General features: G+C 46.2%; 1 protein-coding gene across 1 annotated transcript; it reads left to right on the top strand.

Annotated features, from left to right (window-relative positions):
* The first annotated feature begins 16,413 nt into the window (after window positions 1–16,413).
* On the top strand, window positions 16,414–43,897 carry LOC119968015 (NACHT, LRR and PYD domains-containing protein 3-like). The gene is made up of 5 exons (XM_038801117.1): window positions 16,414–16,513; window positions 18,081–18,194; window positions 19,762–19,875; window positions 21,443–21,556; window positions 42,201–43,897. The coding sequence occupies exons 1-5, from the start codon at window positions 16,414–16,416 to the stop codon at window positions 43,895–43,897; spliced, it is 2,139 nt and encodes a 712-aa protein (XP_038657045.1).
* The last annotated feature ends 28,192 nt before the right edge of the window (window positions 43,898–72,089 follow it).

Raw genomic sequence — 72,089 nt, 5'->3', positions numbered from 1 at the left:
GCCCCGGGTAACTGTCCATGTGGAGTTTGCACATGCTTCCAGTGTCTGCATGGGTCTCTCTCCCACAACCCAAAAATAGGTGCAGGGTAAGTGAATTGGCCACACTAAATTGCAGAACGGTATCACAAGTGATTTGCACTGTGTCTTCACGGAGCCAGGGTCCCAGTTTCGATTTCCCCGCTTCGTCATTGCATGTTGGGAGTCTGCACGTTCACCCCATGGCTGGGTTTCCTCCGGGTGCTCCGATTTCCTCCCACAGTCCAAAGGCGTTCAGGTTAGCTGGATTGGCCATGATCAATCGCCCGTAGTGACCAAAAAAGGTTAGGAGGGGTTATTGGGTTACGGGACTAGGGTAGAAGTGAGGGCTTAAGTGGGTCAGTGCAGAGTCGATGGGCCAAATGGCCTCCTTCTGCACTGAATGTTCTACGTTCTAATTGGAAAAATAGATGGGTACTCTAAATTTATTTTTTTAATGTATGGATTGTTACCATTAATTATTGCAAATATAATTGTTCAGCTGCCTAATATGTCCAATTGTGAAATTTTCTTAATTTGATCTGGATGTCTAAACATCCACGTCCTACTGTAGACTAATTCTAGTTCCTGCAATCAAATTATGTGTCCAATCTATTTCTTTCTTTCACTTTGTTTATTATTCTTCAATAACGCCTTGTACCAGGGACGACTTGAGTAACCGGTTATTTTTTATTCTGCAGAGCTAGGTTTGTGCAAATACCATGACATAATATTGCTACCCTCCTGTGTACCTGTAGCTCCCAAACAGTAGTTGACGCTTTTCTTGCACTGACGTGAATTGGACATAACAGTTTTTTCTTCTGTGTTTGACCCCACGGATAATAGTACTCTTGTGCAATATGACTCTGCATTTCACCTGCTCGCCTTGGCGCAAAATTTCAAATCTTACTGCTGACCACAGACAAAGGTTTTGGAGGAGTGGTGGGGTACTTTGAACAGTGAGCTGAAATTTATTGAATCACATTCCGGATCAGTTCCACCATGCCCTGCCAACTCTGCCATTTTTTTTTGCTCGATTGGGCTGACTTGGCCAGTTATTGACAATGTCAGGATTGCTTTCTTCCAGCTTCGTTTTTCAGCCTGCCGAGAGTTGAGGGCAATGCGGGAACTCAAAAATATATATCTCATCAGCACAGTTCCACTTATTTTTCACCTGCTCTTCCGAAATATTGAAATTGTTTCAATATGCAGTTCCCAGTCTCAGTCACCTTGTCCCTTTTCTGTTTGATGTGACAGCTTGTCAATTAACTTCTGCAGAGATCAGTAGAATCTAACAGCTGGCTCACTTTCATTCATACTGTGTGCTACAAAATCAAGTCACTCATAAATTATTCCAGCAAGAATCCGGTTAAAAAAAAGATTGTTGACTTTTCTTTTTTGAATTAAGACTATGGTCCGAAAATTCCAGCCATCGGAATCATTGTGCCCACCATTGCACTTGCCCAGGAAATCCATTGATAAGCATTGGGAGTAGAAAATCCCATCGCTGTGAACTGTGCACTGCCCAGAATAAGCCGCCAGGGGATCGGCGGCTCCGATTTATATGTGCTGTGCCCCACTGTAAACTCTTACACAATGAAGAATATTACGCTGAGTCTTTGGTTCTTTCACCAGCTCATTCCTGTCTTGAGGAGGAGAATATTAATCGAGCTTTGCCAAACTATTCCGATCATTCCCAAAGTATGGATCTTTCGAGAATTTTAGAACTTTAAATTTAGTGCATCTGCTATCTCAGTAGCCATTTATTTCACGAGAGGAGAAGGAAGTCCTTCAAGATCTGGAGGTTGGGAAAATTTGGTCCAGATGTATTTTCCCACCCTCCTTCCCCGGTGAATAACATGGATTTAATGCCCTTCCTCCCTTTTCCCTCCTGGTGCACGCGCATGTATAATTTATGTTTATTCCATCCATACTTTCCACGCATTAACCTATTAATTCGCCGTGCTCTGTTGCTTAATACACTCAGTCCTCTTGTCATTGTCATTTATAATGCACTTCAAAGCACTTTTTGTCATTCTGCAGGTCCTGAGGAGGTATTTCCTGCGCATTTGTAGGTGTGTGGCAAATTTTCTGATTTTAGAATGGCGGGCTTCCCATGCGAAGGGTTGGCAGAGAGTGCATTTCCACCAAGACTGCCTGCCATGAAGTGATTTAACTTGCTAGCATGACTTACCTAGTGGCTGAAGTTCCATCTTCCTCTCTCACTACCTTTTCCCCTACCCAACACAGGACACACAAACACACAGATACGATCGTTTGCGGATGCACATTATTTCTGTCTTGGGTAACCGCTCCCAAATTTGTTTGGCCTGCAATTCTCCAGGCCATGTTGCGGCAGAAACTGGCGAACAGGACTGACAAAGCAATCAGTCCATAGGCTCTGACTAATGGGATCCCAGGAACATGTAAATGTGTGGGTTCCCTGGGCATGGCGTCCTGCCAGGGCGAGGAAGGGGAGAATTGGGGTGTTGACGCGGTGGTGGAGAGTTGGGTTAGAAGGAAGTCTTACGGTTAGTATTCTTTAAGTGGTACGGGATGAAGGGTAGTGGTGCGGGATGAGGGGCAGGGGTCAATGATAAAAGGTGGGTTCTTATGGAGATGGACCCATCTTACACTCCAATAACTGAAATTAAGTTATGGTTTGATCTCCCATATAATCTCGTCATGCTGGATGATTAATTGATGCTGATTCGGGACCATCCTTTAAGTGGTAACTATTGACCACTCATGGGCTTCAACAGCTAAAGACATGGGTTTATTGGGCTGAGTCACTCTGGTCACAGCATATTGCAAAGATGGGAAGCTCGACATGGAAGGTGATGCTCAGAACTCAGACCTACAAATGCACCAGGCAAGTGATTCTAATTCCACCTCCTGACATTTCCTGACTTCCTGTTTTAGTTGACTCTGTCTAACACTATATTTATCGTAGCTGCAGATGACGGGCACTATGAAATCACATTGTGGGTTGTCTCAATCCCACATTAAACTTATGAATGCCACAACCTTTGCTACGCCCCACTCAAGCACCTGCCCAGAATTCTGAGTAACATTAGTTAACTTCATGACTTGTATATCACATTCTTTGATAATGGCATAGCAATGTAATCGCTGACGCACTAGCTCCTCTCAGGTGCCTGATTTCAAAGGCTAAGGCAATATGGATGTCTTAACTTTTTGAACGACTCTGGGAGGTGCGGAAGGTTCTGCCTCTATTCTTTTTCGCAGTTGTGTTAGAGGTTCTCCGATATCTCGGTGTCTTGTCATCCTTTTATTGAAGCATTCATTATCGGTTTAGCTGTTGCAACAATGAGTGAATGTTGGCATAATTTGATTCTGGAGGGGTTGAGGAAATGATGCATGATAATGAACTTTAGTCCTTCAAAAATTATGTCAAAGTCAGTATCTGATGATTTTACTTCTCTAAATTTGCTATCTTGGCTTTCCAATCCTCTTTAAAATGTTTCACTTCTGTGTGATCTTGAAAGCTAATATGCTGTATGTGCAGTTTTATATGCTGTTTCCTCGACAATTCGCACTCCTCCGTTGCAGATTTTACATTTCTTCGCATTGTTTTGTCTTGATTATCAGTTCTTCGTGTATACCATTCGGATAATAATGCTTTCCTGCTGTTTCTTCCAAAGTTCAAACTGTTTCTTCCATTCTTACAGACAGTCTCTGGTGTACTTAATGATTGAACTCTGCATAAAGAATATTCATGAGTGTGTTCTGCCAATTGCTTAGTCAATCCATACATAGTGACATCAAATACAATTGGGTTCACTTCATACTTTTCTCAGGAAAAACAAGTTACCTGATGTTTGCATGTCAATTATGACTCCCCTTCAACAGGTTTCCCTTTTGTTTACGGAGCTCATTTGAGCATCTCGTGCTGTCATTAAATTTAACAGAGACAATTGTGTTTTATTCTCTTTTTTTATATAAATTTAGTGTATCCAATTAAGGGGCAATTTAGCATGGCCAATCCACCCACCTTGCACATCTTTGGGTTGTGGGGGTGAAACCCACGCAAACACAGGGAGCATGTGCAAACTCCACAGAGTGAACCTGGGACCTCGGCCCCGTGAGGCAACAGGGCTAACCCCTTGCGCCACCGTGCTGTCAGTGGTTTATTCTCTTGATCCTTCATTATTTATTGAAATTAGTTTGAATTCGCCAGGATACTTCACCATTCTAAAGTATTTTCAATTTGACATTGAATAGCGAATAGCTGTTCTTTCATGTGGTTCGTTTCATACAGAGAAACATGGACATATATAGAAAATAGAAACAGGAGAAGACTATTTGGCCTTTTTCAACTGCTCTGCTATTCGTTATGATCATGGCTGATCATCATGTTCAATACCCTGGTCGCGTTTTGCCCCATAAACTTTGAACCCTTTAGCCCCAAGAGTTATACTGAATTTCTTCTTGATGTTACACACGCCTCAACTAATTTTTCTGCTCGTGAAATCCACAGATTCACCACTCTCGGTGAAGATATTCCTCCTCACGTCAGTCCAAAAAGGTATAAACATTATCCGCAAAGTATGATTAATATTTTTTGACTTCCCCACCATCTGGAAAAAAATTTCTGAATCTATCGAGTCTAATCTTGTTCGAATTTTACATGTTTCTATAATATCCCCTCTCGCATTTCTAAATGCTGATGAATGTAATCATGTGTGTTTTTCTTTAAATTTAGAGTATCAAATTCCATTTTTTCCAATTAAGGGGCAATTTAGCGTAGACAATCCATCTTTGGGTTGTGGGGGTGAAACCCGCGCAAACACGGAGAGAATGTGCAAACTCCACACGGACAGTGACCCAGAGCCGGTTTCGAACCTGGAACCTCGGCGCCGTGAGGCAGCAATGCTAACCACTGTGCCACCGTGCTGCCCTATGAATGTAATCATAACCAATTTGGTCTCTCCTCATGTGACAGTCCTGTCATCCCAGCAATCAGTGTGGTGAACTGTTGCTACAATCCCTCCATAGCAAACAGATAAGTACATCAAAACTACTTCAGATGTGGTCTCACCAATGCCCAATAGATTTGCAGTAACAACATCCATATTCCTCTGCTCAAATCCTCTCGCTATGAAGGCCAACAATCCACATGCCTTCTTTACTGCCTGCTGGATCTTGCAGCGACTGCTGAAAAAGGATAAAATGGTCTCACTAAGTATCCACTTCTCTCAATTTAATCCATTCAAAAAATAATCGGCCTCCCTATGCTACCGAAGGGGTTAACCTTGCATTGCAGAACAATATACTGCATTGGCCATGAACATACCAACCCATTCAGGCTGTTGAAGCACCTCTGCATTCTCCATACAGCCCACCATCTCACCCAACTTTGTGTCACCTACAAATTTATAGATCCTGTATTTAGTTCCATTGTTTTAGTAATTTGTTTTATCGATCATTTTATCTTTGCATACCTATGAAATCATTGACAGTCACTGTGTCTTTTTCCTGCTAGTTTATATCTCCTCTAAACCTTGCCCCTCGCACCTTAAACCTGTGCCCCCTAGGACGTGACCCCTCTACTCTGGGGGGAAAACTCTAACTGTCCACTCTATGCCCCTCAACATTTTGTAGACCTCTATAGGTTACGTTACTCAGCCTCCCGGAACACCATTGCTTTTTCCAAAAGGATTGGCAACACCGCAAAGTGGTTGGAAAGGAGCAATGGCAAATGTTCTTACACTTCACAGTCTGGTCTGGAGCCTCCCTTGATGTGAAAAGTTCCTGTTTCTGATTGCTGACAAAATCATGTGACCTACACCTTGCACTGAGCTCCTCGGTAAAAATGCCCCTCCCTGATGTCAGTAAGAAGTCTTACAACACCAGGTTAAAGTCCAACAGGTTTGTTTCAAACACGAGCTTTCGGAGCACGGCTCCTTCTTCAGGTGAATGGAAAGGCTTGTTCCAGAAATGTTTATATAGACACAGTCAGAGATGCCCCGGAATGCGAGCACCTGCAGGCAATCAAATCATCAAAGATGCAGAGAGAGAGGTAACTCCAGGTTAAAGAGGTGTGAATTGTCCCAAGCCAGTTCAGTCGGTAGGCCTCTGCAAGTCCAGGCTTGTTCCCTTCCAGTTGGGGAACACTTCAGCAGTCAAGGACATTCAGCCTCTGATCTCCGGGTCAGCATTCTACAAGGAGGCCTTCAGGAGACGCGACAACGCAAAATTGCTGAGCAAAAACTTATAGCTAAGTTCCGCACGCATGAATGCGGACTCAACCGGGATCTGGGATTCAGGTCGCATTACATTCGGCCCCCACCAACAAGCCTGGACTTGCAGAGGCCTACCGACTGAACTGGCTTGGGACAATTCACACCTCTTTAACCTGGAGTTACCTCTCTCTCTGCATCTTTGATGATTTGATTGCCTGCTGGTGCTCGCATTCCGGGGCATCTCTGACTGTGTCTATATAAACATTTCTGGAACAAGCCTTTCCATTCACCTGAAGAAGGAGCCGTGCTCCGAAAGCTCGTGTTTGAAACAAACCTGTTGGACTTTAACCTGGTGTTGTAAGACTTCTTACTGTGCTCACCCCAGTCCAACGCCGGCATCTCCACATCATGGCCTCCCTGATGTGTCACACTGTAGGCAGCTAGGCCTCTCATCACATTTTTGTTCTGATCCAAAGCTCCTCGAGGCGCAGATGTCTATGCAACACGTTTTTGCAATAAAAATACGACTGTTCATAGATGCCAACAGCACAAAAAGGGCCTTGTGACCCATCACGTTTGTGCCAGTCAAAACCAGCCGCTATATTATTCCATACCCATTCAACAGCACTTACACATAGCTTGGAATATGTAGGGACTGCAATTGCACATCTAAATACTTCTTAAATGTAATGAGGGTTTCTGACTCAAACACCGCTTCAGGCACCGAGTTCAAGACTCCTGCCACCCTATGGGGGGGGGGGGGGGGAGAAAAAGATTTTCCTAATTTCCACTCTAAAACTCCTGCTCTTGACATAAATCTCTGCCCGCAATTTATTGATCCCTCCATTGAGGGTGAATGTTTCTTCCTGTCTGCACTTTCTCTGCTGCTCATAAGTTTATACATACAAATTATGCCCCGCTCCCCCCCCCCCCACCCCCCACTCAGTCTCCTCTGCTCTAAGGAAAACATCACAAGTCTATCCAATCTCTCTTCATTTCTACAACTCTCCAGCCCAGGCAACATCCTGGTAAACCTGATTTGCACCCATTCAATGGCTATCGCATCGCTCCTATAATTGGGTTCCAGAACTGCACAAAATACTCTAGTTGTTGCCTAACCAACATTTTATTCATAATCCCACTACACCAAACTGTATCACTTATCTAATAAAAGCAAGTATACCATACGCCTCCTTATTTAAAAAAAAAATTAGAATACCCATTTCATATTTTTCCAATTAAGGGGCAATTTAGCGTGGCCAATCCACCTAGCCTGCACATCTTTTGGGTTGTGGGGGCGAAACCCACGCAAACACAGGGAGAATGTACAAACTCCACACAGACAGTGACCCAGAGCCGGGATCGAACCTGGGACCTTAGCGCCGTAAGGCCGCAGTGCTAACTCACTGTGCCACCATGCTGCCCCATATGCCACCTTAATCACTGTACCCACCTTCTCTACTACCTGGGTCCTGACGCTTATGTATTCGCTTGATGTGTTTGTTCTAACCATGAGCATTATCTTGCATTTAGCTGCATTAAATTCCATTTGCCATTGCTCAGACCATCTGACCAGCCAATTTGTATCCCCTTGCAATCTAAGGCTATCCTCCTCACTAGTTACCACTACACCAATATGTCGACGAGCATGTGGTTACCGCCACCATTGCTATTTTCCGTCCTTTCCTGTAGATGATGGTTGCTGCCTCTGGTGTTGGAATAACCACGGCTACACCCCTCCACCTCCCCCATCCCATTCACCCACTGATACCACCTCCGCCCTTATTTTGTCACGATACTTACACTGACATTGCGCTTTTCGGCGACATAGACATCATTATGGAAAAAGCACAGTTAATGTAGAGTTATGGGAAATATGCGTTTGCATTTCATGGGGCACATATAAGACTACAGCGACAGCAGGGGCTCTGTAAATAAGCGTGGGTGGCACTCGATTGAGGGGAGGCAAATGCTTTGGGCTGGTAAGAAGAACAGTGAACAATGGGAACCACAGAATATAGACAGCATGGTAACGCAATGGTTAGCATAGTTGCTTCACAGCTCAGGGGCCCCTGGTTCGATTCCCCGCTTGGTTCCATGTCTGTGTGGTCAGCACATTCTCCCCGTGTCTGCGCGGGTTTCCTCCCACAGTCCAAAGATGTGTAGATTATGTGGATTGGCCATAATAAATTGCCCTTAGTGTCCAAAAAAGGTTAGGTGGGATTACTGGGTTATAGGGATAGGATTGGATAGGTTTATTGTCACTTGTACCGAGGTATAGTGAAGAAGTATTTTTCTGAGAGCAGCTCAACAGATCATTAAATACATGAAAAGAAAGGGAAATAAAAGAAATACATTTGCAGGCAACACAATGTACACAATGTAACTAGATAACACCGGCATCAGATGAAGCCGACAGGAGTGTTGTGTTCGTTGGGTCAATCCATAAGAGGGTCGGTTAGGAGTCTGGAGACAGCGAGGTAATGATGTGGGCTTAATTCGGGTCCCCTTTCCAAGGGCAGGTGCAGACTCGATGGGCCAAATGGCCTCCTTCTGCACTGTAAATTCTATGAATAGAACTTTAAAAAAAATAATTTTTATTAAAGTTTTCACAAAATATCAACAAAATGAAAAAGGAAGCCAATAGAATTAAATACAAAACAGAACAAAACAACTCAATGCCCCCTTCCACTGCAATACATAAGTAATAAATTAACACCCCTCGAAACACATTGCAAACATAGCAATATATACACCCCCACAGATCTCCCCATAGAGAAAAACAAAAATAAAATAGACCCCCCCGTATTGCTGTTGCTGCTGACCATTGTCTACCGTTCTGCCAGGAAGTGTAGGAATGGTTGCCACCGCCTGAAACACCCTTGCACCGACCTCCTCAAAGCAAATTTCACCCTTTCCAATTTAATAAACACCGCCATGTCATTGATCCAGGCCTCCAAGCTTGGGGGACCCGCATCCTTCCACTGAAGAAGAATCCTCTACCGGGTTACCAGGGAGGCAATGGCCAGAATACCGGCCTCTTTTGCCTCCTGCACTCCCGGCTCCTCCGCAAAGCCAAATATTGTGAGCTCCCAGCCCAGATTGACCCTGGACCCTGCCGCCCTCGCCACCGTCCTCACTACGTCCTTCCAAAATTCCTCCAGCGCTGGGCATACCCAGAACATATGGGCGTGGTTTGCTGGGCTCCCTGAGCACCTAACACACCTGTCCTCACCCCAAAAAACCGGCCCATCCTTCTCCTAGTCATGTGTGCCCTATGCAGCACCTTAAACTGTATGAGGCTGAGCCTCCAGCACGAGGAGGAAGATTTCACCCTCCCTAGGGCATCTGCCCACGTCCCCTCCTCGATCTCCTCCCCCAACTCCTCCTCTAACTTACCTTTCAGCTCCTCCACCGAGGACTCATCCTCCTCCTCCTGCATCACCTGGTGTGTTGCCGAAATCTTCCCCTCTCCAACCCACACCATCAAGAGCACCCTGTCCTGTACCGTGCGTGGCAGCGGCAGCCGGAATTCCAGCACTTGCCCACTGGCAAACACCCTTACCTGTAAATACCTAAAGGTGTTTCCCGGGGCCAGCCCATACTTCTCTTCGCTCACCCAGTCTCACGAACTTCCCAGCCGCAAACAGAACACCCCAACCTTCTTATCCCTGCCCTGTGCCACACCACAAACCCTCTATCTGTTCTACCCGGGACAAACCGGTGGTTACCCCGTATCGGGGTCCACACCGAGGCCCCCACCTCCCCCCTGTGCAGCCTCCATTGCCACAAAATTTTGAGGGTAGCCACCACCACCAGGCTCGTGGTATACCTCGTTGGAGGGAGCGGCAGCAGCGCCGTTGCCAGTGCCTCCAGACTCGTACCCTCGCAAGACGCCGTCTCCAGCCTCTTCCATGCTGCCCCATCCCCTCCATCACCCACTTGCGCACCATCGCCGCATTAGCGGCCCAGTAGTACCCACAGAGGTTGGGCTGCGACAGCCCCCCCCCCCCCATTCCTACTCCACTGCAGGAACACCCTTCTCATCCTCGGAGTCCCTCGCACCCACACAAACCCCGTAATGCTCCTGTTGACCCGCCTAAAGAAGGCCTTCGGGATAAGAATGAGGAGGCACTGAAATAGGAACAAAAACCATTTGACTGACTGCACTCTACCCGCCAGGGACAGCGGCAACGCGTCCCACCTCTTAAACTCTTCCTCCATTTGCTCCACCAGCCTCGTGAAATTAAGTCTATACAGGGGCCCCCAGCTCCTGGCTACCAGGACCACCAAATAACTGAAGCTCCTGTGCCTGTTTTAGTGGGAGCTCACCAATCACCCCCCCCCCCCTCCTGGTCCCCTGGGTGATCCACGAACAACTCACTCCCCCATATTGAGCTTGTACCCTGAGAAATCCCCGAACTTCCTCATTACCTCTGGCATCCCCCCCCCCCCACAGGGTCCGCCACATGTAGCAGCATGTCGTTCGCGTAGAACAATGGTCTATGCTCCTTCCCACCCCTCACCAGCCCCCTGCAGTTCCTCGACTCCCTCAATGCCATAGCCAGAGGTTCAATCACCACTGCAAAGAGCGTGAGGGGGGGGGGGCATGGAACACCCCTGCCTCGACCCTCAATGCAACGAAAAGTACTCAGACCTCCTCTTGTTCGTGGCCACACTTGCCATTGTGACCTCGTATAACAGCCTAACCCATCTGACGAACCCCTCGCCAAACCCGAGACTGTTCAGCACCTACCACAAGTGCCCCCACTCTACCCTATCAAAGGCCTTCTCAGCGTTCATCGCCACCACTATCTCTGCCTTCCCTCCCTCGCTGGCATCATAATAACGTTCAGGAGCATCCGTACATTTGCATTCAACTGCGTCCCTTTCACGAAACCCGCCTGATCTCCGTGAATGATCTGCGGCGCACAATCCTATATTCTTGTGGCTAAGACCTTCGACAGCACCTTAGCGTCTACATTTAACAACGAAATCGGCCTGTAAGACCCACACTGCAGGGGATCCTTGCCCTGCTTCAGGATCAAGATCAGTGCCTGGGACATCACCGGGGCCAAAGTCCCCCCTCCCATGCCTCATTGAAGGTCCTAACCAACAACGGGCCCATCTGGTCCACATTGTCCCCACCTGAATGCTCCCTATCCCTTTGGCTAGATCCTCCAGCACAATCGGGGCCCCTAATCCCACCACCAATCCCTCCTCCACCTTCAGGAACTTCCGTTAGTCCAGAAAGTGGTCCATCCCTCCCTCCTCCAGTGGGGGCTCGGACCGCTACAGTTCATCATGAAAGTCCCTGAAGACCCTATTGATGTCAAACCCACTCCGCACCAGACTCCCTCCCCTATCCTTAACTCCCCCAATCTCCCGAGCTGCGTCCAGCTCCCGAAGCTGATGCACCAGCATACGGCTTGCCTTTTCCCCATATTTGTAAATCGCCCCCTGGGCCTTCCTGCACTACGCCCCCGATTTCCTGGTGGTCAACAGGTAGAATTCAGCCTGGAGGCTATGCCTCTCCCTCAACAGTCCCTCCTCCGGCACCCCGCGTACCTCCTGTCTACCAACATCATCTCCCCCACCAGCCTCTCCCTCTCCCTCTTTTCTCTCCTTGTGGGCCCTAATGGAGATCAGCTCTACCCTAACCACTGCCTTCAACACCTCCCAGGCTGTCCCCATTCGGACTTCCTCGTTATTGTTTGTCTCCAGGTATCTTTCTATCCTTCCTCGGACCCGCTCGCTCACCTCCTCGTCTGCCAACACCCCCACCTCCAAGTCCCACAATGGGTGCTGGTCCCTCTCCACCCCCAGCTCTAAGTCTACCCAATGCTGGGTCTGATCCGAATTGGCTATCGCCGAGTACTCTGTATCCTCTACTCTCGCAATCAGCGTCCTGCTCATAACAAAGAATTCGATCCAGGAATAGGCCTTATGAATGTGTGAGAAGAATGAAAATTCCCTAGCCACCGGCCTTGCAAATATCCAAGGGTCCACCCCTCCCATCTGGTCCATAAACCCCTCTCAGCACTTTAGCCGCCGATGGCCTCTACCCATCCTAGACCTGGAGCGACTCAGTGCCGGATCCAACACCGTGTTAAAGTTCTCCACCCCCCCCCCCCATTATTAGGCTGCCCACTTCCAAGTCCGGGATCTGACCCAACATGTGCTGTATAAACCTCGCATCGTCCCAGTTCGGGGTGTACACGTTGATCAGCACCACCTTCTCCCCTTGCAGCTTACCACTTACCATTACGTACCAGCTGCCCTTGTCTGTCACAATGCTCAACACCTCTAACGACACCCATTTTCCCAACTAGATCACCACTGCTCGAGTTTTCGCATCCAGCCCCCAATGAAACACCTGGCCTACCCACCCCTTCCTCAATGTTACCAGGTCCGCCACCTTCAGGTGCGTCTCCTGGAGAATGACCACAATCCGCCTTCAGCCCATTCAGGTGCGTGAACACCCGGGCCCGCTTAACTGGCCTGGTCAGTCCCCTTACATTCCAGGTTATCAGCCGGATCAGGGGGCTGCTCGCCCCCCTCCCCCGCCGACTAGCCATAACCCCTCCTCGGCCAGCCACGTGTCGATGACCAGCCCGTTCCCCACGGCGGCAGACCCCGTCCCGACCCTCTACTCTCTACTCGCTCCAGCTCCCCTTGACCATTCCAGCAGCAACCCGGTTCCTGTCCCCCCTCCCCAGGACCCCTCGTAGCTGTATTGCTCCCCCCATTGCGCTCCCTCAAGGCAGCTTATTCCTGCTGACCGCACCCGCCGCTCCCGCCTCTCCTTTGACTCCTCCCATTGTGGGACCCCGCTCCCCCTCCATTACCGACCAGCAGGCTCTCCGCCTCCCCCTGCTATCCCAAGTGCGGGAAAAAGCCCGCGCTTCCCCGCCCCGACCCCGCCCAATCCAGCCTTCAGCATGGGATACATCCCGCGCTTTCCACCTGCCTGGCCCCGCCTCCTTTGGTGCAGCTCCTTTTACAGGCCCAGTCCCCTAACCCCTGGCTCGAGCCTCACCCTCCCCCGCCAGGCCCCATCCCCCCCTACCAGCCATCTACGCCCCACTCTGTTTACTTGCCCCCCTCCAATAGCCCACCCACCAGACCCACCAAAAGAGTGCCCACTCCACCCTAACCACCCACACCAAACCAAAAATAAACAAATGCAAAGAACCCCCCCCCCCCCTCAAAATGTAACACAACCACAACAATCTCCAACCATCCCCACACTCGGCTCCCCATCCCGACCCTCAGTTTGTGTCCAGCTTCTCGGCCTGAACAAAGGCCAACGCCTCCTCCGGGGACTCAAAATAATTGTGCCAGTCCTTGTAGGTGACCCACAGACGAGACGGCTGCAGCATGCCAAATTTCACCCCCTTCCTGTGCAGCACCGCCTTCGCCCGGTTGTACCCGGCCTTCTTCTTCGCCACTTCTTCACTACAGTCCTGATATATTCGAACCTCCGCGTTCTCCCACCTGCTGCTCCTCTCTTTCTTGGCCCACCTGAGTATGCACTCACGATCAGTGAACCGATGAAACCGCAGCAGCACCGCCCGCGGTGGCTTGTTAGTCTTGGGTCTCCTCACCAGCACTCTATGGGCCCCTTCCAGCTCCTGGAAGGTAACCGCTCCAATCAGCCAATTTAACATGGTGACCATATAGGTCCCACGTCCGACCCCTCCAGCCCCTTCGCGAGGCCCAGGATCCACAAATTCCTCCACCTCGACCGATCCTCCATCTCCTCGAACTGTTCCTGTCATGTCTTTGGGAGTGCCGTGTGCACCTCCATCTTTACCACTAGGCCCACTATCTCGTCCTCATTATCTGAAATCCTTTGCCAGACCTGGCAGATCGTCACCCCCTGGGCTGCCTGGGTCTCCAGCAGCTTATAAATAGAAGCCTTCATCGGCTCCAACAGGTCTGCTTTGAGCTCCCTGAAGCAGAGCTGGATAACCTCCTGCTGCTCCTCCCCCACTGCATCCACGCTGCCTGGTTTCTGCCCGCTGGCATCTTGCTTTTCTTCCTTGTACTTTCTTTGGCTTCACAATCATTTTTTTACTCGCCCCGCTCTTGGTCCAAGCCATATACTGTCGGGGGAATGTTGCAGTCTCCTTCCCACTCCGGGAGAGGTCGAAAAAATGCCGAAGGGGGCCCTGAACGGAGCCCAAAAGTCCGTTCCAAGCGGGAGCTGCCAAACGTGCGACTTTTAGCTCTGCATAGCTGCAACCGGAAGTCTCCTATGAATAGAACTTCACATGCACAGGACTATGAAAATTAATATTTGGAAGGCTGCCACGTTAATACATTCGGGGGGGAGGGGCGGGGGGACGTGCAGTCAACGCATATTTGTGTTCTCCGGCACCCAATGCAGAACATATTGCAAATGAACTTAAAGTTGAAAACATTTCTGAATCAAATATGAGGAAATTGCACATAATCTATTAACGAATCATGACCGTAACCACTTTAAACTTAATAAAAATCGATGATTATTTTTTAAAATGCAAACGTGCTGATTTCCCAGAAAATGTTGCTTTCCACTCAAGATTTTAAAGGTTGCAGTTGTCAAATTTTGAGATGCTTTCGCTATTGCATCGAAACATCCACCAGCAAATTTCAAATTACTATAACCTTACTTTAGTTCAGAATAAGAATGGGGACAGGGAAAAGGAGAGACATATAGAGAGAGAAAGAGCAATTTCGTTAATTCTGTTGAATGAATAGAGCGATCATATTCATAGATAATCATAGAATTTACAATGCAGAAAGAGGCCATTCGGCCCATCGAGTCTGCACCGGCTCTTGGAAAGAGCACCCTACCCAAGGTCAACACCTCCACCCTATCCCCCAAAATCCAGTACCCCACCCAACGCTAAGGGCAATTTTGGACACTAGGGGCAATTTATCATGGCCAATCAACCTAAGCTGAATATCTTTGGACTGTGGGAGGAAACCGGAGCACCCAGAGGAAACCCACGCACACACAGGGAGGATGTGCAGACTCCGCACAGATAGTCACCCAAGCCGGAATCGAACCTGGGACCCTGGAGCTGTGAAGCAAATGTGCTATCCACAATGTTACCGTGCTGAAGGCAGAATGTGTATATACTAGATTGATTTAATAAAATTAATGGAAAAATGTAGGTCTGTAAATTGAAGTTCATGTAATTTAATAGGATGGTGGTTCTGTCATTTAGGTCTTCAAACACTGCCTGCCCCTCCTCGCCTACCCTCACTACCTCTAGTTTTGCAACCCAAAGTGGAAAATTCACAGAAAAGTAAACTTTTGGAATCTGAGCAATTTTCATCTGGTGAATCACAGAATAATGCGGTTAAGGGCAATAGGAATCACGAGGTCACTTGGTGGAAGAAGTGAAAAGATAAGCAAACATGATTTACAGTGAGACACTTCAGAATGTAGCCACCAAGTGTTGGAAGCACCACGATCCACATTAAAACAATGTTCTACCTGTGTAGTCGTTTAGATACAGGCGCATTTAATTACAGAACATTTTCAACTTTGAGCTCTTGGCATCCTCTCTCCAGTTTGCCTCATAATCCCATGACTTCCTGTATTTGCCTATTGAGTTCCTTCCTGTTGGTTCTGTCTCCATGCCAAGTGTCACCAGATCAGTGGCTCATTTAATTACGATTGTGGAAACGTAAAAATCTATTCATTTACAAATACGCAACCACATGAACAACATTTTCACACTTGCAAATAGAATGACGTATTCCCCAAAATGTTAACTATTTGAAAGTTCCCCTTTCATTTTGCGGCATTGTGTTCAACCCACAGCGGAAATGCATACGGTATGAACAAAACTCGATTTGAACAAAATTCAGAAAAATATACCAAGTGTAATAGGCAAAATGGCTACACTCGTGTTCAGTGGTTTTGATGCATATACCTGTTGACCAAGTTGCACAAATCGATGATTGTGAAAACAATCGCCAACTGTAATTAAGCAGAAATGTCACGCTCAACAGATGAGCATACTGCAATAATGCAGGTACTTTCAAATCAGATACTTCAATTGAGGAATAAATACTATAAAGGGAAAATAGTAGAACGACATATTCCAGAATTTGTTGTTTACTTGGATAAAACACTAAATTGAAACTAGTCATAACCGTGTTTAATTTCCCATCTTTTGCAGGCGGGGCAGCCATGGAGAGCAATGTTCAATCTGTCTACTCTGTTTTGGTCATGATCGCACCTCTCGTGGTATCAATAATTGTTTTCTTTTTCGAACGCCGTCATCCCCGAGGTAAGAAAGAACATGGCACAAAACTTAATTCCACCAATGCTAAGGATATGACTGCCGTCAACGTACGAGATAATAGTGAGGAAGCAGGCACAAAGACTATTAATTTCACTTACTTATTTATGGATACCTATTATTTTGCAAGATTCACAATTATGTTATTTTTCAGTACATCTTTAACAGTAACTTCTTAATCCTCGTTGTTTCTTCTGTATGGCAGGGATTCAAAAATCGACCCTCATTAGCTTCCCTAAAGCATCCATTATTTTTCTACTCAAATGGTGATAAGGAGAGAAATTGCTTGTGTACGACCTTGATAATTTACCTCGTCTGATTCTCACATCTAAATTTTACATGTTGCTACATTCAATTACTAAGTTATTCGTATGAATGATTCAGCTTTGCTCCCAGTGACGTTTTTCTTATTTTTTATTTGTTTCATAGTAAGTTTACTATTATTACACATTGTCTCTTTATTTTATTGTTGGAACGATATCCAGTTGTGTAGAAGTGTTTCGGTCCTTTTGATTCCTCATTTGACGCCTAGTCGTGACGATAAGCGATTTTCATTTTCATTTTTCATTTCATTCCAGAAATAATTTGTGCTGTGATCCCTTCAACGCTTCATTTTTACAAAGTATATAAATTATAAATATGCCTGAATCTTCACCTACATCTAATGGCTCTTGATTAATTAATTCTAACGCAGAGTTCTAGATAAATGGCAATTAATTACTTGAGCATTCCAGTGTGGCTGTGTATTTGCATCTTTGGCATGTGTGTTTAGATACGTTCTCTCAAATTCTGTTTGTGCAAATGCGTTTCACATCAATTGTGGATAAATATATTATGTGGCAATACCGTTATGTTCTTCTTGGCTGATATACACTCCATTAATTTTCTTCGTTGACTATTTTTAAATGTTCCTTTAAATCACTGTGATCTGAGGCCCCTGTCCCTTCTCTACTGTTATATTTACCTTGCCTGTGACAACTATATATTCGTCCAAATCACCTTGCTGTTTCCAGCTGCATACCATTCCTTATGATAACATTCTCACGGTTGATCTACTGCTCTATGGATCTGAATACTTCTCTACCTACTGCAAAACAAAATGCATCAGGATTCTAGTTGTTTCCCGACTCCCATTAAGATACAAAGTACAGTCTATCGAAGTAACTTGTACGTTTCCAGTAAACCAACCGAATACAAAACGAAGTAACTGGCATGAATCTTTATGCATTTTCAGGGCAGGAGATCAAGTTAGTGTTTTGTGACTTCCAATCCTTGTAACACGTAACTGTCTATATCTGCTTCGGAATATCTTCCGGGCTGGATTCTCCATCCGATTGTGAAAACAATCGCCAACTGTAATTAAGCAGAAATGTCACGCTCAACAGATGAGCATACTGCAATAATGCAGGTACTTTCAAATCAGATACTTCAATTGAGGAATAAATACTATAAAGGGAAAATAGTAGAACGACATATTCCAGAATTTGTTGTTTACTTTGATAAAACACTAAATTGAAACTGGTCATAACCGTGTTTAATTTCCCATCTTTTGCAGGCGGGGCAGCCAAGGAGAGCAAAGTTCAATCTGTCTACTCTGTTTTGGTCATGATCGCACTTCTCGTGGTACCAATAATTGTATTTGTGTGTTTCGGATACCTTCATTCCCGAGGTAAGAAAGGGCATGGCACAAAACATAATTCCACCAATGCTAAGGATATGACTGCCGTCAACGTACGAGATAATAGTGAGGAAGTAGGCACAAAGACTATAAATTTCACTTACTTATTTATGGATACCTATTATTTTGCAAGATTCACAATTATGTTATTTTTCAGTACATCTTTAACAGTAACTTCTTAATCCTCGTTGTTTCTTCTGTATGGCAGGGATTCAAAAATCGACCCTCATTAGCTTCCCTAAAGCATCCATTATTTTTCTACTCAAATGGTGATAAGGAGAGAAATTGCTTGTGTACGACCTTGATAATTTACCTCGTCTCATTCTCACATCTAAATTTTACATGTTGCTACATTCAATTACTAAGTTATTCGTATGAATGATTCAGCTTTGCTCCCAGTGACGTTTTTCTTATTTTTTATTTGTTTCATAGTAAGTTTACTATTATTACACGTTGTTTCTTTATTTTATTGTTGGAACGATATCCAGTTGTGTAGAAGTGTTTCGGTCCTTTTGATTCCTCATTTGACGCCTAGTCGTGACGATAAGCGATTTTCATTTTCATTTTTCATTTCATTCCAGAAATAATTTGTGCTGTGATCCCTTCAACGCTTCATTTTTACAAAGTATATAAATTATAAATATGCCTGAATCTTCACCTACATCTAATGGCTCTTGATTAATTAATTCTAACGCAGAGTTCTAGATAAATGGCAATTAATTACTTGAGCATTCCAGTGTGGCTGTGTATTTGCATCTTTGGCATGTGTGTTTAGATACGTTCTCTCAAATTCTGTTTGTGCAAATGCGTTTCACATCAATTGTGGATAAATATATTATGTGGCAATACCGTTATGTTCTTCTTGGCTGATATACACTCCATTAATTTTCTTCGTTGACTATTTTTAAATGTTCCTTTAAATCACTGTGATCTGAGGCCCCTGTCCCTTCTCTACTGTTATATTTACCTTGCCTATGACAACTATATATTCGTCCAAATCACCTTGCTGTTTCCAGCTGCATACCATTCCTTATGATAACATTCTCACGGTTGATCTACTGCTCTATGGATCTGAATACTTCTCTACCTACTGCAAAACAAAATGCATCAGGATTCTAGTTGTTTCCCGACTCCCATTCAGATAAAAAGTACAGTCTATCGAAGTAACTTGTACGTTTCCAGTAAACCAACCGAATACAAAACGAAGTAACTGGCATGAATCTTTATGCATTTTCAGGGCAGGAGATCAAGTTAGTGTTTTGTGACTTCCAATCCTTGTAACACGTAACTGTCTATATCTGCTTCGGAATATCTTCCGGGCTGGATTCTCCATCCGATTGTGAAAACAATCGCCAACTGTAATTAAGCAGAAATGTCACGCTCAACAGATGAGCATACTGCAATAATGCAGATACTTTCAAATCAGATACTTCAATTGAGGAATAAATACTATAAAGGGAAAATAGTAGAACGACATATTCCAGAATTTGTTGTTTACTTTGATAAAACACTAAATTGAAACTTGTCATAACCGTGTTTAATTTCCCATCTTTTGCAGGCGGAGCAGCCATGGAGAGCAATGTTCAATCTGTCTACTCTGTTTTGGTCATGATCGCACTTCTCGTGGTACCAATAATTGTATTTGTGTGTTTCGAATACCTTCATTCCCGAGGTAAGAAAGGGCATGGCACAAAACATAATTCCACCAATGCTAAGGATATGACTGCCGTCAACGTACGAGATAATAGTGAGGAAGCAGGCACAAAGACTATAAATTTCACTTACTTATTTATGGATACCTATTATTTTGCAAGATTCACAATTATGTTATTTTTCAGTACATCTTTAACAGTAACTTCTTAATCCTCGTTGTTTCTTCTGTATGGCAGGGATTCAAAAATCGACCCTCATTAGCTTCCCTAAAGCATCCATTATTTTTCTACTCAAATGGTGATAAGGAGAGAAATTGCTTGTGTACGACCTTGATAATTTACCTCGTCTGATTCTCACATCTAAATTTTACATGTTGCTACATTCAATTACTAAGTTATTCGTATGAATGATTCAGCTTTGCTCCCAGTGACGTTTTTCTTATTTTTTATTTGTTTCATAGTAAGTTTACTATTATTACACATTGTCTCTTTATTTTATTGTTGGAACGATATCCAGTTGTGTAGAAGTGTTTCGGTCCTTTTGATTCCTCATTTGACGCCTAGTCGTGACGATAAGCGATTTTCATTTTCATTTTTCATTTCATTCCAGAAATAATTTGTGCTGTGATCCCTTCAACGCTTCATTTTTACAAAGTATATAAATTATAAATATGCCTGAATCTTCACCTACATCTAATGGCTCTTGATTAATTAATTCTAACGCAGAGTTCTAGATAAATGGCAATTAATTACTTGAGCATTCCAGTGTGGCTGTGTATTTGCATCTTTGGCATGTGTGTTTAGATACGTTCTCTCAAATTCTGTTTGTGCAAATGCGTTTCACATCAATTGTGGATAAATATATTATGTGGCAATACCGTTATGTTCTTCTTGGCTGATATACACTCCATTAATTTTCTTCGTTGACTATTTTTAAATGTTCCTTTAAATCACTGTGATCTGAGGCCCCTGTCCCTTCTCTACTGTTATATTTACCTTGCCTGTGACAACTATATATTCGTCCAAATCACCTTGCTGTTTCCAGCTGCATACCATTCCTTATGATAACATTCTCACGGTTGATCTACTGCTCTATGGATCTGAATACTTCTCTACCTACTGCAAAACAAAATGCATCAGGATTCTAGTTGTTTCCCGACTCCCATTAAGATACAAAGTACAGTCTATCGAAGTAACTTGTACGTTTCCAGTAAACCAACCGAATACAAAACGAAGTAACTGGCATGAATCTTTATGCATTTTCAGGGCAGGAGATCAAGTTAGTGTTTTGTGACTTCCAATCCTTGTAACACGTAACTGTCTATATCTGCTTCGGAATATCTTCCGGGCTGGATTCTCCATCCGATTGTGAAAACAATCGCCAACTGTAATTAAGCAGAAATGTCACGCTCAACAGATGAGCATACTGCAATAATGCAGATACTTTCAAATCAGATACTTCAATTGAGGAATAAATACTATAAAGGGAAAATAGTAGAACGACATATTCCAGAATTTGTTGTTTACTTTGATAAAACACTAAATTGAAACTGGTCATAACCGTGTTTAATTTCCCATCTTTTGCAGGCGGGGCAGCCATGGAGAGCAATGTTCAATCTGTCTACTCTGTTTTGGTCATGATCGCACTTCTCGTGGTACCAATAATTGTATATGTGTGTTTCGGATACCTTCATTCCCGAGGTAAGAAAGGGCATGGCACAAAACATAATTCCACCAATGCTAAGGATATGACTGCCGTCAACGTACGAGATAATAGTGAGGAAGCAGGCACAAAGACTATAAATTTCACTTACTTATTTATGGATACCTATTATTTTGCAAGATTCACAATTATGTTATTTTTCAGTACATCTTTAACAGTAACTTCTTAATCCTCGTTGTTTCTTCTGTATGGCAGGGATTCAAAAATCGACCCTCATTAGCTTCCCTAAAGCATCCATTATTTTTCTACTCAAATGGTGATAAGGAGAGAAATTGCTTGTGTACGACCTTGATAATTTACCTCGTCTCATTCTCACATCTAAATTTTACATGTTGCTACATTCAATTACTAAGTTATTCGTATGAATGATTCAGCTTTGCTCCCAGTGACGTTTTTCTTATTTTTTATTTGTTTCATAGTAAGTTTACTATTATTACACATTGTCTCTTTATTTTATTGTTGGAACGATATCCAGTTGTGTAGAAGTGTTTCGGTCCTTTTGATTCCTCATTTGACGCCTAGTCGTGACGATAAGCGATTTTCATTTTCATTTTTCATTTCATTCCAGAAATAATTTGTGCTGTGATCCCTTCAACGCTTCATTTTTACAAAGTATATAAATTATAAATATGCCTGAATCTTCACCTACATCTAATGGCTCTTGATTAATTAATTCTAACGCAGAGTTCTAGATAAATGGCAATTAATTACTTGAGCATTCCAGTGTTGCTGTGTATTTGCATCTTTGGCATGTGTGTTTAGATACGTTCTCTCAAATTCTGTTTGTGCAAATGCGTTTCACATCAATTGTGGATAAATATATTATGTGGCAATACCGTTATGTTCTTCTTGGCTGATATACACTCCATTAATTTTCTTCGTTGACTATTTTTAAATGTTCCTTTAAATCACTGTGATCTGAGGCCCCTGTCCCTTCTCTACTGTTATATTTACCTTGCCTATGACAACTATATATTCGTCCAAATCACCTTGCTGTTTCCAGCTGCATACCATTCCTTATGATAACATTCTCACGGTTGATCTACTGCTCTATGGATCTGAATACTTCTCTACCTACTGCAAAACAAAATGCATCAGGATTCTAGTTGTTTCCCGACTCCCATTAAGATACAAAGTACAGTCTATCGAAGTAACTTGTACGTTTCCAGTAAACCAACCGAATACAAAACGAAGTAACTGGCATGAATCTTTATGCATTTTCAGGGCAGGAGATCAAGTTAGTGTTTTGTGACTTCCAATCCTTGTAACACGTAACTGCCTCTATCTGCTTCGGAATATCGTCCGGGCTGGATTCTCCATCCGGCCGCACCGATTTCTGTTTCAGCCAGTCGGCGGGATGTTCCGTTTCACTGGCTGCTCAATGGGGTTTCCCATTGTGGGGCAGCCCCACGCCGTCGGGAAGCCTCCAGGCTGCCGACAAAAGGAGCATCCCTCCGGCGGAGAATCCAGCTCTCCGTGTCACACATGCAAAAACAAAGCACACAAGCTGGCGAGGATTACCGTGTGGGCAGCATGGTAGCATCCCGACGGCGGAGAATCCAGCCCGGAGGGTGTCACAGCCTGTTATTACCTGTCTCCATATCTCATTATTTAAACTATTATCAGAACAAACACATATGCTTCATTCCATCTGCTGCCTTATCCCATTGGGTAGTAGTTGTCTCCTTTTGGAACATATTTTTGAACACGATTTGGAGACTTTCTGCTGTGATTGTATGGGTTGTATAGACTGCCATTGTTTTGTTAGAATGGTGTGGGGAGTGAGACGTAACGGTGATTTACAGGGTATTAGTTAAGTTTGACGGTTTCAGTTGGATGCTGCCAAGAATCTTTGGTGTTGTTGGAGTAGCGCCCTATCGTAAGGGGAATAGACAGGCGGTTCTGTGGACGCAATCGAGACTCCAGGATGGTTGTTGACTCCCTGGTGCAAGGGTCAAGGGTGTCTCGGAGCGGCTGCAGGACATTCTGGGGGGTAGGGTGAACAGCCAGCTGTCGTGGTGCACATAGGCACCAACGATATAGGCAAAAAATGGGATGAGGTCCTACAAGCGGAATATAGGGAGTTAGGAGTTAAACTAAAAAGTAGGACCTCGAAGGTAGTAATCTCAGGATTACTACCAGTGCCACGAACTAGTCAGAGTAGGACTGTCAGGATAGATAGGATGAATGCGTGGCTCGAGAGATGGTGTAAGAGGGAGGGATTCAAATTCCTGGGGCATTGGGACTGGTTCTGGGGGAGGTGGGACCAGTACAAGCTGGACGGTCTGCACCTGGGCAGGACTGGAACCGATGTCCTAGGGGGAGTGTTTTCTAGAGCTGTTGGGGAGGGTTTAAACTAATGTGGCAGGGGGATGGGAACCGATGCAGGACGTTGGAAGGTAGTTAAACAGGGACAGAAGCAAAAGGAAGTAAGGGGAAAAGTGCAAGGCAGAGAAGACATAGTCAAAAATCTAAAAGGGCGACAGTACAAGGTACAGTGACTGAGGAGAGCCCAGTGAATAGGCCCAGTAATAACAAAAGGAATAAAACTGGAAATGTTAAGATTCAAAACAGAGGTAAAAAAAACCCAACATATATGTACTTTACCTGAAAGCTCATAGTATTCGGAATAAAGTAAATGAGTTGATGGCACAAATCATCGTAAATGATTATGATTTAGTGGCCATTACTGAAACAGGGTTAAAGGATGGTCACGACTGGGAGTTAAATATCCGAGTGTAGCAAACTATTCGGAAGGACAGAGTGGATGGTACGGGAGATGGTGTTGCTCTGTTATTTAAGGATGACATCCGGGCAATAGTAAGGGATGACATCGGTTCTATGGAGGACAAAGTTTAATCCATTTGGGTGGAAATCAGGAATAGTAAAGCAAAAAAGTCACTGATAGGAGTAGTCTATCGGCCACCAAATAGTAACATTATGGTGGGGCAGGCAATAAACAAAGAAATAACTGATGCATGTAGAAATGGTACAGCAGTTATCATGGGGGATTTTAATCTATATGTCGATTGGTTTAACCAGGTCGGTCAAGGCAATCTTGAGGAGTTTATAGAATGTATCCGCGATAGTTTCCTTTAACAGTATGTAATGGAACCTACGAAGGAACAAGCGGTCCTAGATCTTGTCCTGTGTAATGAGACAGGATTGATTCATGATCTCATAGTTAGGGATCCTCTCGGAAGGAGCGATCACAATATGGTGGAATTTAAAATACAGATGGAGGGTGAGAAAGTAAAATCAAATACTAGTGTTTTGTGGTTAAACAAAGGGTATTACAATGGGATGAGAGAAGAACTAGCTAAGGTAGACTGGGAGCTAAGACTTTATGGTGGAACAGTTGAGGAACAATGGAGAACCTTCCAAGCGATTTTTCACAGTGCTCAGCAAAGGTTTATACCAACAAAAAGGAAGGACGGTAGAAAGAGGGGAAATCGACCGTGGATATCTAATGAATTAAGGGAGAGTATCAATTTGAAGGAAAACGCATATAAAGTGGCAAAGATTGCTGGGAGATTAGAGGACGGGGAAATCTTTAGGGGGCAACAGAAAGCTACTAAAAAAAGCTATAAAGAAGAGTAAGATAGAGTAGGAGAGTAAACTTGCTCAGAATATAAAAACAGACAGTAAAAGTTTTTACAAATATATAAAACAAAAAAGAGTAGCTAAGGAAAATATTGGTCCTTTAGAGGATGAGAAGGGAGTTATAATAATGGGAAATGAGGAAATGGCTGATGAATTGAACAGGTTTTTTGGGTCAGTCTTCACAGTTGAAGACACAAATAACACGCCAGCGACTGATAGAAATGAGGCTATGACAGGTGAGGATCTTGAGAGGATTGTTATCACTAAGGAGGTAGTGATGGGCAAGCTAATGGGGCTAAAGGTAGACAAGTCTCCTGGCCCTGATGGAATGCATCCCAGAGTGCTAAAAGAGATGGCTAGGGAAATTGCAGCTGCACTAGTGATAATTTACTGAAATTCACTATACTCTGGGGTGGTCCCGGTGGATTGGAAATTAGCAAACGTGACACCACTGTTTAAAAAAGGAGGTAGGCAGAAAGCAGGAAATTATAGGACAGTGAGCTTAACTTCAGTTGTAGGGAAGATGCTGGAATCTATCATCAAGGAAGAAATTGCGAGGCATCTGGATATAAATTGTCCCATTGGGCAGACGCAGCATGGGTTCGTAAAAGGCAGGTCATGCCTAACTAATTCAGTGGAATTTTTTGAGGACATTACCAGTACAGTAGATAACGGGGAACCAATGGATGTGGTATATCTGGATTTCCAGAAAGCCTTTGACAAGGTGCCACACAAAAGGTTGCTGCATAAGATAAAGGTGCATGGCATTAAGGGTAAAGTATTAGAATGGGTGGAGGATTGGTTAATTAATAGAAAGCAAAGTGTGGGGATTAATGGGTGTTTCTCTGGTTGGCAATTAGTAGCTAGTGGTGTCCCTCAGGGATCCGTGTTGGGCCCACAATTGTTCACAATATACATAGATGATTTGGAGTTGGGGACCAAGGGCAATGTGTTCAAGTTTGTAGACGACAGTAAGGTGAGTGGTAAAGCGAAAAGTGCAGAGGATATTGTAAGTCTGCAGAGGGATTTGGATAGGTTAAGTAAATGGGCTAGGGTCTGGCAGATGGAGTACAATGTTGACAAATGTGAGGTTATCCATTTTGGTAGGAATAACAGCAAACGGGATTATTATTTAAACGATAAAATATTAAAGCATGCCGCTGTGCAGAGAGACTTGGGTGTGCTAGTGCATGAATCACAGAAGGTTGGTGTACATATGCAACAGGTGATTAAGAAGGCAAATGGAATTTTGTCCTTCATTGCTAGAGGGATGGAGTTTAAGACTAGGGAGGTTATGTTGCAATTGTATAAGGTGTTATTGAGGCTACACCTGGAGAATTGTGTTCAGTTTTGGTCTCCTTACTTGAGAAAGGACGTACTGGCACTGGAGGGTGTGCAGATGAGATTCACTAGGTTAATCCCATAACTGAAGGGGTTGGATTATGAGGAGAGGTTGAGAAGACTGGGGCTGTACTCGTTGGAATTTAGAAGGATGAGGGGGGATCTTATAGAAACATTTAAAATTATGAAGGGATTAGATAGGATAGATGCGGGCAGGTTGTTTCCACTGGCGGGTGAAAGCAGAACTCGGGGGCATAGCCTCAAAATAAGGGGAAGTAGATTTTGGACTGAGTTTAGGAGGAACGTCTTCACCCAAAGGGTTGTGAATCTATGGAATTCCTTGCCCAGTGAAGCAGTTGAGGCTCCTTCATTACATGTTTTTAAGGTAAAGATAGATAGTTTTTTGAAGAATAAAGGGATTAAGGGTTATGGTGTTCGGGCTGGAAAGTGGAGCTGAGTCCACAAAAGATCAGCTGTGATCTCATTGAATGGTGGAGCAGGCTCGAGGGGCCAGATGGCCTACTCCTGCTCCTAGTTCTTATGTTCTTGGTATGTAGCACCTTTCATCGCATCTCTTTTGTGTATCTTGCAGATGGTTGGCACGGATGGTATGTTCAGAAATGAGGTTCTCCCTAAATAATTCCCAGCTGCCTTTCTTCCCTTCTGGCCACAGCTTGTAGATTTCAGTGTCTCAACAATGGTAACCATGCTTGCAAATAGGTGCCACTGAATGTCAGTGAGAGATAGTTAGATTCCCACTCGTGAGAAATGGGGTTTATCTGCCTATTTTGCAGAACCTTTTACCTTTCATTTATGTTGTGGGCATTACAGTGGCATGACTCCAAGGGGATCAGGGCTGGGATCTAAATTTCGATGGGCATGTGCCTCGTTGAAAAGATAGGCAAAGGGGAAGGATTTCCTTGTGTGTAAGAAACTGTTAAATGGACATCAAGAAGTGATCCAGCGTTGGAGGGCATAGAATCAGTTGGGTAAAGTTGAGTAATCGCAAAGGAAAAAAAGGCCCTGGTGGGAGTACTGTGCATGCCCCCAGGAGATATAAAAGGTATATAAGACAGGTAACATTACAATAATCATAGGGTGCTTTAAGATGCAGATGGACTGAAGACATCAGGTGGTCAGCAGCTCCCAAGAAAATAAATTCATGGAATTCCTACGAGCAAGTCTTTTGGAGTTGCTTGTTGTAGAGGCTATAGAGAACAGAGTTCTGAATTTGATGTCATCAGCGACTTACAGATCAGGACAGTGATAAATATATGAAATAATTTGTTCTTGATTTGAGGGGAGAGGATTCAATCATATATAATATTGCGCAAGGGTATCTACAAAGGCATGAGGGACGAGCTGACCAGAGTTGATTAGAAAGGGGAGCCGAGCAGGAAAGACATTGGAATCGCAATGGCAGGATTTTTTTGGGGTTATTCAGGAGGGACAATATAACTTCATTCCAAGGAGGAACAAACATTGTGAAGGGGAGGACGAGGCATCCGTGGCTCACAACGGATGTCATGGACAGCATAAAAGCAAAAGGCAAAGCACAGAAGGTGGCGAGGATTACAGTGTGGGCAGCATGCTAGCACAGTGGTTAGCACAGTTGCTTCACAGGTCCAGCGCCCAAGGTTCGATTCCCGGCTTGGGTCATTTTATGTGCTGAGTCTGCACGTTCTCCCTGTGTGCACGTGGGTTTCCTCCGGGTGCTCTGGTTTCCTCACACAATCCAAAGATGTGCAGGTTAGGTGGATTGGCTATGCTAAATTGCCCTTGGTATCCAAAAAATGTTCAGTGGGGTTACAGGGATAGGGTGGAGGTGTGGGGATAGGGTGGAGGTGTGGGGATAGGGTGGAGGTGTAGGGATAGGGTGGAGGTGTGGCCATAGGGTGGAGGTGTGGCCATAGGGTGGAGATGTGGCCATAGGGTGGAGGTGTGGCCATAGGGTGGAGGTGTGGCCACAGGGTGGAGGTGTGGCCATAGGGTGGAGGTGTGGGGCTTAGGTAGGGTGCTCTTTCCGAGGGCCGCTGCAGGCTCGATGAGCCGAATGGCCTCCTTCTGCACTGTAAATTCTATGATACAGCTAAGATTAAAATTGAAGACAAGGATTGGGTAGCATTTGAAAGTAAGCGAAGGATAACTTAAAAATCGGTTTGGTGGGGAAGATCAAGTACGAGTCTAAACTAGCCATTAATAAAAGAAGATTGCAACATTTTCCTTTCAATATATGAAAGGAGTGATAGAGACAAGAATTGACATTGGAGCACTGGAAAATTAGTCCGGAGAAGTCATGGAAATAAAAGAAATGGCAGAGGAACTGCATTGCATCAGTTTTAATAATAATAATCTCTTATTTCCACAAGTAGGCTTCAATTCAGTTACTTTGATAAGCTTCTTGGGCTGATTTAGCAACTAGGGCTAAATCGATGGCTTTTAAAGCAGGCCAAGGCAGGCCAGCAGCACGGTTCAATTCCCGTCCCAGCCTCCCCGAACAAGCGCCGGAATGTGGCGACTAGGGGCTTTTCACAGTAACTTCATTTGAATCCTACTTGTGACAATAAGCGATTTTCATTTTCGTTTCACATTCTGGCGCCTGCTCGGGTAAGCTGGTACGGGTACCTACGCTGCTCGCCTTGTTCTGCATTACAAACCAACTGTACAGCCCACTGAAACGGTCTTTGCGAGTGTCCGGGGCAGGGCTGAGTGCTGGGAAGTTGAACGATCTGAAGGTGAATGAAGCAGATGGGCCGGATGGACAACAACCCTGAATTCTACAGGAGATAGCTCGGGAGATTGTTGAGAAATTGGTGGTAATATTTAGGAGTCACTGGTGTCAAGAAGGGTCTCATATGACTGCAAAATTGCTACATAAAGAGAGGGAGGCAGAAGACGGCGATTAGCCTGCCCTCAGTCGTTGGAAAACTTTTGTTCATTATTAAGGATGAGATTTAGGAATTCTTGGAGGTCGATCAAAAATAGGGCCACGTCAGCATGGAGAGGGCAAGAGGAGGTCGAGCCTGGCACATTTGTCAGAATTCTTTTGAGCTGGCAACGGGCAAATTAGAGAAAGGAGTGCCATTTGGCTTGATCTATTTGGATTGCCAGCAGGCCTTTGACAAGGTACCGATCAGAAGGTTGCTAAATATCGCAATTACCACTGGTGTTGGGGGACAGTACTGGCATTAATAGAGGATTTACTGACGTGCAAAAGGCAGAGAGGGGGATAAAAGGGTCTTTGAGGACAGCAGCTGTTGACTAGTGGCGTTCAACACTCACCAGTTTTGGGACCACAACTACTCAGGATATTCATCAGCGATCTGGAAGAAGGAACTGAGGGTATTGTTGCTCCGTTTGCAGATGATGCTGAAATATACAGAGGTAAAGGGATTGTTGAGGAAGTGGGGTGGCTGCAGAAAACTTGGACAGGCTGAGAGAGTTGGCAAAGAAGCAGCAATAAGAACATAAGAACTAGGAGTAGGCCATCTGGCCCTTCGAGCCTGTTCCGCCATTCAATGAGATCATGGCTGATCTTATGTGGACTCAGCTCCACTTTCCTGCCCGAACACCGTAACCCTGTATTCCTTTATTCTTCAATCTTCAAACGATGTAAGACAATGTAGAAAGGTGTGTGGTTATGCACTTTATTGGGAAGAGTATATGGGGAAAGCATTCCAAAACCTAAAGCACAAAGGCACTTAGGAGTTCTAGTTCGGGTTTCCATTTGGTTTGATATGCAGGTTCAGTAGGCAGTTAGGAAATAATGCAATATGAGCATTCATTTTGACAGAGCTAGGATACAGGGACAGGAATGTACAGCTGAAACTGTATAAAGCTCTAGTCCGATTGGATGAACGATTCTTCAAAACTGCAAATACGAGGAATTTATTCAGCTAGTGGGTGGTGAGTCTGTGAAACTCGTTGCCAGAGAAGGTTGTATCATCGTTGCCAAGATACAGTTTGGGCTGGATTCTCCGCTATCGGGATTCTCCATTGCGCTGCATCCCGGGGATTTCCTGACGCACAATCGGCAACCCCATTGGCTGGCTGGCGAGATGGAGAATCCCGTGGACGTGCCACACCCGAAATCTAGGAGTGGATACTCCGATTTTGGGACTCTGCGGAGGAACCGTGGCATTTTACGTGGGAGAATTGGTGGTGACTACCACCGATTTGGAGAATTGCCAGGTCCATGGCCGTGCATGCGTGCAGCAACAATCTGCAGCGGTCGCGCCTAACAACATGCCGCCCGCCTTGCACAGACCCGACCTGCCAGATTAGTGCACCCCTGGCCAGTGCCCCCAGCCGTCGCCGAAGATCCCCACCCCCCAGCCAGCAGCATGGCTCCCGCCCGACTGTGCAGCGCTGGGCACAGTCCGCACCTGCCAGGGTGGGCTCCCGATCAATGAGACCACGCGTCATCCGCGTGGTCGAGAACTCGGCCCATCGGGGGTAGGCCTTTAGATGACGTCCTAAGACTGTCCCAATGGCGTGCGGCCTGCGCCACACTGACGCCATTTTGGAGGTGGCGGAGCATGTGCAACATGCGTAAAACAGGTGACGCCCCGATCCGGTCTGAACACTGGATTTCCTTCCCGATCGCAGATTACGAAATTGGCTTCGGGAAACGGAGAAAGCCACAAATGGTGCGGCGGCTCAGAGAATCCTGCCCAGTGTCTTTAAGATAGGGATAGATAGTTTCTTCTTTTTTTGAAAATATTTTATTAAGGTACATGTAATTTTAACAATTTTCAAGAGGAAAAAAACAACAGAACAAATAACACCCAAATAACCAACAACCAAATCCAGCCAACGTGAATTACAGTTCCCGAGTCCCCTTTCAACTATTCCCCACCTCGACCATCCCCCCTATGCCTCCCTCTTTCCCTTTATCCCCTCCCCCTCCTTATATCTGCTGACTGCTTACTTTTCTCCAAAGAAGTCAATAAGCGGCTGCCACCTCCGGGCGAATCCTAGCATCAATCCTCCAGGCGAACTTTACTTCTCAAGCCTGAGAAACCCAGCCTTGTTACTGACCAAGAACTCCGATTTCCCGGTCTCCGAGTCCCTCCATGCAAATAAGACACGGCTCCGTGCTACCAATAAGGCAAAGGCCAAAACATCAGCCTCTCTTTCCCCCCCCCTCCCCCGACTCCCGGGTCTTCCGACTCACCAAAAACCGCCACCTTCTGACTCGGAACCACCCGTGCCTTCAATACTGCAGAGATGAGATCGTAAAATCCTTGCCAAAACCCCTGAGCCTCGGACATGCCCAAAACATGTGGACATGATTTGCGGGCACTCCCGCTCACCACCACACTTATACTCCACCTCTTCAAATAAACTGCTCCTACGGCTCAGTCATATGCGCCCTGTGGACCACCTTGAATCGTATCAAGCTAAGCCTGGCACATGACGAGGAGGTGTTGACTCTACTAAGAGCATCCTCTCACAGACCTGCCTCAGTTCCTTGCACAAGTCTTCCTCCCATTTTCGCTTTACCTCCACGACCGGGGTTCCCTCCCATTCCCTCAGCTCTTTATAGATTTCTGAGATATCACCTTCCCCCACTCCCGTTTTCGACACTACCTTGTCCTGTATCCCCTGGGGCGGTAGTTGCGGAAAGATCGAGACCTGCCGCCCCGCAAAGTGCCTCACCTGCAGGTCTTGGAACAGATTTCCCTCTGGCAGCTCAAACTTCTCCTCCAAGCACGGAAATCTGCCATCAATAAACATGCTTAGCCGCTCCCACTCTATCCCAGATCGCTGTCATCTCCGAAATCCCCCTTCTAACGCCCCGGCGCAAACCTGTAGTTGCCACAAATCAGTTTCCATACTGACTCCCATGTACTTCCGCCACTGTCCCCACACCCTCAAGGCCGCCACTACCACCGGGCTGCCTGTGGAGTACTGAGCCGGTGGGAACGGCAAATGTGCCGTTACCAGAGCCCCTAAACCTGTGCCCCTTCATGAGGCCGCCATCACCCGCTCCAACACCGACCCCCTCCCCCACTACCCACTTTCTGATCATGGCTCTGTCGCCGCCGAGTAGTAGTTTCTGAAATTCGGTGCAGCCTAAAATAATCCGAGCTCACTCGGTTCGTTCACACGCACGTGACGGTGCCTGGTACTGCAAACTGCCCAAACACAAACTGCCCCACAAAGTACCTTTCACAAGTAGCCCCACTCCACCCGATCAGAGGCCTTCTCCGCATCAATGGCGACCACCACCTCCATCTCGCTTCCCTCGCAGGGCATAATCACATTTTACAGCCTTCTAATGTTTGCCGCTAAATGCCACCCCTTCACAAACCCCGCCTGGTCCTTCCCTATCACCCCTGGCACATAATCCTCTATTCTCGAGGCCAAAATCCTTGCCAGTAGCTTGGCATCTACATTTAGAAGGGAGATTGGCCTGTATGACCCTCATTGTTCCGGGTCCTTATCCCGCTTCGGGATGAGTGAAATTGAGGCCTGCGACATCCTCGGCGCTGGAGTGGGGGGAGCGTCCATCGCTCCCTAGCCTCATTGAAAGCCCTTTCCCGCAGGCGCCCGGCACCAGAAAACTTTTCATAAAAATCCACAGGGTACCCACCTGGCCCCGGGGCCTTGCCCGACTGCATAGCCTCCAGCCTCTCCACCACTTCAAACAGCCCAATTGGGTTCCCTAGAAAGCTCCACCAGCTCTTCCTTCACCCTCAGAAATTCCAATCCCTCCAAAAACTGCCTCATCCTCTCCACGCCTGGGGGTTCCGACTCGTATAACCTGCAGTAAAAGTCCCGAAAAACCCCATTCACCCCACCGGGTGCAAGATCGTATTCCGCCCCTCTGTCCAAACTATTAACGTACCAACCGATTCAAGAATATGTTACAGTTATAGCAAGGTGTAGAGAAAAGATCAACTTAATACGAGGTAGGTCTGTACATAAGTCTGATGGAAGCAGGGAAGAAGCTGTTCTTGAGTCGGTTGGTTCGTGACCTCAAACTTTGGGATCTCTTTCCTGATGGAAGGAGATGGAAGAGAGTATATCCGGGGTGCGTGGGGTCCTTAATTATGCTGGCTGCCTTTCTGAGGCAGCGGGAATTATAGATAGAGTCAATGGATGGAAGGCTGGTTTCCGTGATGGACTGGACAACATTCACGACTTTTTGTAGTTTCCTGCGGTCATGGGCAGAACAGGCTCCATACCAAGCAGTGATACAACCAGAAAGAATGCTTTCTATGGAGCATCTGTAGAAGCTGGTGAGGGACGGAGCTGACATGCCAAATTTCCTCAGTCTTCTGAGAAAGTAGAGTCGTTGGTGGGCTTTCTTAACTATAGTGCCGGCATGGCGGGACCAAGACAGGCTGTTGGTGATCTGTACACCCAAAAACTTGAAGCTCTCGACCCTTTCTACTTTGTTCCCATTGATGTAGACAGGGGCATGTTCTCCTGCTTCCTGAAGTCTATGATAATCTCCTTTGTTTTGTTGACGTTGAGGGAGAGTTTATTGTTATCGCACCAGTTCACCAGATTCTCTATCGCATTCCTGTACTCTGTCTCGTCATTGTTTGAAATCCGACCACTACGGTGGTGTCATCAGCAAATTTGAATTTCGAGTTGTTGGGGAATTTGGCCACACAGTCATAGGTGTAGAAGTATAGTAGGGGGCTGGGGACACAGCCTTGTGGGGCACGTGTGCTGAGGATGATCGTGGAGGAGGTGTTGTTGCCTATCTTTACTGATTGTGGTTTGTGGGTTAGGAAGTTCAGGATCCAATCGCAGATGAAGGAGCCAAGGCCATGGCCACGGAGTTTGGAGATGAGTTTTGTAGGAATTATGGTGTTGAAGGCTGAGCTGTAGTCGATTATTAGGAGTCTGAAAGAGGTGTCTTTGTTATCTAGGTGTTCCAGTGTAGAGTGCAGGACCATGGAGATGGCGTCTGCAGTGGGCCCGTTGCAGTGGTAGGCAAATTGTAGTGGAAAATGCAATATGGGAGGCTGGAGTTGATTCGTGCCATGACTAACCTTTCGAAGCACTTCACGATGATGGATGTCAGAGCCACTGGACGATAGTCATTAAGGCGCGTTGCTTGACCTTTTTTTGGTACAGGAATGATGGTCGTCGTCTTGAAGCAGATAGGGACCTCAGATTGTTGTAAGGAGAGTTTGAAGATGTCTGTGAGTACCTCTGCCAGCTGATCCGCGCAAGACCTGAGTGCTCGTCCAGCTACTCCATCCGGCCAGTGTCTTTCCGTGGGTTGACCTTCAAGAAGGCTGCTCTGACGTCTGCAGTGGTGATCATAGTGACTTACTATGTTACGTCAGAGGACAGGAAACCGTCGCACGTGCAGCAGACCATGTAACAGCGGCAGATTTCCCGAGTCAACCAGATGGAGACCAACATTGGCTTCTATTATCAGATTGATTCATTTAATTAAAATTGTGCCAGTTATCATGGTGGAATGTGGACTCCTGTCATAAGCATAATAATTTTGTGCTATGGATGACTAATTTACTGATATTATCAGTCTATCAATGCATCGCCGTAGTTGAAGGAAATATGAGGAAATAACCTTCCTATTACGTGATTTTTTTAAATCTGCGAGCTGAAGTGACAGAGAAAGTTTCAGCAGCATGGACAGCTCGTTAATTGATTGACCAGATTTTCTATTTCTGATTGATTAATAAGCTGAACACTCGGCCTGGTTTCATGTTCTGCGAATCTTCGGATTATTATCGAGCAGCAACACAAAATGTAAAAATATTCTGCAAAATTGCCAACACAAATTTGCAACGGGGCAAGTGGCACTGGTTGGAGTAGACAACCTATGGCGGGCTGTCATCTTGCCCATTTGTTACACCATGGCACAAAGCCTGACAAAGCTGTATCAATAATTGCAAGAACATATTTTGAGGCCACATTTGCGTAAGGTATTTCCAGTGGCTTGCCTGTAAAACCATCCTCCCAAAAATTCTCCTCTCTCTCAAGGATCTACCTCTAATGCAAGGAAATGGGTCCTGTGAAGAAGCCAAGTCCTTGAACACATTTAAACAGACAAAATATTCACCTTGTGCAACAATTGAACAATGCATAGACTTTCGCCAATGAGCAGTCCTGGAAATTCTGTGGGCAAGATTTAATGTTTTACTTTTCTTTACATTCTATAGTTAATTTCATTTTTTTGAATTTTGTGGATTGAGTCTGCAATATTTTGTTCAATACGGGAGTATTTTTTTCTGTTTTGGTTTCACAGGCGTTGAACATTCCTGGCTCGGCCAGCAGTTACTGCCATCTAAAATTGAGAAAGTGGGAGCAAGCCCCTTTTATTAAGGATGCTATGTGTACAGCCCCAGTGACTCATCTCTTCGCAGGCGGTAGCGAGCCGTTTTTTCAGGCTAAGTTGGTGAAATGCCGCATTTCATCTTGGGCTGCCATAATTTTACATCCTGGATGATTTGAAAGTTGAAGGTTTTGCATGAGGTGCTTTTCCCTGAATTTTGTCATTCTTCAGAGAATTGTTGGATCCAGACATGCAAATAGTATGTTATAAAATGTCTGCCCCGAGGCGTGTACTTCTTGGCTGGGCCTTAAGAACCAGAGGATTCCCAGCTTCAGAACAACTCTTAAAATGAAACCATTTATTTGGCAGGCCCAGTTCAGTGTCTGCTTAGTGGTAACATGGCGAATGTTGATAGAGCGGGATTTCACGTTCGTCATGCCACTAAATGCCAATGGTTGCATTATTCCTTTAATTTGCCTTGTGTGGTCTAGATATTACTATTACCTGCTCTCAGAGCATATGGAGGAGAAATAATTATGTATCTGATGAGTGTCGACTATCGTTGTGCAATTGTATGTGAAAATGCAGACTTCTCAGGTATTGATCAAGATCAGCTCATTTATTTTGACGATGGATGAAAGTTGGCCCAAGGGTATTGGAAAAATAATTTTCGGCAGTGATGTTCCAGGCAGAGATTGCTGGATTCTGAAAAGAAAACATCTTCCTTTCCACTAGGCATGACTGCATTACCAAACAAACAACATTCAAATTATATAGATCTATAAATTAAGTCCAGCTTATGATTACTACACAATAGAGGGTTCATGATCAATTGAGAGACTTATTTTTGTGGTCCCTTAACAAATGCTTCTATTCTGCCTTGGCTTTCCATCCACAGGGCATAACATCCTCAATTATGTTTTCTCTCCCTGCCACATTGGAAATTTGAAGTGAAATAGTTGCGATAGCAAATACCATTGGAATAATCAGCAGGTCATACCTCGAAATTTCTCTAAAAATTTCAAAGTATAAACAATTGTCTCTCTTCGATTGTTGGCAACCTAAACCTCAAAATGATGAAACAGCACCGCCAGGCTTAACACATCTTTTTCACTGGACAAATACTTCTTCTGGTGCCAATTTGATTTCTTTGAGATTTATTGCAGCAGCTCCTCAATGACAACTTTGTATTCCGTCATCAGCGCAACTCGCACACCAATGTTGGTTGTATCCACAACCAGTTTAAATTGTTTGTCCCAACACAGCATTCATAGTCAACACATTTTTTTACCTGGTAAAATACCGTTTGGCAGTCCTCTATCCAGCTAAAGTGTTTATTCTACTTGAGCTCTGTGCGTGTTGCTATCAGAATTGTGAATATTGACACAATCGTACAGAAGAATCCCCTCATGCCCAGAAAAAAAATACAATGAAATATTTTTGCTGTTGGTAAGTTCCAGGAAGTCTGTACCTTTGCATCTCGTGTTACTATTTGACTGTGTCCCACGATATTTCCTAGATTTGGATTTGGGTCTTCTGAAATTCATTGTTTTAGGTTCACTGTATTGCCTCTTATGAACTTCCAAAACAAAAACTTTAGGAGGTATAGATGTTCTTTCCGACTCTGGCTGAACACCACTAAGTCATCAATACATACGACACAAATGCAAAAATGAAATCACTCTGTTCCTAACTATTATTCAACCTGAAAGCCCTAACTTTGAACTGATGAAGTCCTTGGGGCATCAGAAAAATTGAGATCTTCTTTGCCTTCTCCGTCAAAGGTATTTGCAAATAACCCTTCAGCAAGTCTATTTTGGGGATGAATTTCCGCCTTCCAACATTCCAATGTCGTCTTCCAAACACAGAATGGGAAGCGCATACCTCTTGCAATTGCATTCGCCCCTCTGTAGTCCACAAACTCTTTGGGTTCCATCCCGTCTGTGCACCATAATGATATGGTGTCTACAGGCACTCAATTTAATAACGTCATTCTCAAGCACAAACTCGGTTTCCTTCTGTACCTACATTAACATAGCTGGACCTAACTTATATAGATGTTTTTTGATTCTGATGGTGCCCCAAATCTTACTCACGCTTCGCTAACTCGATTTTGCCTATTTATTCCCGAAAATACAATTGTCCGCCATCAGTAACAATGTCAGTTCGCCTCGGTTCTTATCTGGTACATAACATAACCTCTGCTTCAAATTTTCTAATACTTCCTCATTGTCCAAACGAATGATATGGAAATCACTGTTTGAAATTGATGACTCGCCTGCCCCTGCTTCATTGTGAATAAGACCACCTGCTTATTCTAATGTCCCAACCCTTTACTTCACTAAACTACTTATGTGACACACTGTTTTGTGGCTATCAAGGGTGTGTAACAGGTAGAGTGCGTCGCTCAATTCACTTTCAATGTGATATGGCCAACTGAATATAGCATCCAGTGGTTCGTCTGACAGAGGTAATAATACAAGCAGTGAAACCATTGTTGTAAAACCGAGTCTGGACTCTCCAATCAGCTGTTCATTCCCTGCTGGGTGTCTTTATTATTTAAATCTTTGCGTGACTCTTCTGCAATTCAATCAACCTCTATAAATCAATTGCAACAGTCTCGTTCTGTCTGTCAATCTCATCCCCCTTTAACTTGCTGAAAATGTTACCTGATCTCACTGGGCATGCAACCCTCCCTCCTTTTTTTTTCGCTATGAGCGGATCGCGTGATTACCCAATTCTGAACGACACCAATCTGGTTTGTTAGTAATTGATCAGAGGCGTGATTCTCTATCGGTTGTTCGACTGCAGTAGGTATCACTACTATCTAGGATTCTGATTTCTTATTCCCTAGAATTATTTTAACTACTGCACCGGACAAGATCTGTGCCATATTTTCCGTTACATCCCCACCATTAAGCTACTTTGTGAGCTGATTTATACAAAAAATGTATTTGTTTCACTGTGAATGCTGCTGATCAGAACCTTTTCATTTAATGTGCATGCCTGACATCACATGTTTTTATCTGACGAAAGTATGGATTGACTGGCTTGTATTTGTACCAGTTTACCGTATTTCCTATCTATTCCTGTCCACGTGGAAACATTTACAACTGAACAGAAAATATTTAAACAAATCCACCACCTTTGCTTACTTTGCCCCTGTGCACTTTGTGCACCCATTATCATCCCGAGGGCCTGCCTTTGTTCTTGGTGTTCCAATGTAACAGTGTGTTATGCTCTCCACTGTTTTAAGTTCCATTTTTCTGATTTAAAATTGGTAACCCAGAATAATACTTTTGGGTCGCACAGTTCCTTACACTCCAAACATACAGCATTTTTCATATCCCTGACGCCTTCAGCAAACACTGGATCGTTTTCAGTTGAAGCCTCCTTGGAGCTTCCATCCAATACATCTCTTGGCTGTTCTCTGCCGCACATTCCCAATTTCTAATCTTCACTATTTTAAAAGTGGGTCTAAATAAACTGTTTAGTCTCTGAACCAGCTCATAGTCGTTTTCAAACAGCACGGCTTGTCAGGCAGGTCGAAACTTCTGTTACTCGTTATCTTTTCCTCATTCCTGCATCACAATTACCGCTCTAAGGCCGTCATAGCTTTGCTCTATTTTCAATGAGCGCACCTATTTATCAAATTACTTCATTCAGAATTTAATGAAATTTTGTCCACGCCATTTCTTAACATTCGGAATTTTGTCACAATGCCTCCGGTTCCAGTTTATCAGCATCGAATACAGCTTTATTCACTATCTCATAAGAGCCCAGACCTTTCCCCTAACAAGTATGCATAAACTTCACCAGCTCTAGCTACAGGTTTAGTCTCTTTTTAAAAAAGAAATTAGAGCACCCAATTCATTTTTTCCAATTAATGGGCAATTTAGCGCATTCATTCCACCTACTCTGCATATCTTTTGAGTTGTGGGAGTGAAACCCACGCAAATACAGGGAGAATGTGCAAACTCCACACAGACAGTGACCCAGATCCGGCATCAAACCTGGGACCTCGGCGCCGTGAGACTGCAGTGCTACCACTGTGTCACCGTGCTGCCCTAGGTATATTCTCTTAAGAATAGGTTCCAAATGTGTTGGAGTCATTTAATCTGTTCAGCCATTTTCGAAAAACACCCAGCATCTCTGTAATCGATTCTGGGACAGCTTGTACATATCTGAGCATTTCTACACCAGTTTCCCATCTTGATCCACCTTCCCTGCCGTCTGCTCTATATTTCCTGTTGCTGCTGCCTGTGAGTGATGTTGCGCGTCCCTTTCTCTTTCCCATTATATTTATATTTTCTGTTCTGACTTGCTCTATTTTCATTTTAAAGGTATTCTCCTCTGATTCTGCACTCTCCCATTCTCTTTCAACTCTTTCCATTTCTCTCTTCTCTCTTTCCATCTCGGTTTCCAGAATCTCTGACTTCCAAATTGCTATGTCTCGTTGCAGTTCAATCTGCGCCAATTCAATTTTCGCAATTCTCAAAATATTATTTATGACTAGCCCCTTTCGTATATTTAAATCTATTGCTAATCTTTTTTAAATATTTCAGCCTTCTTGGCTGCCATGCATAAGCCAGTTCCAATTGATCTGAGATTTTCGGCACACTTTTCAAACTTGCTATGTTTATATTGTCTACTTCGAAATAAGATCGAGTTAGATGATAAGCTGGATTTGCAATCATCTTAAGTTATGTTACACTTTCTTACTTGGTTACACTTTGTCCGAGCTCTCGCGACAATTGGAAGATTAAAAAAATAACACCCAACATCCAAAGACTTAAGATTCTTAACATCCTGTACTGTAGACCTCAATTTTCTTTCACGAAGCACGATGATGTTTTCTGCGGGTGATCCTAAATTGTGCACCGGTCGTGGGTTGTAATTTTTTGCTTTCGGATTAATGTGAAGAGTCAAGTAAAAGCCTTTGTGAACAGTCAACCCATTCTTGTGCAGTAATTATTGGAGTAAATGTATTGAATTGAAGAAATAATAAATATAATGAGCTCTTAAGGCCATTAGGCATATGAACCATGAAACAAACAAACAGCATATGTAGAATGTACATTTGTTCCAAGCTGGTGGAGACAATTAATTTGCCTGAACACTGGAATTTGACTTCAGGCGGAGGCCGATGTTTTAAATGAAATTGACATGTCTGGCCACTTATGGTTGTATATGCTTCAGTGTTCTATTCGGCACAATTGTTTTGGGATGTTTCATTATTGCGGATTGTTGTAGAAACATAGAAATCTTCGAATTTACAGTGCAGATTGAAGCCTTTTGGCCCTTCGACTCTGCACCGGCTCTTGGAAAGAGCACACTGCCCAAGCCCACACTTCCAACCTATCCCCATAACCCAGTGACCCCATCTAACCTTTTTGAACATTAAGGACAATTTAGCATGACTAATCTACCTGACCTGCACATCTTTGGACTGTGAAACCGGAACACCCAGAAGAAACCCACGTAGACACGGGGACAACGTGCAGACTCCACACAGACAATGAACCAAGTTGGGAGTCGAATCTGGGATGCTGGAGCTGTGAAGCAACTTTGCCAACCACTGTGCTAACGTGCTGCCCAGTTGTGAATTGTAATTGTGAGAACTCATTGACATTCTTATGAAATTGTTCAGCACTATTCATGACTGGATTTGGCAGGATTTCATAAAATTGGTCATATCCGATGGTGATGGAATTTCTTTGCCCTGTCCCTGACTCTTTGGAGCCATTTTGGGACATGGAAATATACCATTAATTCGGCTTCAGCAGTTGAATACATCAAATTTCAGAACACTGATACAGGGAATCTCTCCTTTCACTTTTTACTGAATCATGCCTCCAAACCCCGCTTTGATGGTTAAGAAGAGTTGGTCACGAGGCCTTGAGGTTACAGATTGTGGTTGCTCACAATTCTGCTTCTGTTTATGGCGAACCTAATCTGTCACTTTAGCATATCAATGACCTTGCAGAACATGTGACCTCCACAAAAAATTTCATATTCATTCTTATTAATACCATTATGGATAGATAAGCCTGTCAGTTGCAATGCGGTGAGGATATTTCGAATGAAGGGAGTTTGCGTTCTACCATCGGAACAATCGGCGCAAAAAATATCCTGCCTGGCCCGCAGCCATTTAATACTCCGAAAAGTTTACTTAACTTAAGGCGTGACATTGGCCAATAATTCAAAAGAATGTTTTGCCTAAAAGAACTGCCACTCCATCCAAATCGCCACAACATAATTTGTAGGGCAGAATAACATTTTGACCATGCAAGATCACATACGCAGAAAGTGATTAACCAACAATGAATTTTCTTTCTATATTGTTGCTTTTCTTTCAACATCAGTTTCCTCATTAATGCAATTATAATGAAACTTTTTTTACATTACAGAGGCAGGACGGCAGCACAAAAACGTTCTGGAAATGGAGTCCAGAAGAATTCGAGGCAGCATCACTGGAGGAGAACAACAGGCTCGAAGATGTTTTTTGGATGAGATGTACACCGGCTTAATAATCACTCTGGTCAGTGAACAGGGAGTGATTGAAAATGCTTTGAACTCAACATGGAGGGAGTTTAAACACACATCTCAGGAAGATAATAGTTGTGTCTTTGAATTATCAGGAAGCAAACCCATTAAAATAGATACCGATGGAACAACTGTGGTAATTGGGACCGCCGGTGTAGGGAAAAGTACGATGATGCAGAAAATAACCCGGGACTGGGCCAAAGGGAACCAATACCAGCAGTTTAACTTTGTGTTTTATTTTAATTTTCCACAATTATCTTTAATCAAAGTCCGAACTAATCTAGCAACATTGATCCTGGATTTCTACCCTTATTTTGAAAACAAATTGGAAATTCTATGGCAAGATCCCAGTAGAATATTATTCATATTTGATGACTTGGACAAATATAAACATAAAATCGATTGCAGGAACGTTCAGAGCAACAAAGAAAATGTCAATCCGTGTTTCAGTCCTGAGAGTTGTGGTTTAGTCTCGGACATTGTGCGTTGGCTCTTACAGGGAGAGCTCCTGAAAGGATGCGCAGTGCTGATTGCAACCCGACCATGGGGACTGAAGTATCTGGAAAAAGCAAATACAAAGATGATTCTCCAAATCATGGGTTACACCTTCGATAAAGCAATTGTATATTTTCGCCGTTATTTTAGAGATGAAAAGTTTGTGCTTGCTTTAACAGAGTGCCTGAAGCAGAATGAAACATTGAACAACATGTGCTATAATCCCTTGTTCTGCTTCACCCTTTCATCATCAGTGGAATCATACTCGAAAGAATTCGGGGAGAAGCCATTCTTCACTCCAACCAGTACTCAAGAGTTGTCCACTTATGTTGCAAGTCTTTTAGAAAGACTCGGCTATGATATGGAACGCTGCCGCAATGAAATAATGCCACTAGGCCAGTTGGCCTGCCAAAGAATTGGTAAAAATCTCATCCGTTTCCAAGCAGACCAAGTGGAGAACATCAGTCATAAACTTTCCAATTTTAACTCTGTGTTTATGATGGAGGTTCACGACATGGACTCAAAAAGCTTCTACACATTCACTGATGTCATTATGCAGAACTTTATCGGTGCACTTATGAAGCACCGAACGTCAAACACAATTGAATTGAGAGGATTGCTTGATGAAATATACAGGGGTACGGATGACAGGCTAAACATATTTTTACGATTTTTGTTTGGCCTTTCAGCACAGAATTCAATTAAAGAGCTGGAGCTGCAATTGGGAAAAATACCCCATGACGTATCTGACATTCTGTCCCAGTGGCTGGCTGAAAATATCATGAAACGTGGCGTGACCTTGGATAATGGACAAGCACAAAATAAGTTCTTAAAATTATTGCATTATCTTTATGAATTTGGAGACACAGAACTGATGACTTCGGCTTTAGCATCGATAAAGAAAATAGATTTCAGAAAGTGTTCTCTGAAACTTTCTGACTGTGCTGTTCTGTCTGTCACATTAAGCAATGCAAAAATGCTTGAAGAGCTGAATTTCGATACCGGCAATGTACAGGATGGAGGCATAAAACTGCTGGACCCAATACTGCAAAAATGTAAGCCATGATGTGGAGATGCTGGCGTTGGACTGGGGTGAGCACAGTAAGAAGTCTTACAACACCAGGTTAAAGTCCAACAGGTTTGTTTCAAACACGAGCTTTCGGAGCACGGCTCCTTCTTCAGGTGAATGGAAAGGCTTGTTCCAGAAATGTTTATATAGACACAGTCAGAGATGTTTGAGGAGTGTGACAGAGGTGCGGTGGCAGAGTCTTTCAGCGTAGTCTGTGTTGTAAGTCGACTTGAGTGGGTTTTTGATCTGTAGTCCTTTCGGGATCTTGTCTGCTTTTTTGCATCTTTGTAGAAACTGAATGTCAGTGTCTATATGCGCGATCTTCCTGGAGATCCTCTCCACTTTGAGCTGAAGATGCTGAAAGATGCCCTCGTACGAACGGGATATGGCACTCGACTCATCGATAGACAGTTCCAAACACGCCACAGCAAAAACCCGCACCGACCCCCTCAGAAGACAAACACGGGACACAACTGACAGAGTACCCTTAGTCGTCCAGTACCTTTCCTGGGGCGGAGAAACTACGACATCTTCATCGCAGCCTTCAACACATCATCAATGCAGATGAACATCTTGCAAAGGTCATCCCCACACCCCGATACTTCCCTTCAATCAACCGCGCAACATGAAACAAACCATTGTTTGCAGCAAATTACCCAGCCTTCAGAACAGCGACCACGACACCACACAACACTGCCAGGGCAATCTCTGCAAGACATGCCAGATCATCAACATGGATACCACCATTACACGTGGAAACACCACCTACCAGGTATGCGGCACACACTCATGCGACTCGAAAAATGTAGTCTACCTCATCTGCTGCAGGAAAGGATGTCACGAAGCGTGGTACATTGGCGAGACCATGGAGTTTGGAGCCTTCTCGGGCTACAAACTCAACATGAGCAAAAGTGAGATCTTCCCAGTACACCCGCAAGGGGGGGGGGGGGGGCAGCACTAAAGGGGCTGCCGTTCAATCAAGCCCGACATAAATTCCGCTACCTGGGGATCCAAATAGCCCATGACTGGAAAGGGATCCACAAATGGAACCTCACCAGCCTGACGGAGGAAGTTAAAAAGGACCCGCAAAGATGGAACACACTCCCGCTCTCCCTCGCGGGGAGAGTTCAGACGATCAAAATGAACGTACTGCCCAGGTTCCTCTTCCTGTTTAGATCCATTCCGATCTACATCCCCAAGGCCTTTTTCAAAGCGCTGGACAAACTCATCATGGCGTTCGTATGGGGGGGGTAAAAATGCTAGGATCGCAAAGAAGGTCTTACAAAAAACAAAAACCAGGGGAGGGCTAGCCCTCCCGAATCTACAATTCTACCACTGGGCAGCAACAGCCGAGCGAGTAAGGGGATGGATCCAGGAGCCAGAGGCTGAGTGGGTGCGTGCGGAGGAGGCCTCCTGCATGGGAACCTCCCTCCGGGCCCTCGCCACGGCAGCACTCCCATCCCCACCCAAAAAACACTCCAGCAGCCCAGTGGTGACAGCCACCCTCCAATCCTGGAACCAACTGCGGCAGCAACTTGGCCTGACCAAAATGTCGAACAGGGCTCCCATCTGCAACAACCATAGGTTCACACCAGCACTGACTGACGCCACCTTCAAAAGGTGGAGGCAGGACGGGGGGACACTGACAGTCAGGGACCTATACACGGACGACAGGATCGCAACACTGGACGAACTGACAGAGAAATTTCAGCTAACTGGGGGGAACGAGCTACGGTACCTGCAGCTCAAAAACTTCCTACGAAAGGAGACAAGGACGTACCCACAACCGCCACAACAGACACTACTGGAAGACCTACTGGACGCAAGTATCCTAGAGAAAGGGAACTGTAGTGACATGTATGACCGACTGGTAGATAGGGCCGACACCGTACTGGACGCAACAAGGAAATGGGAGGACGACCTGGGGATGGAGATAGGGTGGGGACTCTGGAGCGAAGCACTGCATAGGGTCAACTCCACCTCCACGTGCGCAAGGCTCAGCCTGACGCAACTAAAAGTGGTACATAGAGCCCACTTAACAAGAACCCGTATGAGTAGGTTCTTCCCGGAGGTGGAAGACAGATGTGAACGGTGCCAAAGAGGCCCGGCCAACCACGCCCACATGTTCTGGTCTTGCCCCAGACTCGTGGAGTACTGGACAGCCTTCTTCGAGGTTATGTCCAAAGTGGTGGGAGTGAGGGTGGAGCCATGCCCGATAGTGGCGGTCTTCGGGGTTTCAGAACAGCCAGATCTATTCCTGGGGAGGAGGGCGGACGCCCTTGCCTTTGCCTCCCTGATCGCCCGCCGTAGAATCCTGTTTGGCTGGCGGTCAGCAGCACCGCCCAGAGCTGCGGACTGGCTGTCCGACCTCTCGGAATCTCTCCAAATGGAGAAAATCAAATTTGCCATCCGAGGGTCGGACGACGGCTTCCACAGAACGTGGGAGCCATTCATGCAACTGTTCCGGGACCTATTTGTGGCCAATGTACAAGAGGAAGAATAGTCGGGGGAAGGTAGCGGGAGGGGGGGGGGGGCTACAGGTTCGGTACGGGGGTTCGATGGCTAGCTAAGGCCCAAAACCAAACTAAATAAACATGTTGAGGGGGGGGGGGGGGGGGGGCGGGCGCAGTTACTACTACGAAGATGCTTACCTGTAAATATGTATGTTAATTTTTGCGTGTTTGTTTGTTTTTTTTGTTCTTTTTCTCTCCTAACAATTTGTAATTTGTTCAATATAAAATATGAAAACTGAATAAAAACATTTATAAAAAAAAAAATTAAGTCGTGGTTCAATGCTTTTTTTTCGAATCTGATAGAATTTACAGTAGAGAAGAAGATCATTTGGCCCATCAAGTCTGCACTAGCCCTTGGAAAGAGTTTCCCTCTCAAGGCCACACCCCCATTGTATCCCGGTAACCCAGGAACCCCACCTAGTATTTTTGGACACTAAGGGCAATTTATCATGGCCAATCCAACTAACCTGCACATCTTTGGACTGTGGAAGGAAACCGGAGCACCCAGAGGAAACCCACGCAGAAACGGGGAGAACATGCAGACTCCGCACAGTGACCCAGCAGGGTATCGAATCTGGGACCCTGGAATTGTGAAGCAACTGTGCTTACTACTGTGTTAGCGTTCTGCCCTCTAGTGCAGCTCAGTCACCAATCTGGTCACAATTAACTTGTGAGGCTCATTTCCTGTTAATTCCAGTGAAATCCTTCCTGGTTCATCCTCTGCCTCTCCCAGCGCGTTGCCTGGGGATTGGCCCGCCAAACACCCTGGTGAGGGTTTTTGTTTACTGCTCCGATACTCCGCCCCTCCGAGTCCGCTTCCTGGGGCCTCGGCCGCCGACATCCCTGGTAAAGCTTCAAACACCGACTGCTCCGATACTCCCCTTCCTGGGGCCTCGGCCGCGAGGTAAATTTCTGATACGCTCTGAAACTCCGGCCTTTCGCATCCCCCTCGCTGGAGACGAAGCCGCGAATCCCCGAGGTAAGGATTGCTGCTTCCAAAGCCCCGCCACTCCCCAGTCCGCTCTCCTTTACACTTTGTTTACAGCTTGCCAGTTCCAGCTCAGAATCAGTTCGTGCGGCACAGAGTCTTAAAGATTTGGATATCAGCCCCCGAAGGAAATGGGGGAGCTCACTGATTTATTCAGGATTAAAGGTGACTTCGCCAGTTATTTGATCTGCATCAGGCAATGCTATGGCGGCTGCCACGAAGACAGCATGCAGGCCTGACATAAATGAAGGAGCAATATTTATTGGCGAAATTGTCTACTTCTGCCACTATTTGTTCTGGTTTAACACAGTGGGCTAAACCTCTGCCTTGTAATGCCAAACAAGGCCAGCAGCGCGGGTTCAATTCCCGTAACGGCCTCCCCGAACAGGCGCCGGGATGTGGCGACTAGGGGCTTTTCGCGGTAACTTAATTGAAGCCTACTTGTGACAGTAAGCCATTATTATTATTGAAGTCCAACTTCACTTTAACCTGGTGTTGTCAGTTGCATATGTTGGTAGCATAGTGGTTAGCACAATTGCTTCACAGCTCCAGGGTCCTAGGTTTGATTCCCGACAGGTCACTGTCTGTGCAGAGTCTGCACGTTCTCCCTGTGTGTGGGTTTCTTCCGGGTGCTCCGGTTTCCTCCCACGGTCCAAAGATGTGCAGGTTAGTTGGATTGGTCATGCTAGATTGCCCTTTGTGTCCAAAATTGCCCTTCGTATTGGGTGGGTTTACTCAGTTATGGGGTTATGGGGATAGGGTGGAGGTGTGGGCTTGGGTGGGGTGCTCTTTCCAGGAGCCGGTGCAGACTCGATGGGCCAAATGGCCTCCTCCTGCATTGTACTTTCTATGTAACGTCTTACTGTGCCCACACCAGTCCAACGGCGGCATCTCAACATCATGCCTATTTGTTATGTTCATCCGAATCATTTGTTTGGGAACATTTCTTTTTTTGTAATTTTAGAGTTCCCGATTCATTTTTTCCAATTAAGGGGCAATTTAACGTGGCCAATCCAGCGAGCTTCCACATCTGTGGGTTGTGGGGGCTAAACGCAGGCAAACACAGGGAGAATGTGCAAACTTCACACGGGCAGTGACCCAGAGCGGGGATCGAACCTGGGACCTCGCCACCGTGAGGCAGCAGGGCTAACCCACTGCACCACCGTGCTGCCCGTTTGGGAACATTTCTGACATTAACTGCCAGCCGTAAAAGAGATATGTGGGAACTGGACATAAAGTAATGTAGACTGAAACTTGGGTTTATGTGAGCAAAACTGTAAGTAACATAGCGTCAGCATTGAAACTCAATTCCTTTTTAATAATCAGTGAATATGTGAATAAAAGTAGTTCATGCCATTTTTTATATTTTACAGTGATCGATTCTGCGCAACACTGAAAAAAAACAAAGCAAAATAATTGATGATTTGCATTTGGAGCTCTGCTGTGGGTGCCAGCGCAAAGGAATTTTTGGAACTTAAGTGGAAATAAGTGGCAACGCGCAATTTCAGGAATAAACAACTTGCGTCGCTATGGGTCTTAATAATGCAGAAGGTATGCATGCTTCAATGAACATTTCAGTTTGGGTAGGGAAGAAGATGTTTTCCCTCCACCCCATTGCAAATGCAATTCGCTTCAACACTTACTCCTTGTATAAAACTCAATTTTGACCATAATGCACGGAAGCATTATTTGCACATTGCCATTTAAGTAAATGGTTCTCAGTTGTATGAACTCCCACAGTTAAACTTTGTTGAGACTCTTAGGAGAATTGTTATTTGCATTGAAGTCGACATGTAAATATACACTGCAGCTTTCTGCTTACTGTCACCTGTAAACTCAGTTATGTGTGCGTTCATGTCTGCAAACTTCCTTTGCTATTTGTATACAATTGTCAATTTGTAACAGGTTCAGAATTGCTCTGGTAGTGATGATTGCAGAAGAAAAATCCCCTCCTTTCACAAACATTGTTCATAACGCTATTGAACATGCTTTATCGCATCCTGAGACACAATAGTTTATATAAGCACCACATAGAATTCTGATACAGTGAAATTCTGACTTGGCTGGACAATGAAATATGTTGCATGCTAATACAAGAGAGCTGGAGTCTGATAGGCTTTTAATCGATGAAACCAGACAATCGTATACATTAGTTTTCTCTCATGACCTCAACAGTTTGAATTGTATGCAGATATTTCAGTATCCTGGTGCACTGTGCAGCCAGATACCCAACTTCGATAATCAGGGACATGGTGCAACCCCACACAGTGCTTTTAAGCTATTTCTGTGAGGAAGAAGGATAAATACAGCATTGGATAGCAAGAGATATTGTAGGCCTCGTCAAAAAGAAAAAGGAGGCATTTGTCAGAAGGCTGGGAACAGACGAAGCCTGTGTGGAATATAAGGAAAGCAGGAAGGAACTTAAACAAGGAGTCAGGAGGGCTAGAATGGGTCACAAAAAGGCACTGGCAAATAGGGTTAAGGAAAATCCCAAGGTTTTGTACACATACATAAGAGGAAGAGGATAGACAGGGAAAGGGTTGGCACACAGAAGGATAGGCAAGGGAATCTATGTGTAGAGCCAGAGGAAATGGGCGACGTACTATATGAATACTTTGCATCAGTATTCACCAAAGAGAAGGAATTGGTGGACGTTGGATCTGTAGAAGGGTGTGTAGATAGCCTGGGTCACACTGAGATCCAAAAAGACGAGGTGTTGGGCATCTTGAAAAATATTAAGGTAGATAAGTCCCCAGGGCCTGATGGGATCTACCCCAGAATACTGAAGGAGGATAGAGAGGAAATTGCTGAGGCCTTGACAAAAATCTTTGGATCCTCACTGTCTTCAGGTGATGTCCCGGAGGATTGGAGAATAGCCAATGTTGTTCCTTTGTTTAAAAAGGGTAGCAAGGATAATCCAGGGAACTACAGGCCGGTGAGCCTTACGTCAGTGGTAGGGAAATTACTGGAGAAAATTCTTCGAGAGAGGATCTACTCCCATTTGGAAGCAAATGAACATATTCGTGAGACGCAGGATGGTTTTGTGAATGGGAGGTTGTGTCTCACTAACTTGATAGAGTTTTTCAAAGAGGTCACAAAGTTAATTGATACAGGTAGAGCCGTGAATATTGTCTATATGGACTTCAGTAAGGCCTTTGACAAGGCCCCTCATGATAGACTGGCACTAAAGGTGAAGTCACACGGGATCAGGGGTGAGCTGGCAAGGTGGATACAGGACTGGCTAGGCCATAGAAGGCAGAGAGTAGTAATGATAGGGTGCTTTTCTAATTGGAGGGCTGTGCCTAGTGGTGTTCAGCAGGAATCAGTGTTGGGACCTTTGCTGCTTGTAGTACATATAAATGATTTGGAGGAAAATACAACTGATCTGATTAGTAAGTTTGCAGATGACAAAGATTGGTGGAATTGCGGATAGCGATGAGGACTGTCAGAGGATACAGCAGGATTTAGATCATTTGGAGACTTGGGCGGAGAGATGGCAGATGGAGTTTAATCCAGAAAAATGTGAGGTCATGCATTTTGGAAGGTCTAATGTAGGTAGGGAATATACAGTGAATTGTAAAACCCTAAAGAGTATTGAAAGTCAGAGGGATCTAGGTGCACAGGTCCACAGGTCACTGAAAGGGGCAACACAGGTGGAGAGGTTAGTCAAGAAGGCATACGGCATGCTTCCTTCATTGGCAGGGACATTGAGTATAAGAATTGGCAAGTCATGTTGCAGCTGTATAGAACCTTAATTAGGCCACACTTGGAGTATAGTGTTCAATTCTGGTCTCCACATTACCAGGTGGATGTGGAGGCTTTAGAGAGGGGCAGAAGAGATTTACCAGGCTGGTATGGTATGGTATGGTTGCCTGGTATGGAGGACATTCGCTGTGAGGAGCGGTTGAATAAACCTGGTTTGTTCTCACTGGAACGACGGAGGTTGAGGGGCAACCTGATGGAGGTCTACAAAATTGTGAGGGGCATAGACAGAGTGGGTCATCAGAGGCTTTTCCCCAGTGTAGAAGGGTCAATTACTAGGGGGCATAGGTTTAAGGTGCGAGGGGCAAGGTTTAGAGTAGAAGTACGAGGCAAGTTTTTTTACACCGAGGGTAGTGGCTGCCTGGAACTGGCTGCCGGAGAGGGTGGTGGAAGCAGGGACGATAGTGATGTTTAAGGGGCATCTTGACAAATACATGACTAGGATGGGAATAGAGAGATACGGACCCAGGAAGTGTTAAAGATTGTAGTTTATTCGGGCAGCATGGTCGGCACAGGCTTGGAGGGCCGAAGGGCCTGTTCCTGTGCTGTACTTTTCTTTGTTCTTCACACACAAACAACTCTCTGATCTGTCGTGCTATCTTCAATGATTTGTGCACATAACTTGAAAGGACCCCTGCCCCTTCAGAACACTAATTCTGTTGTGGAGCTTCTGGTTTCAGCCCAGTAGCGACATAGATAAAAGCTAAATTTGTGCAGCCGCAAAGGCAATAGCTCAACATTATACCCTGTTTCCTGCCAATTGCGCACGTTTCTGTCGATACGACCATGGTTCCAGTTATTGCATCATGTAATTTCTAGGTATAATTGAGCTTAACTTCCAACTGCTTCTATTTGATACGTTCAGCACATAGTCACCATACAGTTAACCATACAGTTGTGCGGGAGGCGGCATGGTGGCACAGTGGGTAGCACTGCTGCTTCACAGCACCATAGACCCGGGCTCAATTCCGGCCTCACTGTCACTGTCTGTCTGGAGTTTGAACGTTCCCCCCCTGTCTGTCTGGGTGTGCTCCGGATGCTCTGGTTTCCTCGCACAGTCTAAAGATGTGCAGGTTTGGTGGATTGGCCATGATAAATTGGCTCCGAGTCCAGTGATGTGCAGGTTAGGTTATTGAATGGGTGGGGTGGGCGGGTGAGTGGACATAGGTAGAGTGCTCATTCAAAGGCTCGCTGCAGAATCGATGGGCCGGTGTAGCAATTCTATGATTATATTCTGTGATTCTAAGTAACTGGGGAAATTTTCATATGATGCATGTTAATATACAAGAAAACATACGATATGTCTTGACGAACGTGCTACGAGTCTTGATTTGCTGTTCAGCTTTTGGTGAATGCTGACACTCGAGTCTCCATTTTACCTCCAAACTTTGTGCTTCCCTGTGAACATCAATCCCTGTGTACATCAGTTTCAGATGTGTCTTGTTCAGTAAAGGTTGCTTTTCATTAAGTATTGGTAAGCCACAACTCATAGCGTGATACATAATGTTATTCTAGTTATCCTAAACAGCTAGGCTAACTCTTTATTTATTCAGGGTTGCATGATCATCCCCTGAATGGTGCAGATGGTTCTATTTGGTTTCTTGATGGGAATGGCCGTCTGTGAATTATATTTCTCCTTGTGCCAGACTGAGGTGTCAATCACTCGTAGGCCAAACTCTCAATTATGCTTGTTGCCATAACTTTCCCTACTTCTTGCGAACATAAAATAATGCTTTGCGATATTTACTTCCCAATTTAATAAGCACAGGGAAAATATGTTGTCATGTCCCCACAGACGATTTCTTTAACTACTCCTCTCCAATGTGTTTAATTGGTTCAAGACACTCATTAAATCAGAACTTTAGCAGTAAAACTATATTGTATATAGATCACCTTTGCATGCTGTGAATTATTGGAGTGCGCAAATTAACTTTTCAATCAAAGGAGTGGCATTTTGCTTGATATTAATTATTCTGTGGTTATAGGCATGTGGAAATTTACTTCACTATCAAAGGAGAGAGTTGCAAAGTTTATCATAATTGTAAAGTGATAAAGAACATTACAAGGCGTCTGATAAATTTTGCATTTGTGGTGATTTTTGGAATATGGATTCAACTGTCCAGATGTGTAATTAATCCAGAGGTTTGAGTGTGGCCTGGATAACTGAATTCAATCAGATGGCCAAGAAAATATTTTTGAGATAACCGCTTTATCGTAGTACTTTTGTTGTAACTGCCAGTTCTTGTTATAAATCAATATAAATACAGGATAGAAACTATTTGTGAACAACTAGTCAAGTTAACCGTTTCGACTGTGGCATTCTACTGTTCTGACAAACTTCTTTAAGAAGCACCTCCCACCAGCTTGTTCGCTTCAGGATACTCTCATGTTAAATTAATCTAAATACAATTAATTAGGTTAAACCCTACTAATATGGTTGAGGACTCCCGGTCTGTACTCGTTGGAGTTTAGAAAGATGAGGGGGATCTTACGGAAACTTACAGCATACTGCGAGGCCTGGATAGAGTGGACATGGAGAGGATGCTTCCACGAGCAGGAGAAACTAGAACCAGAGGATGCCATCTCAGACTAAAGGGACGATCCTTTAAAACAGAAATCAGGAGGAATTTCTTCAGCCAGAGGGTGGTGAATCTGTGGAACTCTTTGCCGCAGAAGGCTGTGGAGGCCAAATCACCTGAGAGTCTTTAGAACATAGGATTTACAGTGCAGAAGTAGGCCATTTGGCCCATCGAATTTGCACCGGCCCTTGGAAAGAGTACCCCATTTAAGCCCGCACCTCCACCCTATCCTTGTAACCCCTTTTGGGACACTAGGGGGCAATTTAGCATGGCCAATCCACCTAACCTGAACACCTTTGGACTGTGGGTGGAAACCGGAGCATCCGGAGGAATCCCACACAGACATGGGGAGGACGTGGACTCCGCACATACAGTGACCCAAGCCAAGAATCTAACCTGGGACTCTGATGCTGTGAGGCAACTGTGCTAACCACTGTGCGACCATGCTGCGCTAAGATTTTGCCTTAGGACCAAGATAGATAGGTTCTTGATTAATGAGGGGATCGGGGTTATGGGGAGAATGCAGGAGAATGGAGGTGAGAAAAATATCAGCCATGGGGCAGCAGGGTAGCATGGTGGTTAGCATGAATTCTTCACAGCTCCAGGGTCCCAGGTTCGATTCCCGGCTGGGTCACTGTCTGTGTGGAGTCTGCACGTCCTCCCCCTGTGTGCGTGGGTTTCCTCCGGGTGCTCCGGTTTCCTCCCACAGTCCAAAGATGTGCGGGTTAGGTGGATTGGCCATGCTAAATTGCCCGTAGTGTCCTAATAAAAGTAAGGTTAAGGTGGGAGTTGTTGGGTTACGGGTTATAGGGTGGATACGTGGGTTTGAGTAGAGTGATCATGGCTCGGCACAACATTGAGGGCCGAAGGGCCTGTTCTGTGCTGTACTGTTCTATGTTCTATGATTGAATGACGGAGCAGACTCGATGGGCCGAGATGTCTAATTCTGATCCAATGTTTATGGTCAAATGGAAGGAAACCATGAAATCTTAATTAATCTGCAAAGCTACTGTTAGCATGGCCATTTTTATGGTTTTGATAAAGGATTCCTCTAATTTGGTTAAACTTAGCATCATGCATTCCTAAGTTTATAAAACAACCAGTTTTAAGTGTGTCTTAAGCTTCCTGAATTTTAGTTTGTCTGGTATCTCAACTCCTCCTAATTGTACTGCATGTTCTACCGTGGTATAACATGAACATTTTCAACATTAAGTAGCTGAAAATTGCATTAGGCTGTTTTAAGCTTCCCTTACCAGTTACACTTACTGTCCATTAGCTAGTGAAATAACCAGTGAAAAGAAGATATTCCCTACTTTAAAAAAAAAATTATTTTAATTCTCCTTTTTCACATTTTCTCCCAGATTTATAACCACCAACAATCAGCAACAAATACGTCAATCCCTATAATCAATAACAACGATCCCATCCTCCCACCAAACCCTAAACATTAGCACGCATGTTTGTTTACATAAACAAATGACAAAAAGGAATCAGGGGTCACCCTTAATACACACAGCCCCCCTCCCCCCAACCCTCCCACTCATCTCTTTCCCCCCCCCCCCCCCCCCCCCCCCCCCCCCCCCCAACTAATGTTCTTGAAAGTGCATAATGAATAATGCCCATGAATTGTAGAATATGGCCTCCCGAGGACCCGGATACAGTTTCACGCACACCACCTTGCAAATTACCCTAAAAACCTCTTTACAGTAATCCTCTAGCTTTGGACAGGACCAGAACATATGAACGTGAGTAACGCTGCCCCCCCCCCCCCCCCCCTCCCCCAACGCTCACACATCTTCTACTCCTTCAAATAGTCGGGTCATCCTCACCCTCGTGAGGTGCTCTCTATACCACCTTCAGCTGTATCAGCCCCAACCTCGCACATGAGGTGGAGGCATTTACTCTCCGAAGCACCTCACACCAGAATCCCTCCTCTATAACCTCTCGCAACTCTTCCTCCCACTTTGCTTTGATCACTTCCAGTGGTGCCTTATCCTCTTCCAGGAAAGCTCCGTACATCGCTGACACTACCCCCTTCTCTAGTCCCCCTGTCGTCAGCACCTCCACCAGCAATGTGGACGCCAGTTCCTCCGGGAAGCTCTGTATCTCCTTTCTGGCAAAATCTCGAACTGGCATGTATCTAAACATTTCCCCCTGCTCCAGCCCAGACTTCGCTTCCAGCTCCTTCAATCCTACAAACCGACCCCCAAGAAACAAATCTTTTAGCGTCTTAATCCCCTTCTCCTCCCATTTTCGGAAATTTCTGTACCTCCTCCCTGACTCAAATCTCTGGTGCCCCGAATCGGCATTTCCATCTACCCTGCCCCCAACCGAGGTGTTGGCGAAACTGCTCCAAATTCTCAATGAAGCTATTATTACCGGACTCCCTGAGGATTTCCCCAGAGCTATGGGAACGGCGCTGTTGCTAGTGCTTTCAATCCCGACCCCCTGCCACAAACTCTCCTCCATTCTTACCCCTGGGAATCAGTCCCTCTTACCCAGCTGCACACCTTCTCCATATTCGCCGCCCAGTAGTAGTACATCAGGTTCAGAAGACCCAAACCCCCTGCCTGCCTTCCCCTCTGCGGTAGCCCCTTTCTAACTCTGGCCACCTTCCCTCCCCACATGAACCACGTAATCCTTCCGTCAAGCTCTCTGAAAAACACCTTTGGCAGGAAAATCGGTGGGCATTGAAAAATAAACAGAAATGACGGCAACACATTCATTTTAACCGCCTGTACCCGACCCGCTAGTGGCAGAGGGAGACTGTCCCACCTTGCCAGATCGGCTCTCACTCCCCCCACCAAACTAGAGATGTTGTGCCTGCGAAGCATCCCCCATCTCTCGGGCAACCTGCACCCCCAGATACCTAAAGTGAATCTCTGCCCTACGGAATGGCAGCCCCCCACCCCTGCCCCACCCCCAGCCAAGACACCACAAAATACTCACTCTTGTCTAGATTCAGCTTGTATCCCGAGAAAGACCCAAACACTCGCAGTAGCTCCAATATTCCCCCTATCGACACACTCGGTTCCGACACGTATTACAGCAACTCATTGGCATATAAGGACATCCTATGCTCTATCCCACCCGCACTATTCCTTTCCATACCCCCGAACATCTTGATGTGATAGGCAACAGCTCAATCGTGAGTGCAAACAGCAGGGGGTGATATGACATCCCTGCCTCGTCCCACGGTGGAGAGAAAAGTATCTCGAGCTGATGTTGTTTGTGCGTACACCTCGCCCTTGGCTCCTTGTATTGTAGTTTACCCAGTTCACAAATCTTGGTCCAATCCCAAACCGCTCCAGAACTGCCATCAAGTACCCCCTTTCTACCCGGTCAAACGCCTTCTCGTCGTCCAATGACACAACCACCACTGTTTCCCACCCCTCCGCAGATGCCATAATGACTTTCAATACCCCCCTAATGTTTGAAAAAAAGCTGCATCCCTCTCTCGAACCCCTTCGGATCCTCACCTATCACTTTGGGGAGGCACTCCTCCAGCCTACCCGCCAGTACCTTTGCGTCCACATTAAAAAGTGATTTGGGCCTGTACCACCCACACTCCGTCGGATCCTTATCCTTTTTAAGCAACAGTGAAATTGATGCCTGCCCCAAGGTTTGCGGCAGCACTCCCTTTCCCTATCGCCTCTTCAAACAACCCCAACATCAGGGGTGCCAGCTTATCCTTGAACTTTGTTATAATATTCCACCGGAAACCCATCCGACCCTGCCACCTTCCCCGACTGCATCCTCCCAATCACATCCTTTTTCTCCTGCTCCACTATTGCTCCTTTTAGTGTCGCCCTGTCCCCCTCCCCTAACCTCAGGTACTCCAACCATCTAGGAATTCCTGCATCTCACGTTCTCCCCCAGGTGGCTCTGACCTGTACAACCTCTCATAAAACCCCTCAAAAACCTTGTTAATCAGATCCAGAGCCACCACCAACTTCCCTGCCCTATCCCGCACCTGAAGAATTTCCCTTGCAAATGCTTCCATCAGGAGCTAACCCTTATGAAATGAAAATGAAAATCGCTTATTGTCACGAGTAGGCTTCAATGAAGTTACTGTGAAAAGCCCCTAGTCGCCACATTCCGGCGCCTGTCCGGGGAGGCTGGTACGGGAATCGAACCGTGCTGCTGGCCTGCTTGGTCTGCTTTAAAATCCAGCGATTTAGCTGAGTGAGCTAAACCAGCCCCTAGTGAGCTAAACCAGCCCCTTATCTCCATGTTCATAAAATGCACCCCTTGCTCATCTCATTTGGCGCACTGCCTTCCTGGTAGACAGTCGATTGAAGCTCGCCTGTAGTTCCTTCCTCTTTTCCAGCTTAGCTGGGTCCCCATCTTGTGCATAACTCCTATCTACCTCCAACATCTCATCTATTACCCTCTGCCGCTCCAGCCTCTCCTCTTTGTCCACCCTGGCCCTAACCGAGATTACCTCACCCCTCACCACCGTCTTTAGAGCCTCACAGATAACTGCCATTGACACCTCACCCATACAGTTGAATCTTACATATTCCTCAATTACCTTTTCAATTTGTCACAGAACACTTGGTTCCCCAAAAGCCCCACACCCAGTTTCCAACCCGCCCTCTGTGCTACCCCCTTCTCCAGTACCGTATACACCCAATGTGGAGCATGCTCTGACACTGCAATTACCCAGTATACCGACCCCTTAAGCCCAGCCAGCAAAGCCTTCCCCACCATGAAAAAGCTGCTCCGCGAGTATACCTTCTGGACTGCTGAGAAAAACAAGTACTCCCATTCCCTCGGGTGCAGAAACCGCCAAGGGTCCACCCCTCCCATATCCACCATTAGCCCAACCAAAGCCTTCGCCCTTCATGGGACCAGCGAGTGTGGCAGTGGCCTGCCCAACCTTGGCTCCTGCACCAAGTTCCAGTCCCCACCCCCCCTCCCCACTATCAGTTTATGTGTGTCCAAGTTGGGATGGCCCCAAACACCTTCTTAGCGAATCCCACATCGTCCCAAATGGGACCGTATGCACTTTACAGCACCACTAATCTCCCCTCCAGCACCCCTGTCACAATCACATTTCTACCCCCCTGATCCGCCACCACCTTCTCCATCTCAATGTGTACTCTTTTGCTGACCAGTACCACTACCCCTCAAATCCAGAGTGAAACACTTGACTAACACAGCCCTTTTTAAGTCTCACCTGGTCCCTCACCCTCAATTAAGTCTCCTGCAGCATTTCCACATCGACATTCAAACTTTTAAGATGCGCAAGCACTCTTGACCTCTTGAATGGACCTCCTAACCCCCTCACGTTCCACATGACCACCCTAACTGGGGGTCTCTCACCCCCCCCCACCCTTCTTATCCACCATCATCATACCACCGGGCCCTTCCCCATAAACCTGCTCCGCCCTTGTCCATTATTACCATCGAACCCCTTCCCCCACCTCCCAAAAGCCCCCCCTACATTTCCCCTTGAAAAAACATCTCCCAGCATTAATCCCTTCCCCCCCTTGCTCGCCTCGAAGGCCCACTGAAACCTGCTATCCAGGCTCCAATGTCCTCAGCCCTCCTCTCACCTTACCTTCGTTCATTAGCCGACTTTAGTTAGTTAGCGCGTGTGGCTTCCCTCGCGAAGATATACCGTCCCCTCCCATCCATTTCCAGAGAAAGAAAAAACAAAAACACCATTCCAACCCATACAATTCACTAAAATAAGATATAACCATCGCAACACAGACTGCCAATTAACCCAACCAATAACTTGAACTCTGTAACAATGTGAAGAGAAGTAAATTACAATACACATCAATAAAAAGAAAGTTGTAGCATTTATACATTTTCCAGTTCCCCAATCACAGTTCACAGTCTCTCTTCCAACTCCGCTCCTCACGTCTGTCCCAAGACTTCTGCCCTCACGAACGCCTCATCCACCTCCACTTTTTCAAAATAAAAGTCTTTGCCACCAAACGTCACCCTCAGCTTCGCCGGGTACACTATACCAAATCATACCCCCTTTTTGTACAGTGCCACCTTCTCTCGCCCGAATGCCCCTCGTCTTTTCGTCAACTCCACCGTCAAGTCCTGGTAGATCCGAACACCATCACCATCCCACTGCACCTTGCGCTTCTGCTTCACCCAGCTTAATACCTTTCCCCTTCATGCAGTACTTATGGAAGCAGGTAATTACTGCTCTTGGCAGCTCGTTCACTTTGGGCTTCGGCCTTCATGACCGATGTGCTCAGTCTAGCTCGTACCGGGAGGGGTTCTCACCCTCCCCCATCAGCTCCGCCAACTTCTTAGCAAAGGATTCTGTTGGCATTGGCCCCTCTGTCCCTTCGGAAGTCAGATATTCCCTACTTCACCAGTTTTTAAACTTTCCTCTTTCCGAGCGACGTGGGGAGGCTGGATGTTAATTCTCATTGACGAGGAGCAGCTGGAGACGCCCGCTGCAAGCAAACGTTGTGCCGCCCAGACATGTGCGGCTTGGGGACCGGATCAATTCCTTTTGCTTATGTTTTCCAGATTACCCTAAGAGTTCTGTCCATTGAAATGCCAACATGGTATATGGCAACTCCCCTCTCCCCAACATCAAACCCAAACACACCTGTCCACAATTTATCATTTCATCATTTAATCAGATAATACATTTTCTCTAGTTTTCTGGGATCACGTTTTGGTTTTTTGGGGAAAATGCTTCCCCTTGACTTCGAAGCACTGGTGCACAGCATTCCGAAAAATTATATCCATAAACATCTCTGTTTTGCGGTCCCATTATTTTGATCACTTGGAAGGCTTCTCTGGTATCCCACAAATTACTCATAGCTCTCATCTGTAATTTACATTCTTAATGGACAATCCGACTTGGGATAATTGATTAATGGGAAAAAAAACATTCTCACTTGTATATGGATTGTTCAGGTGGCACGGTGGTGCAGTGGTTAGCACTGCTGTCTCGTGGCGCTGTTGACCTGGGTTCGATCCTGGCCCCGGGTAACTGTCCATGTGGAGTTTTCACATGCTTCCAGTGTCTGCATGGGTCTCTCTCCCACAACCCAAAAATAGGTGCAGGGTAAGTGAATTGGTCACACTAAATTGCAGAACGGTAGCACAAGTGATTCACACTGTGGCTTCACGGAGCCAGGGTCCCAGTTTAGATTTCCCCGCTGGGTCACTGCATGTACGGAGTCTGCACGTTCTCCCCATGGCTGAGTTTCCTCCGGGTACTCCGATTTCCTCCCACAGTCCAAAGGCGTGCAGGTTAGCTGGATAGGCCATGATCAATCGCCCTTAGTGACCAAAAAAGGTTAGGAGGGGTTATTGGGTTACGGGACTAGGGTAGAAGTGAGGGCTTAAGTGGGTCAGTGCAGACTCGATGGACCAAATGGCCTCCTTCTGCACTGAATGTTCTACGTTCTAATTGGAAAAATAGATGGGTACTCTAAATTTATTTTTTTAATGTATGGATTGTTACCATTAATTATTGCAAATATAATTGTTCAGCTGCCTAATATGTCCAATTGTGAAATTTTCTTAATTTGATCTGGTGATCTGGATGTCTAAACATCCACGTCCTACTGTAGACTAATTCTAGTTCCTGCAATCAAATTCTTTGTACAATCTATTTCTTTGTTTATTATTCTTCAATAACACCTTGTACCAGGGATGACTTGAGTAACTAGTTATTTTTTCTTCTGCAGAGCTAGGTTTGTGCAAATACCATGACATAATATTGCTACCCTCCTGTGTACCTGTAGCTCCTAAACAGTAGTTGACGCTTTTCTTGCACTGACGTGAATTGGACATAACAGTTTTTTCTTCTGCATTTGACCCCACGAATAATAGTTGTCTTGTGCAATATGTCTCTGCATTTCACCTGCTTGCCTTGGTGCAAAATTTCAAATCTTTCTGCTGACCACAGAAAAATTCTTGAAAGATCCTAACTTTGGGAATAATCGGAATAGTTTGGCAAAGCTCGATTATTATTCTCCTCGTCAAGACAGGAATGAGCTGGTGAAAGAACCAAAGACTCAGCGTAATATTCATCATTGTGTAAGAGTTTACAGTTGGGCACACCACATATAAATCGGATCCGCCGAACTCCTGGCGGCTTTTTCTGGGCATTCAACCTCTCCTCATAGCTAATACCAGGCAACATTCTGGTAAATCTCTTCTGCACCCTCTCTAAAGCCTCCACATCCTTCTGGTAGTCGGAACGAAATCGATCTGTCTACATATATTAAAAACTTTGTCACACATTTAGCTTGATCTCTCAACCATTCTTGTGTGCTGACCAGGCATCTGTCAAGTATTCTGGGCTCATGGCCGAGACATTGTTACGTATAATGCCTTGTTTGTGTTTGGGTTATTGGTGCGAATTGATTACATTCCTTCCCGCTGTGAAATGTGAATTGGGAGTGACTGAAGATAGGAGTTTTAAAAATGGTCATGGGGGGTGGAAGAAATCAATGGAGAGGATTTAGACAGGGAATCGAAAGGAAATATTTTGCGTTTAGCAGCGAATTTGTAGTTTGCCGTGCCAAAAAGGGTCAAATAATGCCGATAAAATACAAACCATATCTGTACTCAGCAGTGACACAGTATAACCATTAGAATTAGCTCGACAATAAAAATGAGAGAAGAGGTTTTCCAAACTACTGCGTCTGGGAGGCAATATGGCAATTTTGACTCCTGTTCTCAGCTGCACAAAGTATGTATATCCATGTGATTAGGTCTAAAGTCCTATTTACCATGCCAACGCCCCGCTTCAATTGCTTCCACTATGACAATAGCAGGTTACTTTACTCAGCCTCCCTGAACACACTGCTTTACTCCATATGGATTGGCAACACAGCAAAGCGGTTGGAAAGGAGCAATGACAAATGTTCTTACACTTCATAGTCTGGAGCCTCCCCTGATGAGAAAGTTTTCTGCTTCTGATCGCTGACAAAATCACAAAACTATTTGAAGTCATGTGACCAACACCTGGCATAGAGCTCCTGGGTAAAGATGCCCCTCCCTGATGTGTCACAATGTAGGCAGCTAGGCGTCTCAGCACATTTTAATACTGACCCAAAGGTCCTCGAGGCGCAGATATCTGCAACAGGTTTTTGCAATAAAAACACTACTGTTCATGGATGTCCACTGCACAAAAAAGGCCTTGTGACCCATCGCGTTTGTGCCAGTCAAAAACAGCCGCCTAACTATTCCATACCCATTCACCAGCAGTTACACGTAGCCTGGTATATGTAGGGACTCCAATTGCACATCTAAATACTTATTAAATGTAATGAGGGTTTCTGCCTCAAACACCGCTTCAGGCACCGAGTTCAAGACTCACTCCACTCAATGGGGGGAGACGATTTTCTGAATTTTCACTCAAAACTCCTGATCTTGACATAAATCTATGCCCCCGAGGTTATTGATCCCTCCATCGAGGGGAAACGTTTATTTCTGTCTGCACTTTCTCTGCTGCTCATAAGTTTATATATAAAAAATCATGCCCCGCCCCCACTCAGTCTCCTCTGCTCCAAGGAAAACATCACGTCTATCCAATGTCTCCTCATTTCTAAAACTCTCCAGCCCAGGCAACATCCTGATAAACCTCATTTTCGCCCATTCAATGGCTATCGCATCGCTTCTGTAATTGGGTTCCAGAACTACAGAAAATACTCTTGCTGTTCCCTAACCAGCATTTTATTCATAATCCCACTACTCTCAAACTCTATGCCTTGGCTAATAAAAGCAAGTGTACCATATGCCATATTATGTTTTATAGATTTAGAGTACCCAATTCATATTTTTCCAATTAAGGGGCAATTTAGCGTGGCCAATCAATCTAGCTTGCACATCTTTTGGGTCGTGGGGGCGAAACCCACGCAAACACGGGGAGAATGTTCAAACTCCACACGGACAGTTACCCAGAGCCGGGGGGAAATACAGCCAGTATGCCCAGCAGCCGGTGGATGGACTGGACACGCAGTGGAGTGGTCTAAAAGTTGGCTTTACAGCAGAGGAAGGCGAGAGGCAGAAAAGGCAAGATGGCGGCGGGCGGGGAAGCAGCGTGGCAGCTGTGGGCGCGGGAGCAGCAGGAGCTGCTTCAGTGCTCCTTCATGGAGCTCAAAGCCGTGATTCTGGAGCCGTTTAAGGCCTCACTGGGCAAACTGGTGGCGACGTAGACGGCTCAGGCTAGGGAGATTCGGGAGCTGCAACACAAGGCCTCGGAGAATGAGGATGAGCTTTTGGGCCTGGCAGTGAAAGCGGAGTCGCACCAGACACTGAACAATAAATGGCAGGCGAGGATGGAGGAGATGGACAACCGCTCCCGCCGGAAGAATCTATGGATATTGGGCCTCTCGGAGGGGCTGGAAGGTTCGGGTTTGGCGGTCTATGTGGTCCTAATATTAAACTCGCTGATGGGTGCAGGGTCGTTTCGTGGTCCCTTGGAGCTGGAAGCGCCCATTGAGTGCTGCAACGGAAACCCAGGCTGAACAAACCGCCCAGGATGGTGCTGGTCCGTTTTCACCACTTGGTTGACCGGGAGTGCGTGTTGAGGTGGGCGAAGGAGAGGAGCAGCAGGTGGGAGAATACGGACGTTCGGATTTTTCAGGACTGGAGCGCGGAGGTGGTGAGGAGAAGGGCTGGCTTCAATCGAGCTTAGGGAGTGCTCCACAGGAAGGGGGTGAAGTTTGGCCTGCTACAGCCGGCTCACCTCTGGGTCACGTACAGGGACCGCCAGCTCTACTTTGACTCTCCGCAGGAGGCCTGGGCTTTTGTCCAGGCTGAGAACTTGAATTCGGACTGAGGACTGAGGGGCTGGGGGGGAAGGTACTTTGTTTGGAGGCTTTGCCCTCTTAGGTATCGGTTCACCTATATTTGCTGATGGCTGTTTCCTGTTTGTTTTCGTGTTTTTGCTATTTGAGTTATGGTTATTTGGGTTCTTTCGGGGTTTCTTTGTGGCTGTGGGTTATTTCTTGTGGTGGTTTTTTTTTTTGTTTCGTTTTGTTTTTTCCACTGGTGGGTTGGGGAGTCATTTGGGATCCCGATCGGTCATGTGTCTGTCTTTTTTCCGCGGGTTGGGTCGAGGGGCAGGGCTCTGGTTGGAAGCGCGGGTTTTCTTCCCGCGCCGGAGGAATTGTGGGCGGGGCTGGCGCTGGGAGAGAGTGATTGGCGGCTGTCTTGCATCCGGGTGGGGGGGTCGTGGTTATGGCGGGAGTAGCCAGGCTCAGCAGAAGTCAGCTGACTCACGGAAATATATTGTTGGGGGTAACGCAGCTAGGGAGGGACCTAGCTTAGGGGGAGTGGGGGGGTTTGGGGGGAAGAGGAGAGGGGGGGAGCCGGGTTGTTGCTGCAGGGATTGTGAGGGAATGGATGGCGAAGGGCGGGGTGCTGGGGGGGGGGGTTTGCCACCGTGGGGAGTGGGCTTGGGGCGTTCCCTGGGCACGTGGTGGGTTGAGGAAGGGCTATGGCTGATCGGTGTAGACGGAAAGGGACGGCCCCTCGGGTTCGGTTGGTCACATGGAACGTGAGGGGGTTGAATGGTCCAGTGAAGAGATCCTGGGTCTTGGCTCACTTGAGGGGGCTGGGAGCGGATGTGGCTATGCTCCAGGACATGCACCTCAGGGTTACGGATCAGGTGAGGCTAAGAAAGAGTTGGGTGGAACAGGTGTTTCACTCGGGGCTTGATGCAAAGAACTGTTGTAGCCACCTAAGATGGACACTGGGCTAACAAAATGGAGAACTGCTAAGACTGTAGGGAGAAAACAGTTTAGCCAGGACAAGCAGTCTGCAAAAGCTAATTAGCATTCTGCACGTAGCAAAACTGGTTTATGGCCAGGTGGAAGATCTCAACCAAAGGTGTAAATAGCAAAACGCTTTTCATAGTAATGAGGCAATCCAGATCTGGGCACACACAATAGCAACATTTGGTTTTGAATGGATACTTTGAGTGGACGCCCAGATGAAACGGCACCAGAAGTATCCATCACAAAAGATCCTAGAGACCGCCCCACCCATCGAGAAGAGACCCTCAGATTGGGGGATTTGTAAGACATCGATTGGGAATTGATCCAATCGATACATGGCAGGTAAAGACCCGCCCCAAAAAGGCACGGACATTGGGGGCCCTATAAAGATAGACCCCGCACATGGTTCTGTCTGTTTTGCTCCGGCTCCGCTGTTTTTGTGCTCCGGCTTGGACTGCTGCTTTGACTCCGGCCCAGATCTGCTATTGTATCCTGACTCCGACTCCAGCCGTTGATCCTGTCTTCCATCACCAACCGTTGAGCACCAGCCATCATTCAGTAAGTGCCAAAACGACGCTCGCTACGTGAACCCAGCATTGCCTATACATTAATCGACTAGTAACGAACAGAAGGTGCAGCCCAGAAAGGAACAAAGGCCTTGTCCCCTGACATTGCTGGTTCCTACTTAGATAAGTATATAGTCGTTTAATAGTAGAAATAGGTATTAGTCTTTAGCGTGTGCATGCGTATTTATTATATTTGTATAATAAATATTGATCGTTGGAACTTACTAATCGGTGTATAGTTTTATTACTTTGAACCTGACCTTGAAATACTTGTGAGGTGTCTATATACGGCACCTGGCGACTCCTGAGCTGAAAATACACACACAGAGCTGTAGCAGTGTTAAGCACACGGCCTTTAAACGGAGGCGTGTTAATACACTCCAATAAACGCGTAATACACTCAAGTAAAACGTGCAACACTGTGGGGTGGCAATTTTGGTGGGTAAGAGCATATCATTCGTCGCGTCCAAAGTGGCGGTGGATAGTGCAGGTCGATATGTGATGGTGAGTGGGAGACTTCAGGGGGAGGGGGTGGTCTTGGTTAATGTCTATGCCTCCAACTGGGATGATGCGGGCTTCATGCGGCGTTTGCTTTGCCTGATCCCGGACCTGGAGACTGGGAGATTGATTCTGGGTGGGGGCTTTAACACGGTGCTGGATCCGGCTCTAGACCGCTCGAAGTCTAGGACGGGCAGGAGGCCGGTAGCGGCCTCGGTGCTGAGGGGGTTCATGGATCAGATGGGAGGGGTGGACCCTTGGAGGTTTTGGAAGCCGGTGGGAAGGGAGTTCTCCTTTTTCTCCCATGTTCATAATGCGTACTCCCGGGCGCTGATCCCGAGAGTCGTGGCGATAGCCTTTTCTGATCATGCTCCACATTTGGTGGACCTGGAGCTGGGGGAGGGGAAGGATCAACGTGCGCTGTAGAGGTTGGATGTGGGGCTTTTGGCAGAGGAGGAAGTGTGCGGTCGGATCCGTAGGGGTATCGAGGGGTATCTGGAAACCAATGACAATGGGGAGGTGCAGGTTGGGATGGTTTGGGAAGCGCTAAAGGCAGTAGTTCGAGGGGAACTGATCTCTATTCGGGCGCATAGTGAGAGGGGGGAGAGGGTCGAGAGGGAGAGGCTGGTGGAGGAGATGGTCAGGGTGGATAGGTGATTTGCATACACCCCGGAGGAGGGGCTTCTGAGGGAGTGGCGCCGTCTCCAAGCGGAGTTTGACATTTTAACCACCCGTAAGGCGGAGGTGCAGTGGAGGAGGGCACAGGGGGTCGTGTATGAGTACGGGGAGAAGGCAAGTCGGATGTTGCCTCACCAGCTCCGGAAGCAGGAGGCAGCTAGAGAAATTGGGGGAGCAACGGATGCGGGTGGGAACATAGTGTGGGGTGGAAAGAACATCAATGGGGTGTTCAGATCCTTTTATGAGGGGCTATATCGGGCGGTACCCCCCGGGGAAGCAGGCGGGATGGACCGCTTTTTGGATAAGCTGGAGTTCCCAAGAGTAGGGGACGAGCCGGTTGAGGGCTTGGGGGCCCCAATTGAGCTGGAGGAGTTGGTGGAGGCGCTGGGAAGCATGCAGGCAGGGAAAGCGCAGGCGCCTGACGGGTTCCCGGTGGAGTTTTGTGAGAAATTTTCGGATTTGCTGGGCCCGCTGCTGGTGAGGACCCTGAATGAGGCCAGGGAGGGGGTGGCTTTGCCCCCGAAGATGTCCAGGGCAATTATCTCTTTGCTCCTGAAGCGGGACAAGGACACCCTTCAGTGTGGGTCTTATAGGCTGATCACGCTCCTTAACGTAGATTTCAAGTTGTTTGCAAAGGTGCTGTCCGGGAGGGTGGAGCATGTGGTCCCGACGGTGATTCATGAGGACCAAACGGGGTTTGTAAAGGGGAGACAATTGAATGCCAACGTGCGGACGCTCCTGAATGTTATAATGATGGCGCCGGTGGTTGGGGAGTCAGAAATCGTGGCGTCCATGGATGGGGAGAAAGCTTTTGATAGGGTGGAGTGGAGTTACCTGTGGGAGGTGTTGCGGAGGTTTGGCTTTGGTGAGGGGTTCATTAGCTTGGTGAGGTTGCTGTACAGCTCCCCGGTGGCGAGTGTGGTGACGAATGGGAGGAGGTCAGAGGACTTTCGGCTTTCCAGGGGGATGAGGCAGGGGTGCCCCTTGTCTCCCCTGGTCTTCGCGTTAGCAATTGAGCCCCTGGCCATGGCGCTGAGGGACTCGAAGGGTTGGAGGGGGATTGTGCGGTGGGTGGGTGGGTGGGGGGGGGGGGGGGGGGGTGGGGGGAGGAGGAGGAGCACCGGTTGTCACTGTATGCAGTTGATCTGCTGCCGTATGTCGCGGACCCGGCTGAGGGATGCCAGAGGTGCTGAGGATACTTGAGGAGTTTGGGGATTTTTCGGGATATAAGCTAAATGTGGGGAAACGCGAGCTGTTTGTCCTGCATCCGGGGGTCAGGAGAGGGAGATAGGGGACCTCCCGTTGAGGAGGGCTGAGGGGAGCTTTAGGTATCTTGGGGTCAACATGGTTAGGACCTGGGGGGGGGGGGGGCTATGCATAGGCTTAGCTTTTCGAGGCTGGTGGGGCAGATGGAGGAGGAGTTCAGGAGGTGGGATGCGCTTCCGCACTCGTTGGCGGGCAGGGTCCAGTCAGTCGGTTAAAATGACGGTGCTCCCGAGGTTTTTGTTTCTTTTCCAGTGCCTGCCCATGTTGATTCCGAAGGCTTTTTTTAGAAGGGTGAATAAGTCGATTCTGGGGTTTGTGTGGGCGCGGAAGGCCCCGAGAGTAAGGAGGGTTTTTTTTGAAGCGAAGAAGGGAGGTAGGGGGCCTGGCGCTGCCCAACCTGTGTGGATATTATTGGGTGGCGGACGTGGCGATGATTCACAGGTGGGTGACGGAAAGGGAGGGGGACGCATGGAAGAGGCTGGAGGTGGCATGCTGTGCGAGTATGAGTCATGAGGCATTGGTGACGACCCCACTTCCACTACCCCCGGCAAAGTACTCCACGAGTCCGGTGGTGGTTGCGTCCCTCAAAACCTGGGGACAGTGGAGGCGGCATAGGGGGGAAGTGAAGGCCTCCGTTTGGGCCCCGATACGGGGCAATCACTGTTTTGTGCCAGGGAGAACGGGTGGGGGATTTGGGAGTTGGCACAGGGCAGGCATCAGACAGTTTGGCGACCTCTTCTTGGATGGGGAGTTCGCGACACTGGAGGAGCTGGTGGGGAAGTGGAACCTCCCCCTGGGAACGCTTTTCGATATATGCAGGTCAGGGACTTTGTTAAGAGGCAGGTGGAGGAGTTTCCGCGGCTGCCACCAAGGGGGGTGCAGGACAGGGTGCTTTCGGGGACGTGGGTCGGCGAAGGGAAGATCTCGGCTATCTACCAACTGATGCAGGAGGAGGAGGAGGCCTCAGTAGATGAGCTCAAAGAGAAATGGGAGGAAGAACTAGGGGAAGAGATTGAGGATGGGATGTGGTCGGACGCCCTGGAGAGGGTGAATTCTTCCTCCTCTTGCGCACGGCTCAGCCGAATTCAGCTGAAGGTGCTGCACAGGGCTCACATGACGGGAGCAAGGATGAGCCGGTTTTTCAGAGGGGAAGGCAGGCGAGGGAGGTGTTCGGGTGGCCCAGCAAACCACACCCATATGTTTTGGGCATGTCCGGCTCTGGAGGGATTTTGGAAGGGGGTGGCGGGGATTTTGTTGGAAGTGGTTGGGTCTAGTGTCAGGCCGGGCTGGGTGCTCGCAATCTTTGGGGTAGCTTTGGAGCCGGGAGTGCAGGAGGAGAGAGGCCGGCATTCTGTCCTTTGTATCTCTAGTAGCCCGGCGCAGGATTCTGTTACAGTGGAGGGATACGCGGCCCCCGAGCTCGGAGACCTGGGTCAACGACATGGCTGGGTTCCTCATGTTGGAGAGGATGAAATTTGCCCTGAGGGGGTCGGTACAGGGGTTCTTTCGGCGGTGTCAGCCCTTTCTCGATTTCCTGGCGAAGGGGTAGAGAGTGGTCGGTCTCAGCAGCAACTGGGGGGGGGGGGGGGGGGGGGGGGGCAGGGGTGGTGGTGGGGGGGGGGGGGAGGGCAGGGGTGGTGGGCTTGGTGATGGTTGGGGGGGGGTTTGCGGCGGTGGGTTTGTTATGTTATTTTCTTCTTTCTTGTATTGCTATTTGTTATTACTTATTTTGGGCCGGGGAGAGTTCTTTTCTTGTTTTCTTTTGGCGTGGAACCACGCCGTGTTTGTTTTAAATTGCGGGGAGAAAATTTGTTATTGTTATTGTTATTAAAAAACTTGAATAAAAATTATAATTAAAAAAAATGTAGAGTGATGGGAAATATGCATTTGCATTTCATGGGGCACATATAAGACTACTGTGACAGCAGGGGCTCTGTAAATGAGTGTTGGTGGCACTCGATTGAGGGGAGGCAAAAGCATCAGGCTGGTAAGAAGAAAAGCGAACAATGGGAACCACAGAATATAGACAGCACGGTAACACAGTGGTTAGCTTAGTTGCTTCACAGCTCCAGGGTACCAAGTTTGATTCCCCGCTTGGTTCACTGTACGTTCTCCCCGTGAATGCGTGGGTTTACTCCGGATGCTCCAGTTTCCTCCCACAGTCCAAAGATGTGCAGATTAGGTGGATTCGCCATGATAAATTGCTCTTTGTGTCCAAAAAGGTTAGGAGGGGGTTACTGGATTATAGGGATAGGATTGGATTGGTTTATTGTCACGTGTACCGAGGCACATTGAAAAGTATTTTTTCTACGAGCTGCTCAACAGATCATTAAATAAATGAAAAGAAAGAGAAATAAATTAAAATACATAATGGGGTAACACAAGGTACATAATGTAACTACATAAATACCGGCATTGGGTGAAGCATACAGGAGTGTAATGTTAATCAGGTCAGTCCACAAGAGGGTCGTTTAGGAGTCTGGTGACAACGAGGTAATGATGTGGGCTTAATTAGGGTGCCCTTTCCAAGGGCAGGTGCAGACTCGATGGGCCGAATGGCCTCCTTCTGCACTGTAAATGCTATGAATAGAACTTTACATGCACAGGAATATGAAAATGAATAGTTGGCAGGCTGCCACGTTAATACGTTTGGGGGGAAGAATGTGCAGTCAATGCATATTTGTGTTCTCCGGGACCCAATGCAGAACATACTGCAAACGCACGTAAAGTTGAATACAATTCTGAACCAAATATGAGGAAATTGCACCTAATCCATTCACGAATCATGACCGTAGCCACTCTAAACTTAATAAGAATCTATGAGTAGTTCACAAAATGCGAAGGTGCTAATTTCCCAGAAAATTCTGTTTTCCACTCAAGATTTTAAAGGTTGCAGCTGTCAAATTTTGAGATGCTTTTGCTCTGGCATCGAAACATCCTCCAGCAAATTTCACATTACTAGAAACCTTAATTTAGTTCAGAATAAGAAGGGGACAGGGAAAAGGAGAGACATATAGAGAGAGAAAGAGCAATTTTGTTAATTCTGTTGAATGAATAGAATGATCATTGAAGGCAGAATATGTACATACTAGGTTGATTTTATTAAAATTAACGGAAAAACATAGATCTGTAAATGGAAGTTCATGTAATTTAATAGGATGGTGATTCTGTCATTTAGGTCTTCAAACACTGCCTGCCCCTCCTCGCCTATCCTCACTACCTCTAGTTTTGCTATCCCAAGTGGAAAATTCACAGAAAAGTAAACTTTTGGAATCTGAGCAATTTTCGTCTTGTGAAACAAAGAACAATGCGGTTAAGTGCACTAGGAATCACGAGGTCACTTGGTGGAAGATGTGAAAAGATAAACAAACATGATTTACAGTGAGGCACTTCAGAATGTAGCCACCAAGTGTTGGAAGCACCACGATCCTGCGCAGTCATTTAGATACAGGCGCATTTAATTACAGAACATTTTCAACTTTGAGTTCTCGGCATCCACTCTCCAGTTTCCCTTCTGATCCCATGACTTCCTGTCTCTGCCTATTAAGTTCCTCCCTGTTGGTTCTGTCTCCATGCCAAATGTCACCAGATCAGAGGCTCATTTTATTACGAT

The sequence above is a fragment of the Scyliorhinus canicula genome, chromosome 6 (genome assembly GCF_902713615.1).
Source record: "Scyliorhinus canicula chromosome 6, sScyCan1.1, whole genome shotgun sequence".
NCBI lineage: Eukaryota > Metazoa > Chordata > Chondrichthyes > Carcharhiniformes > Scyliorhinidae > Scyliorhinus > Scyliorhinus canicula.
The sequence above is the reverse complement of the archived record's forward strand: the minus strand, read 5'-3'. Positions and strand labels throughout refer to the sequence as shown.

What these genes read in the sequence shown, in the direction of transcription:
- LOC119968015 (XM_038801117.1), top strand. Translation starts at nt 16,414, where the DNA reads ATGGAGAGCAATGTTCAATCTGTCTACTCTGTTTTGGTCATGATCGCA. An exon ending in CGAACGCCGTCATCCCCGAG is followed by an intron (nt 16,514 to 18,080) that starts GTAAGAAAGAAC and finishes CATCTTTTGCAG; the next exon opens with GCGGGGCAGCCAAGGAGAGC. An exon ending in CGGATACCTTCATTCCCGAG is followed by an intron (nt 18,195 to 19,761) that starts GTAAGAAAGGGC and finishes CATCTTTTGCAG; the next exon opens with GCGGAGCAGCCATGGAGAGC.